Below are 61,178 nucleotides of genomic sequence, written 5' to 3' on the forward strand. Positions count from 1 at the left end.
CATATTTCTAGTTCAGCAGTTTCTGGGACGCAAAAAGGCAACTCTTAAAGAAATCCAGTCCTTGGTCGGAACGCTTAATTTTGCTTGTACTATTGTCACCCCGGGAAGAGCCTTTTTAAGGCGCCTATTTGATTTGACTTTGGGTCTAACTCAACCTCATCATCATCGCCATATCAATCACTGTACTAAATTAGACCTACTTGTTTGGCAAGATTTCCTGCTGCACTTCAATGGAAAAGCTTTCTTTATTATGAGTCAGTTTCCTGAAGACTTGGCACCCCAGCTGATAACAGATGCAGCTGTATCTATTGGTTTTGTTGCATTGTTTGGCTCACATTGGTTTTATGGAAGTTGGCCAAATAATTTTATACACGACATAACATTTTTGGAACTCTTTCCCATTGTACTGGCAATTGAGGTCTGGGGTGAGCACATGTCTAACCAGGCAATTTTGTTTCTGTCAGACAATGCTGCAGTGGTGCATATAATAAACAAGCAATCATGTAAAGATAAGGACATTATGAGGCTTGTTAGAAAAATTAATTTGTCTCCGTTGCAACATCAGGTTTAAGGCGAAACACATCCCGGGGAAAATATAATGAACTGGCAGATTCTCTTTCTCGACTTCAGATCAAGAAATTTCAACAGCTGGCACCATGGGCAGATCAGTGGCCAACCCCTATTCAAAAAGATGCATGGGAGATGTTCAGTGGTATATGACAGAATTACTGACATCAGCATTGGCCCCATCAATTTTAGTCAAGCAACTAGCATGGCCAATAGTTGTTTCCTTATATTCTGGCTGGGCTAGCATGGGCAGCCCTTATGTCATCCCTGAGTGTTAGGTATCTTCTCATTTTTGTATATAATTTATTTTTATTTTTTGGTGTGGGACTGACACAAGGTGTGTCTGGTGGCATAATTTGGCCCCACACTCAGTGACGTTAACTTTGTAATTTGTTCAACAAACTTGACTTGCTACTTTTAGTCAAGAGTTAGGGATTTTAGAAAAACTTTGTTTATTCAATTAACTTGATATGTTACATTGTATTCAAGATTTTTCAATAACTTTTTCCGCTTATTCAAGCATTTTGTTCACTTTACCCAAATGATTAGGGTTTTTGAATAAACCGGCCACAACTGGGGTATCCAAAGTGCGGTAACCCAGTTGTGGTCCTTTTTTCAGCCAAATACAGGTGTATTTCATTGTGTAAATGGGTTCCAGACACAAAATAATTTAAATTCCCGAAAACGGTGTTAATGTATTGTACAACATATATTTTATAGCTCCAATGTCAAATAAAATAAACACAGTGACGTTAGTGTGTGGTTTGTGTCATACCGGCCTGTAAATGAATGTGGAGGAACTGTTATCTGCTGGCGCTGCGACGACCGTGCCACTGTGCCACTAAATGTGCCACTTTATGGTGATTAAGGCGCTGCGTGACAACTGTGTTGCTACATAATATCTGTGGCACTGCATGGCGTTACGAAGATTGTGTTCATTGCATGATAACTGTGGCGCTGAGTGACGACTGCAGTGCCATGGTTTTGTCACAACTGGTCGATTTCATAAAACTTGCGTTGCGTGACGACTGTGAAGCTGCGTGGCGTTGTGTGGTTCTCATAGCGCTGTGTGACGACTGTGTCGCTACGTGACGACTGCATTGCCATGGTTATATGTTACAACTGTTGGATTTCATAAAACTTTCGCTGCGTGACGATTGTGAAGCTGCGTGGCGTTGTGTGGTTCTCATAGCGCTGTGTGACGACTCTGGCGTTAAATGCCGACTCTGGCGATGTGTAAGTATGTATGAACTGTTGCATTAAAATGAGGTACACACTTTTATGCGAATAACCAATATTTACAAGGGTAATCATTTTTGAAATGTAATTCAAATGTGTAATTGACTAAACGTCTTAATCTGTCATACAACGATTTGAATATGAGGTCATTCAACAACTTCCATAACTTTCATAAACATATATCAGGTTTCACTGGCAAACAAAAATATCGATTTGTGAATATTGATTATTCTGCGTCGAGCGAAGAAACAATATATTGCAGGCCGCTTTTCAAATAATGATTATTCATACAGACTCTTTTTAAAAGATAATTCTGAGACAAAGACATATCACCGAAAACCGTGTTTAGATGTGACACAGCATCAGAAACATTCACTCTGTAACTATGGCTCAATAAAAAGCGATTATTGATACAATGAGCGGTGACGCAAATTCGTACCCGTATTTCGGCGTTGCGAGGTCTATTCGTGGATTTTTTTTTTGTTAGCGGCAACGTTGATATGTATGTAAGTAAAATGTTCTCATTCTAATAAAGAATTGGGTTTACGAACGAGTAGATGGCAATCACTTATTTTGCGTTGTTTGCGTGCATTTCCAGGAATGACACACTACGTACGCTAAGTCGGATTCCGTCAAAAAATTTAGTACTTTGAATTATGGACTGACGTAATGTACCAGATAAGACAATATAAATACACTCCGCAACTCAACGTGTGAGTGTATTTTTCTGATAGTAACACGATAGTAACACGGTAAACAGGCGATGTTAAGTCCGATTCGAGACATAATTACACACTTAAGTGTAGGAAACATCAACTATTATAGCAATTGTTTTTAATTATACACAATTATTGTCATCATAATAACACAGAATGAAAAGAGCCCTTGTGCTTAATTATCGATTTGTTTAACTAATTGCGGAAGCTTACTTTAAAGAAAAAAAAGCTCCGATCACTACAATGCAGTGCGGTCGATAGTGGTCATTCAACATTAATCGATATGGTTTGTATTATTTTAACTTGGGACTCAGCAGTATGGGTACACTGGACATACCACATTTAAACATGACAATACAAGAGATAGAAACATCGCACATCTGGTAAAATCTCGTGAACTTCGATCTATTTGTGGGTGAATTTAATTTAAATGTATGATCGTCAGTGATCAGTGATCAATACATTCGCACGTCACTCGAACAGTACAGGTCTGTTCTACGCACCTTATAAAACCTCGGTGAAACCCCGAAGTTAAGTAATTTGTCCTTGCTGAGGTAGGTTGCACAACGTTTTTTCTCTCTCTATTCTAAACATTGTTCTTTTCTTTTGCCGAATCATCAGAATTTTTTCCTTTTAACTTTCCACCAGTATTTCTGCAATTATATTGCACAATAAGGTTTTTGCCATATCCATATTTGCCGGCTCATAGATGATGTATCAAACTTTTGGTTGGTGCTGGGATGTCAATGCATGATCACTAGGGTTTCTGTAATTATCTAGCCCAACAACGCGAACTAAACATACATTACTATCTCATTAGACATTAATGGTTTTATAACCTACTCATTTCATTGTTATCGGAGTGCCTACTTTAAAGTGTTATCACAATGATCGTGTTATAAACAGGAGTGTGTTTATCCGTTCAGTACAAACATGGTCGTTTGTCGGGGCCGCCTCCTCTGTACAGGTGCCAACACAACACAACACAACACACACGATGCGAATGTCAATTGGCCAACAACCCATATCTCAGTGCAATGCACCAACGTACACGGGAATATGCCACAACCTGATGCAGCTATGTCTGCGTGGTTGGAGCACTTAGATAATGTTAGTACCGCCAATCGTAAATAAAAAAACAGCGTACAATTTAATTCAATTTAACAACACATAATGTCAATATTATACTGCCTTCAATTCTTAAACAAACAGCAAAAATATCAACAAATATAACTGCTATTTCGCCCTCCATCAACACGAAATTGATATGTTTATTTGAATTTCGTATATTACAGACAATGAGTACGTCACTAGTGAACTTGGTATTCTGTTTGACTCTTGGTTTTATGCTATGCCAAATACAAGCCTTAACTGTAGAGGAAGACGACACAATCACCTTCAGCCAGCTCCACAGAATGTACGGTGCTAGGTAAGTTTAATAAAGAGAGAATATCTCGTTAATGATATCAAATTTATTAAACAAGCGGAGTAATTGTCACCAAATAATAAACTGTTTTGCTCTGTTTAACAAAAAAACACACACGCGGGAATGTAAGTGCGTATCCGAGAGTCTGCGGAGCGTGTATGGAATTGTTGCATTTGCACAAACTTACTGCCATTCACGAATAACGATTGCCGTTAGTTTACCCTCATGCGACAACAGAATGTTTATTTGTGAAGTCATGAATAAATTTACTATTCCGGCGATGCGTTAGTAACACAATTACTAATTCTGGATTTTACCCGATCAGTGACTTTATGCAATTGAACAATACACCACTGGATTGGCCAAGTGAAATAACTTTCGTGCGCCGCCGAGTTGATGTTGGGAGATTCAGAAACACATTTATTTCAGATACCGAGAGAAAGATTCGACATTTCCATCCATAAGGTTCAATTCCCTTTCCTGTAAATTAGATTACTAAAACTACTGTTAAAATAGTGTGGAAATATCCAGAATAAGCTCACTGATTTAGTACACACAAATGTGAGATATAAGATCGTACCAATATACGTAGTGCAGAGTACAATTTAAGGAGTGGAGATGACCATAAAGGCAATTTAAAAAAATAATATCAACGCTATAATAATTTAATAATATACATTTATTAAGTTTCCGAGTTGATGTTTGATATGTTTGAACTGCCTTTTTATATTTCTCTTCGGGGTCGGCTTTTACATTGTGTCGGGTATATGTCCTATATTTACAACGCGTTCCTATGGTTTTATTTCTCAAGCAAAATCAAGAGTAGACAGATAGATGTACGCTTGGATTTTATGTTTATTTTAGGACTCCTAGTGACTGGCGCGCTAAGTGGACAAGCGAAACAATTCACGCGTGCAAAGAAAATCTGTTACTTATCAAAGAGTACGCCTGTTTCGTGGACATACATAAATCAGCAGGCCGGAAAAGGACTGAGGATGGTAAGCATAACCTGGATTATTTAAAAATTCAAGAGCATAATAAATATGTTCAAATATTTATTTACAATTCAATGACATTGTAAGTACATATTTAAGTATAGTTTTTTTAGTTTCAGTATACTTAATATTAGATGTAGTGAAAAGAAAATTATTAAAACTCACAAACTCGTTGAATGATTTTTTGATATTCTATATCATTTCAGAATATTTGAGATAACTATATTAATTAGCGTAATTAAGATAACAATTTACATAATTAATTAAATGCCAGATAAACAATAAAAACTCTGGCGCTTACAACTGTGTTACTCTATATTTACTGTGGCGATTCGTAGTGCTGTAAAACGTCTATAATGATGTGAAATGACTGCAGTGCTCCATGACCACTGCGGCGATGTTCAACAACGTGGCACTGTACGAGGAATGTGACGATGCACGACGACTGTTAGGTTGCATAGTGATTGAGACGCTACACGATGACCATGGCGCTTACAAAATTATGGGACTATACGACTACTGTGGCGCTGCGTGACGACTGTGACGCTGCGTGACGACTGCGGCACTGCGTGGCGACTGTGGTGCTGTATGTATGACGGCCATGACGATTCAAGACTAATTTCTTGGGATTCCACCGCCATCTCTTGTCTTGTTCGTGAATTCCGTGCACGTTTACCCGAGTTTTCATTCCAAAGAATGACCAATCATTTGCAACTATATATACGCGAATATTAGCCAGGAATCCCTGATAAATTTCTATAATGTTCATCCGATCTGCAGATACTGCTATACGACAATTACGTTAGTACCCGATCATTGCCACCAATTCGTTTTCGTCAAGTCAAAAAGCGTTTACATAAAGTCTGGCAATATAAACACATGCAGGTTTGTGGGCACTTGGGAATGATTTTTTTTTTTTTGCTTTTTATTATCCAAAGAGTCTTGGCTATAGACTGTTAAAATTTTGTAGAATTGTGAATAGTCGAACATACTCAAAAAAACGATTTTAAAATATAGATAACAGGTGCAAACATTTATACTTTTCAACGCTTAGCAATAATTAGCAAGGCTGTACATAATTTATAAAAAAGAAACATGGTGAAAAAAAGAAATGGCGGGATCTCACATTATGCGCTATATTTAACTTCTAACAAAACTAAAATACATTTAAATTTTGAACTGTTACAGCTATTTTAAGGTAGAGATGCAGGTTCGTGGGCACTTGGGAGTGAAATTTTTTTTTTTTTGCTTTTTATTATCCAAAAAGTCTTGGCTATAGACTGTTGAAATTTTGTAGAATTGTGAATAGTGGAACATACTCAAAAAACGATTTAAAAATATAGATAACAGGTGCAAAATTATCTCTTTTGAATGCTTAGCAAGATGTAGCAAGGCTGTACATGTATAATAAAAAAGAAAACATGGTGAAGAAAAGAAATGACGGGATCTCCATATTATGCTCTGTATTTAACTTTTTACAAAACGATAATACATTTAAATTTGAAACTGTAACAGCCATTTTAATTATGAGCATTAGCAAACTTCTTACTGAGTGAATTGTTATGCAAATTAGCAATTATCTCAGCTTCTTTTTAGTGCACATCCCAGAACTTTGTTTTGAAATTTTCACAAATGATTGACAATGTGTTTATATTCAAAACGCCGTTGGGGCATTGTTTTTGATTGAACAGTGTTACAACAATCGTACAGACAACTAGCCTGGGTGTTAATTTATGCATAAACTTGAAGTAGTGAAATTTGGGCTGCTGTCCTGCAAAATTGACAACTGGTAGACATTTTTCAAGACGACACTTTCTTCATAGTAAACCGATGTACCCACAAACCAATTTTGACAGAAAACAGAAACATGGTTTAGGAGCTAATTTTTTTTAAATCACTTTTGACCCAAAAAGCACATTTTTGTGCATATTTCAAACTACAGTGTCCATAACAAAAAAATACTGACAAAATTTTAAAATTTACACAATAAGCTTTCCGAAAACATATAGTTTTGTGGACAAGGGAGGTCATCGTGGTTTCCTAATTAACTAATTAAAATACCTGTCAGGTAAACTGCATCTCTACCTTAATACAAAAAAAAAGAAAAGAGAAATGACATAAGTTTTAAGGCAAAAACAAAGTTTACCAATAATGAGCTGCGAATATGGCGATATGACTGCGATATGGCGAATGCGGTATCAATGTGTTTCTAACAACTTACAGCTGTTTCTCTCTCTCCCGCTCTTAACGATATTTCGGCGCTCATTTGAGTCTGAAGTATATTATAACGAATAAATGTCATTTTACAATGTACCACATTCCTGCTCATTGTTACGTGATTCGAAAATATAGACAAAAAAGAAAAAAAAAGATAATATTATTATTATTTATACTTCTCGTTGCAGCTTTCGTTGACTCATCACTGGCGCATGATTTTCTGAGAGGGCTTATGGAAAAACGAACCTTAAAACGATACAAAAGAGCATCTGCTACCAGCGAGTGTTGCGCCGGCGACAGTAGTTGTGTTTGGGAAGAATTGGCAGAGTACTGCACTCACCAACGGGAAGTCAGAGCGATGGACGAATAGAGCGTATTCGGGATTTTCCGACCTATTCCTGAGGAAGAGAGGCGTTTGTTGTGTACTTAGCGGGTTTTTTTAGTGCCAGACAACTAACGTCATCTAACTAGAAACAGTACTGCCTAAATGCTAGACTGGCAAAGTAGGGACTTCTTTTTTTTTTACAAACAAATATATCATTAATTGTCAGAAATCTCGACTGGACGCAGCTGCAGACGACTCCCTGCATTGGAGTGAAAACCGGAGCCGAATCACTCCGGTGATTATGCTAATTAAAGATGTTGATTAGCATTGACAACGAATCAGAGTGCAGCTGTATACGTCATATCTTATCTATGTTAATTATCGTGCCCTTTCACTTCTGAGATCCCGACGATTTTGAAAGAATACTTATATACATTGGACATTTAAATCGACTTGTTTTCAGTAAAAATGGATGAAAGTATCGCCGTTGCACTTAAAAAAATTAAAGTATCCATCTCTGCGATCGTATCGAATCAATCTTTAAAAGGTGACGTTTACTTTCACACACCCACTAATGATTAATCAATGACATTATGAATAATCAATAGCAGTCAAATGCCCGCAGATTTAGTGGTCAGGTTAGTTTACGCGATCACGCTAAAAGGAATAACAGAACAATTAATTATTTCTTGTTGTAAAACAAAAAAAGAAATCCCGACTTTGCCAGTGTGGATGTGTGAAACATTAAGAGTATCTCGGAAAGACAAACAAACAAACAAACGCCAACTCTACTCCCTTGAATTATAATGGTTGATCCCAAATCGCGAGGCAGTGCCTTATAAGAAATACATTATTTAGTTACTTAAACATCTATTTTCCTATAGAGTGCGAAGGTTTACTTTCTCGAGAATGATGTTTTTTTCCCTAATCCACCTATTTGCAATCATTCAATTTTGCTGGAGCTTCTTAACTTTCCACCATTTGTTCCTTCATTCTCCTCCCTAACTAAGTTTAACCGCGAAGCATCACGGTCAATTACGTCATATTAATGGGACACATAATCTTCCTCACTATGTCTTGAATTATAGGGAATCATACATCATCTCATATGCTTGATCGTTTACATGGTTTATTGATTGGCACACGTCCTAGATTATTTTCGCCCCGCTCAGCTATTATGAATTCGCAGCAGTGTACTGTTTGTGACGCACATTCGTGAAAACTGTTTTGTTTTATATTTTTATTTGTTCTTAGTCTGTAATCGATCAATTAATCAGTCGGCACGAGATGGTGCGACGACTGTGGGTTTTAAAAGAAATAGATAAGTCGCCCATTCTTCGACGGTTTAGCTGCTTCACAGGCCATATATTCATTACATTTATCGTTTAGTTCCATATTTCTATCTGGTTTTACGTTTCAGAACGAAATGTTGACGACTGTATTTGTTTTCTTATTAAGTCTATTAGTAAATGATTTTATTGTAATATGTCCGTGAAAAATGACGTCACAGTAAGCTTACAATTCTTGAAGGATTTGTTATTATAGACATGCTTGACATTCATGTGAGTTCACTTGTATTGCAATTGCTGGTATTGCGGCCAAGTCTGTGGATTTATTGAATCTGTTCCGTTTTCTATAAAGACGGTACAAATTGCCTGGGAACCGTACGCGGTGTGAGCAGCTATACATTACGTTTATTGGAAAGCAAACACATGCATTCTAAAAGTCAACAACACTTGTGCTTTATCGATCGATAAATCGATTGATTAATAAACATCATCCCATCAATTTATGATTTGGTACAGTGGGGTGAAAGGTGAACATGTGCGAGCTTAAAATGTCGACATGTTGGTTTAATACGACATGTGGCGTAACAATAATATGCATTGTATTGTCAGTACTTTGGAAATAAAAATAAATCGATATACAACTTTCCGATGTACAATTACCGTGACAACGGGAGTACGTGGGATTCTCACTAAATACTGCTAAATCTCAGGGAGCTTAGTTTGATTCATATATGTGTAATACTATCGATAACAGGACCAATTTGATAGACAAATTGGTAGTTGAATATATATATTTTGCTCATTTTGAATACTTGACAGTCACATTGTGTCAGAACTACGGCAAATATAATCAAAGGACACATATCATGTTTACTGATTGATTTAATGAATGTAAAACAATGGTCGCAAAGTTCTATTTTGAACACGATTTGCACATTACAACAGTAGAGATTCACATTTTCGTTGCAATAAGCATTGTACGATTTTGATCCTGTAGATATAAAAGTAAATGACAATGCAGTTGAACAAAATCAGCAAGAAATATTTCCCCAAAATAAATTGCAATACTTCAGACTGAATGAAAATTTACCATTCAGTCTGGCATCTGACATAGAGTACACATACTATTGTATAACACCCTCCACAGGAAAAAGAGAGTGTCGACATTCACTGCAGAGCTTCCATGATTACCAATTTGTCGTGGTAGCCTGTGACGTGATCAGTACAATTTGTACCGTCTTTCTACTTTGTGCGTGTGCTTGGCAATCTCACGTAACATTATGTCGTCACAATCAGTTTTAAATCTAATAATGTAATATTGATTACTCAATTGTACGTTGTTTGTTCTTTCCTCAACACACACTGAAAAACGCATGTACCATTTATTTATTTTTCTTATTATTGTAAAACTCATCAAATAAAAAAAATGTAATTCAAAGCTTGGTCTGGTGTTTTATTGCATGCTTATGTGAATTGAACAGAAGGCACGGCTTTCCAACACTACAATCTAAATAAATAACCTAAAGTCTACCAATTAGTATCTGTAATCTATTATGTAGGTCACAAGTAAGAACACGATACGAGGCTATAATTGCAGCTTGAAGGATTTGTAAATCGTTTTATTCAAAATGTGTGACACAAATGCAAAACACGGTGTGTTAAATGTGCAAATAAAAAAAATGTTTCTAAACAGACACATACTTTAAATCAACCAACTTCTCCAATGTTCTTAATAGACGAATATTACTACATCCATTTCTTGGGCCAGGTTCTTTAATTTGTTGACAGCTCATTGTCCCCATTGTGTTTACGCCCAGGGAAATTCTGTATCAGCCACCTTGTGTGACACATTTGCAACTCAATTTTTGAACGAATCCTTGTATCACGTGCCGCCTCGTTTCAATGAATGGCGAAGATCTAGTGTGTGGTTTTGTTGCATTATAACCATATGAGAAAATAATAGTGTTTCCGAGGGTTGACTGGTCATTAATTTCTTGATATGATTGAATGTCTTTAATTCCTATGTGGGTATTCTGTCGTGAAATCTGACAGTATCTGAGTCATAGAGAGTATGTGTATGTCATATTTCCAGTTTGTGTACACGACCGTTTTCAAATGGAACATTTGGAGAAGTCAAAACGTATGTTGGTAGGTCACGGGCTATCTACAGTGATTGCTAGTTTGTTGTAGATGTATTATCCAATGACTTTAATTTTTTTTTCATATTTCGTTCTTATCAGATTGAAGAAAAGAATATTAATAATCCATTATATTTGTCTCACATGAGTTAGAATAGTTCATATGCAGTGCACAGGCAAGCATTTGTCATGTTGATTCAGGATGTATTATACCATTTGAAGAAAAGATCATGCACAGTATTTCCACAACATGTGTATGAAATCTAATATTATAAATAAGAACGATTTCTTAATTTTGGAGTATGCTAGAAATTAAGCTGCCTGTTGATAACTGTTTTGATATAATGTACACTTTCGAATGCAGTATTTATTCGGCTGGCTTGGTCACTGTGTGGTAAGCATCGACACATATAATATTGAATTAAAATCTAAGTAACCCGATCAGTAGTGTGCGAGTTTGAAGTCGGTTCAACATCCCTTTTACTTCAATCAGCACTGTGAAAAAGACATGCCCACATACTACGGAAGTTTCCCAACGACTATTTGCGTTGAATCACAGACTTTGTCCCCAACAGTGCAAGTTACGATGTGTGCGTTCTAGCTAATGCTGGCGGCTACATACACAGGCGGAAGGTAATATTCTTTACTGAATCAGAGAAGCTGAACCACCCGCCAACCTCCGATATAACCTACACCAGATTGATAACAATTCCATAAATTTGATTATAATCAGTCGAAGCGATGTCCTTGACCAATCGTGATAGGATTATATAACAATGGGTATTAATGTGCGTACACATATTTTTCAGCTGGTGCGTCAGTATAATTCGTTCTGAAATGGCGGGATTCACTCTCACCAATTAACAATGCCAAAATACTTTATTGAAATTTGAAAACTCAATTATACTGCATTTGTTTTGAGTACATGTATTCGTGTCGATCACAGAAACAATGTTGGAGAACTGTTTACTGATGATGGAGTACATATAAAGAAGAGTGTTAACATTCTGCTTGTGGCAGCACTTTTAATAGATAAACTTGTAAACATCACCGATATTCAAACCAACCAAATTCAGTTACTAGTAAGTAGTTTTGTTATTTAGGAACCATTTCACACCAAATGGAAAATTTTAAATAAATCAGATAAACCTAGAAAATAAAGCTATAAAGGCATTATTTAGTATATGTCTCACTGTACTGAACCATAAAACGATCTCTACAAAACTACGCCTTACAATTTTTGATCTCTCCATTTTGGTTATATGGGCGAGAGATTTGAAATGAAAACAAATTTCAAATGAAAACAATTACTTAGAGCAAGCTTGCTTGTAACACCATTGATTGGTACAAGAGGGCCAAATTGGTAGGATTCCTATTAGGATTATAGCAACATTGATCACTGATTAAATATTAGCACAGATTGTCCGTGTTACCCGGAAATCATATTCTAAAATGTGCACTTAAAGAAACAGCGTCTTGAAAATCAAGCTAAAACATGTTAAACAAAAACATGTTAAAACAATTCTTTGATAAGCAGACTTACCTGAGGTAATGAAATTATATAGTGTGGAAAACGTCACTGAATTATTAAAATTATCAAATGCATATTTACAAACATGGAATCAGCAACTTAGTTATGTCCCACAAAACGGAAACTCGGGAACCAAGTTAAAAACATACAAATTATTCAAAATGAAGTATGAATTTAAAAGATATTTAACAGGAATTCAGGATTTCAATTTGAGAAGAATAATAACTAAATTTACATTTAGTGTCCATACTTTGGAAATAGAATTAGGCATGAGGAGATTCCCAAGAGTTGAGACAAACAAGGAATTGTGGGAAAAATGCAATACAGTTGCTGTAGAAGATGGAGAACATTTCATTCTTGACTGATGTTTCTCCACTCAATAAATAAATATTCCTTTAGAAGACAAAAAATTGTAATGCAGCTAACAGTAGATAAATATTCACCTGCGTATTAAATAGTAAGACTGCACTTGCAAAATGCTTAAAAAACACAATATATAAAACCAAAGTGTGAATCTATATTATATATATATCCCTTAGTTTGTTATGTTTGTAATTTTGAAACTTTTTGGCTGATCTGTATCCTTACCATACAACACCCACCGGTGGGGCAGTTGTGTAATGAAGTTATTATACAATGTTAGTATACAGTGCCCCAAAGCCAACACACGTGGATCCGATGCCGCTCGACCGGCGAGGGTGTCACTCTGACATAAACGTTGGGTATAGTAAATTTCTTCATGATATTGTGACATAAATTGTAAGTGAAAAGTACAGAGCCCTGGCTGTGTGAATGAAAAGCGCACATGTTTGGATACATTGCAACAACCCATTGCACATGTTTATTTTTAAGACATACAGTAACTGGATTGTGTTGTCAGCAGAATTTGAGATACATACATCCTGTCTCTCCCAGTGGCATAATGGTATGTATCAGACAGTAGCGTGGTGATTGTGAAAATACCTTGGAATGTGCTGAGCCCAGTGTTGTTGGCAATGAAAATAGATATTACATCATTGACCCGATTCTCCTACTTTAAATTGGAAGAGCTCGGATAAAAAGTGGCTTATTCCACTACCAAAATTGGCATTCTCTTTACGCTGATTTGTCTGCTATTTCGAGATAACCATTTATTTCGTTGGATACATTTTAGTATTTGCATGGCCATAAATTAGCTAGAGTATTTAAGTTGAGACATAAGGGAAAATCTTTAGTCAGGAAGGTGACCTGACTTGATCCTGTAACATCTTGTGATGCTGATTCCTGACTCCAGTGAGCTGTACCCTATACAGGGGTACATATGCAGACGTGCTGTGCAGTAATCCCTGCTGATCAACAGGAACCACTGAAGCTCACTGCCTGAACTACTCCCGTTGTACCAGTGCTACCAGTAGCAGCAGATAGCAGTGCAGTTGCCGATACTCCCTGGACACAGAGCACGAGTTTAAATTGTAGTGCAGCTGCTTCGACAGTGTACCAGATACGAGTGTTCCCTGCAGCATCGATCAAGTCTCTAATTTATTTTATTTTACAGTGTATCCCCCTCCTTGCCGGTTCCAGTGACCAGCATCCCTGTTATGTGTTTATTAAAGTACAGGAAACCGTATATATTGTGTCGTGCTGATTTGTTATAACCGTTACTGGTATATTTCTTTCTCTGCACAGTCTCAGTTGTGGTGATATACATTCACCAAAAGATCCCCACCCTGTGACGGCGGACGAGCTGAGAGGGAGGAGACTCATAAGATAAGAACGCTACCAAAGACAAAGACTATTAGACCCGGCATTAAAGACAAGCTCCCGCTCCTGAATACGGTGTAGTCCCACAAATGCCCCCGCATTTAACGTCACAATATGTTCGATATGGCTAGAATGATCTGTACAAAGTTTACTGTGACGTCACTAGTCGCAAATTAGCAATGCTGTATGCTGACTGCTCACAATTCTCGGCAACTTTCTTCCAGATTTCACCAAAGGTCATTACCAAGACATTCAATGCTGTTGCTCCAGTTCACCTGTCATGTCTGCATAATGTGCACAATGCATTTAACCATTTAGCAAGGTTACTATCAGATGTTTTTAATTTGCAATGGCCAAAAGGACCCACAATCCTTTGCGCCAACTGCATATAATATCTCTCGAATTAAAAAACGATATATCTCACTGTTCAAATAAAATTACGCCACCGAGTTCAAAACCAGCGATGCACGACAACTGAAAACAACTTAGGTATTCCACCCAACTGCGTAACAATGATATGAAAATCAATTCACTCGAATACAATTTAATATGTTTTCATTAACTCAATAAGTAATGGTCACAAAAAGTCGTAGTCTCATTAATGGTACATTGATTGAGTAATCAATGATAGATAAGCTAATGACGTCACCGTGATCCTATCTTGTTTAGCTATGGGACAGTTATTATTTAAATTATCAGTATTACTAAACTCCCACAGCTAGTATCTATGAGTGTTTTCTTTTATCAAGGCCTGCCTATATGTAGAGTTAATTGTCACTGACATTAATAGTTCTGTGCGAGTTGTCTGGTTTCTCAAACCTAGGTTTGTAGATGTACACGCTCGTAGTTTGCACGTGGCCGCCCCTTGCATGAACCTTACCTTATGTAAGTGCGTGTTGTACATTGTCGGATGCGTGAGTCTAAAAAAAGACATATTGCTTCGCAGTATAGTGGTTAACTATTTGTTTTCGGGATGGCAAACAGACGGGGTATGGTATGTGGGGTCACTTGACTAGGGGTATCTAAGTGGAGTGCAGAAGGTGGACTATCAGTCGAGGCCAGTCTCGCTACGGTGCAGTTTTCATTTGATTTTTTTTGGTAAGTTTATTAAGTTTTTTTGTGGAAATAAACTGGAAATGTACACACACCGAAAAAAACACGGATGCCATATCCTCTCATCATGAGAACTTTGAATACGAACATGCAGCAAATCAAAGTATGACTATTTTTTTCGGACGTGAGGGCGCACTTCACAGATCTTAGGCATTAATAAAGGAGCGTATTCATTACATAAAGTTACGGGGCTCAACATTATGTTGTTAAAACCTGTGTATCTGTTACCTTTCTTTTTATTACGGGACACACACGTCGGTAATATGTTAGTATTAACCTATTTACAGTGGTGACATATGTATCATTACGAGGCGACTTACAAGATAACACTTCAGACTAATCGAAGACCAGCTCGTTTGATGCCTCGCATACATGTTTATACTCAACGGTGATATCTGTGTGCATAGAATATAGAGTTAAGTGTGCCCTCGCCGACGGATATCGTTCAATTACGGTTATCATTCGTATACATTTTAAAAACACGTTTCTATCGCTGGTATCAAAATGATTTTACTGTGCTCTCGTCATCTGTTCTATTATTACACTGAGTCATGCCATCTGAATCGGTACTAACATATGACTAAAAGATAGGTGGTCTTAATATTACGCCATCGTTGTCGACATATGTTGTTTCTTTTGTTGTAGGTGGCGCTATACGGGCGAATTCCACCCAACTCTCACAGAAATATCAGTGACAATTAGCGCTACATATAGGCATGCTTTGAGAAGACACCGCCCAGCTGAAAGTTTAGCAATACTGATAATTTAAATAATAACTGTTCACAACTAAAACAGATGTACCATTAATGAGACTACGACTTTTTGTGACCAATACTTACCGAGTAAATAAAAAAATATTAAATTGTATTCGAGTGAATTGATTTTCATATCATTGTTATATAGTTGAGTAGACTATCTGAGCGTTTATGGTTGTCGATCGCGAGTTTCGAACTCAATGAGGTTATTTTATTTGAACATTGAGGGATATCGTTTTTTATTTCGAGCGATGTACAGCGGTGTGTGACGCGATAAACATCGCTTAAGAATATTTTTATTATTAATATTATTATTTGCAGTTGGCGCAAAGGATTATGGATCATTTCCCATTGCAAATTAAAGACATCTGATAGAAACTTTGCTAAATGGTTAAATGCATCGTGAACATTCACAGACATGAAATGTGAACTGGAGCAACAGCTCTGAATCATTGCTAATTTGCGACCTGTGACGTCACAGTAAACTTTGTACAGCGCAGACTAGCCATATCGAACATATCATGAAGAAATTTACTATGCATGTTGTTATTGTCAGTGTTTGTGGACATTCAGATACGTTTTATGTTGTCAATAGAACGACGGTCTGCTTTGACAAATGATACATACGAATTTGGGATTCTATGACATAATGTTTCATCACAGGGCGGCAGTCATTGTGCCGCGCTCCATTCGATATGGGACTCATAGCGATGTATACAACGCGTGTAAAACACATTGTTTATTTACATGAAATTTGAACACGCGCTGCGCAACGACCACCGCGCTTTAAATCGAATACCGAAAATTGTGATTGATCTCAATGTTAATATTACTGTTTGATATTGAATGTTGAGAACACATTGAATCATGATTTATGGTAACAAATAATGTTGGTATAGCAATACATTGTATAGTAAACTTCAGATGACAAATGAAAACAATATTACACATGCGCAGTGATTTCATTGTACTTACGAAGGTCATCACCATCTACACGTTACAGAGAAATGCTTTTTTTGATCATGATAAATCATAATCCAATTTATTCAAAAAAATGCAGTATAATTGAGTTTTCAGATTTCCAGAAAGTATTTTTGCATTGTTAATTTGTGAAAGTTAATCCCGCCATTAAAGAACAAATTATACTATTAGTTGAAATGAATTTGTACATGTATTAATACCCGCATTATTTTATCAAGGTTGGTCAAGGACATCGCTTCGACTGATTGTAATCTGATTTTCCGAATTGTTGTCACACGGGCGTAGATTTTAACAATGTTCGGGGGAGTCATTTCCATGCATTACCTCCCTCATGTGTATGCTGCCAACAAAGTTAGTTAAAACGAATACATAGTAACGTGCACGGTTGGAAAAAAAATCTGTGATTCCACGCAAATACTCGCTGGGACACTTCCGCAGTGTATGGGATTGTCTCTTGCACAATGCTGAAGTAAAAGGGATGTTGAGCCGACTTCAACTTGATTACAAACGCAGAAAATAGTTTCGTCATAGGAATCATCGCATCAATGGCGGAGTTCGAAGTCCCGGTAAGTAATGAATGTTTTTCTATCCAAATTCTGCTATCCAATTACGCAACTGTGTGTTTTTTAAGGAAAATACCTGTGCAGTAGATCATTTAGTAGAAAACAATTTGTTTTTATTAGCGTAGAGCAAAGTTGGTGAGCAATGTGGGAAATATAGGTGGGAAAAGAGGAAAACCAATCGTCATCGGTACTTGGGAATCGTGGCTAGGTCAGAGCCCAAGTATACAAACTTTTCCAGAACGCAGTATTTTTTTTAATTTTTTGTACTGATATGTGTATTGTATTGTTGGTTTTATACGAGAAGCGACGGCTTATTTGCTGCTCAGGAATTGAATTAAAAGTTCGGAAAAAATGCTATGTACGTGTGTTTCTTTAACTTGAGTAACACGTATAGCAACTGTCAATGTGAAGAATACACTTTATACCAACCCACACGTTTTCCTGATGTTTATTTCACATTTATGTTAATGACTTGCTTTTAAATGTCTATTTTCACAGAATTCATGGTTCAAGACCAATTTGCCACTGGCGACTGGCAGAGGATGCACAGCCATTAAAATAAATCCAACGAATTTTGATGTCATAGAGTGGTTTTGTAACTAAAGTAAAATATGTTACAACATGCATTTTGTGTACTTTTGTCATTAACCAGACAAATATTACACTAATGTCATCATCAAGTGATTGAAAATAGTGCACAGCTTGTACAATGACATATATGTGCAAAAGAATGTGGAAGAGGAAGAGTCAGTGGGTTGGTGAGTAAGTCACAATGAGGATAATTTAGAGGTAGAGGAAGACAGAGAATGACGGGAACATTCAGCTATCATGAGTAACCTGTCAACATTTAAGCTTATACGAGGTCAGCGAATGGAACTAATTGCGATATAAACGTCGCCAATCTGACTACTATTTCGGACAGTTCGGTATTTGCAGTTATTAATATAGCGGACGATTAATCAGTAGATATGACGTGTTCAGTACTTCGTGTGATTGGCTGTATGAGTGTATATAGTCTTTATTCCTCAGCTCCTGAGAGCCAGGTTATTTGTAGTTATATTGGCGATCGCCACTGTGTCTGCGGAAGTACTATGGGAGATTGCATGATGCGAGTGAAATGTCTTTTGATCAATAAAATAATTTAAAAAAAGTGAAAAGTAAAGTGGTTTTAAATATTAAATATCGTGAAATTTGGATGTAATAATGAAAATAAATTGAACTGGTACGAAAGGGTAGTAAATGTATGCAAGGTCAGAATCAGGGGTCAAAATACGTCACAATACATCCATCAAGGCGGTTGCAAAGTGTCAACCACTATATGGATGAGGTAAAAGACTTCGTTTGCAGTAATGGCGTTTTTAGAGAGGTGACTCGCTAGAAATATTCGCCGTGACTCCGGACTTTTCATTCGGGTTTATACAACACTTACTTGTTACTATCAAGACGGTTTAATGTCTTGTTTGTATTTGCACAATGAGAATGAGGGGTTTATTGTCAAAATATATACAGTTGCTTGTATGCCTATTGAAACTATACAAAATTCGACCAATGCATATCCGTTTCATGTGAGAACATTGCGATGTTCTCATAGAATTGTTAAATCTTGGTATCATTCCCAACTGTCTCAAACTGTACGTTTTGACGATTCGTATGCACTTCTGAGACTTGTAATAATTTTCTGGAAACTGTACAGCAAATTACATATTTTCTTATTAATTGTTCATAGTTTTTCTAAATTTCAGTTTTTATTGTTTATAATTATTTACAGTAATAACATATTTTTCCGACTGTGTGCATGACAGCTTTGCCCACACACAGGATGATATGTATGGATATGTGTGAGTATGTTTCACGGATAATTAGGACACTCCTTTGCTTCACTTTCAACTACATCTCTGGAAATATCACTTTCTGTTTATCATCCATATTTTGATATGCCCAGTTTATAATAAAAAGATGTATATAATGAAGCTGAAAAGATTATCCCCGATATTACAAATCTGACACCTGAAAATAAATTCATAAGAATAATATCAAATCATATTTTAATAATTCCTTTAGCACAATATCTGAAAAAACAGCCTAGTTATTAAACAGCAGCACCTACTTAATCACTGACTTTTTTATATATCTATTATTATGTGTTCATTGGGTTTTTGTTTTTATAATTCTGCTTATAGTATTTTGTGGGTATTTTATTTTATATTATTTTATTTTATTATATATGTATATATATACATATATATATATTTCCATTACTAATTTCAATTTATCCTGTCTTTGGTTGTGCTTTAAACTCTTAGCCATTGTAATATGATAATGTTTTTATATTTGCAATTTCCTTGTGTAACCTTTAACCTCCTTCAACCAGTAGGTTGTTATGAGTTAATAAATACATTAACAATTGACAATATAAAAAGAAAAAAATAACATTTTCATCTCAAACACTAAAATTAACACCGATACATGTTTTAATCTTCATAAGCATGTCAACGGTCGACTTGGGCAGTCGCTTATTAGACAAAAACTGTTTTGTCGGTGCCGCATATTTCGGTGACTGACAACTGGCTGACAACAATTGTCAACAGTAACGACAAATGTAAACAACGAATTATTAAAGTGAATTTGAAATATCAATGAGTGATGGTCTTCCACTATCGAGAGCCCTTGTCCTAGATGGAATACGACGTGATACAATTGAATTCATTTGCAAAAACAAAAACAAAAACAAATGTATTGTTGCGTATCAATTGAATTTATTCAAGAACGCTTAAAATAAAAATGGTTACATAACAAAGAAAAACATGCAATCACTAACAAAACGCACAATAAGTACAGAAAATAAAAACAATTATAAACTTACCGATCCATAAACAGATTCTTCCATCATGCCACATTGGTTTGCAAATTCACTTCTGACCTACTCGTGGTCCACCGGTCTATATCGTCAAAAATATTTATTTTCCTGTCCTATCTTCTTTTCACATCCTTTACTTTTTTGCAGCGCGGCCATGTTTGCTTTGAATGTGGTACTAACGCATGCGCACAATCAATCTATGTCGTTGCAAATTATGTGTTTACATTGTTTTTTCCTGTACGTACAATAACAAACCGTAGAAGCGTGTTTTGTTATTTCACTGAACGAATATTATTTAGCTCATGGTATACATATACATATAAATAAAAAAACAAATGTCAGTGAATACAGTATTTGTTTTTAAAGATCCTGCAAACTCCGTGTATCCCCAGATACCCAGGTATAAACTATAAGTCACGCTTATTGGGATTACTGCATGAATTTACACAGATAGAGGAAAATGCCATGGAAAAAGAATTATTTCTTTTGTCTAGGTTATATGATAAATATGTCATGCATGTTAAAATATGCAATCATAGTACACCTGTAAGGTAAACAAAATTATGTGAATTTGAATTTGTTAAAAATTAGTAAAAATACTCATACACTATCTAATTGGTGGTGGGAATTTCCTAGCCATAAAATTGTTAACAAATATTTTCGTAAATAACACTGAACGCGAAAACCTACAATCGCAATCCTATGCCTTGCATTTCTTATTTAGTGTGTATCATTTATGCATCTAATTATATATCTCTTTGTATCATGCATGTTAATTTATTAATCTTTAACTACAGCTCATTCAAGTAATAAACAATATTGTGCATGTTCACGTTACAATTAGTCAAATTTTAATCATATTATAGCAATTATATACTATCTTTATATATTTGTAATCCATTTCCTTTTAACTTTCAACCCACCTATTGAAATATGGATACAGTTTTCTCAGATTGGATTACACACTACTGTATATCTCATTGCTGCTAGTTTTGTACAGTTAACCATGCAATGTATGAGGTGGAAAATCATATCCATAATAGCATTAACATATACTTATAACTTATAGTATCTATCACATTTATCCACATGTCATTTATATTTTTACTCAGTTTTACATGTAATTACATTTTACCTAATTCATCAAGCAGGCTTAAAGAATTACACAAACACAATTACAGAACTAATTTCAAGCATTTCAAATTTCATTAGGCTGTGTGTCAGATCATTCATTCATCAGCAATAGAAAACAATTATCTTCATCACAAACTTGATATAAAACTAAATGTGTGTATATGTTGATACTTTCATAACTATCCAACATTTTTTATTACGATAACAGTTCTTTGCAATACCTTTATGTTGTATACAAACCATCATACAATTTGGCAATTACCTGGATTATTTAGCAAATGGCAAGGATTTCTACTCATTAATTGTCCCTAGGGGCATAGCTATCACAGTTGTGTACATTGCAAACTACTAACATGGATGCTTTGACATATATATTGACATTGTATATTGCGATTTCTTTTGTTTTTTAATTTGTTGTATTGCAATATACATATCTTTATTTCATAGCTGAGAATGAGTTATACATGTTTTTCAAACAATGATTTCTTATCTATTTTGAAAAATTGCCCCTTCTGCAACACCAAGTATGTATGTCACTAGCAGTATAACAAGAATATATGATGCAAAGTCCATTCTATAAATTATCAAAAGTTCTTTTTGTTGAATGTAAGAAACTAGAGACAATATCAGTGTATGTGTCTTATTTAGGAATCCCTACCAGAGGAACTGATCAAATCAAGCATAAATTATCAGCTCCTAAGTATGGTATTCCCAGATTAACACCAATTGTTCATGACACACAAAACATTAATTCTCAACTTCGACGAATGAACCAGTTACTGCAACGAAGCCATATTCTCAGCGGAAGATACTGACTACGAAAGCCATCCACCGTCGAAGCCGTCCATTACGTTACTACTAGTTTGAATTAAAATATTAATACATTTTAACTAAATTGTAAATTTATTCTTTTTGTGGCATTGATTAAATAGATTTGTTGGTGGATAATGTTATCATTTTAGACCATTCTGATTGTTCATGTGTTCAAGCCAGCTTCCCTGGAACTATATGTCCACGTGTTTTATTGTATTTACACAGTCGTTTTGGAATGATATAGTATATTTAACAATTTGAATTTGTGCAATGGCGAAAAAATGTTGATCTGTACTTCACATAACTAATTTTGTTCTTGTGAATAATGTTTTGTTTTCTTTTTTCAATCGCAGGGTTTTTTGGATTACTTGTTTTGAAACAGAACAAATAATAAATACATTAGAATGCATTACACTGGCCAACAACATACCATCATATCTAGTGCAAACATGTCTCTAAGAATATCATATCTGTTGCAAACTTGTGTTTAAGTATATCATACACCTATATTAATTAGACACTGTAGACCATATTGTAAAGCTTTGGGATAGATTTGAAGATATAATTATTGCAGAATATAGAATGTACATAATAAAGATGAATATATAGCTTATATGAGTAGACATAGTTAGATCCGGCAGCTTGTGAAGGCGACCTAGAATTAACATCGCCAGAAATGGATGGCAATATGGCCGACTTCCACCTGTGGCCAGTGCTCGACTGTCAAATATACATCACAGGATATGCCATAGAGAATGCATTGCATAAAAATATATTAAAACTAAATTTAATTTTAAGTTTATATTTTTCATGTTTTTTCACTTTTGTGTGCTTCATAACAGACAGGTGACGTTCCAAGCTTTTGATATGTTATAAATGTTCCTTTAAAACTCCACCATTAAATGCCCAAAGTGTTGTAAAACATGATTATAAATCATACACTGGCCCAGTGCATTACCAATCGACGATGTGTATTTGTGTGTCAGACACTATTTTTAAAAAACGTATGTGACCATCTACGTTTGTTGACTTTGTTCTGAATACCTATCGGTTCAATGAACACAGCGACGCAGTTAACGCAGTTGTAGACACAGTACTCGCAGTCCAAATTAGCGTTGAAATTCTTGCATTTTTTTGGACAGATGTACGATGCAGTTGTTAGCAAATATGACTGTTTTAATCCAATTAACAACAGGAAGTAACATGAACCAAGATTTATTTCAGATTATGTCCGTTATTCCATGTGAAACCAACCCACTTTTCGAACGCGAACCACTATCGCCATACTGCTTTTGGTGCTAAAGGTCAGACCACAAGATCAACATATTGTATGACAGTTTTTTTCTTTTCATAAAGAGAGGGTTTCATCACGACGTCTGTTCGTGAGTTATGTCTTGCAATGTGTCAGACAAACGTAATTTGTATATCAATCGCCATCGACAACAATGATACTCACAAAATTAGTCTGTCCACAGATTTTTGTAAAATGTATATAGCAGGTGGCTGTCTTTAATGCCATATAGTCACTGAAATGGGATAGACAGGAAATCCCTACTTAACCAGATTCTATTGTCCATTTCTGGTAATGATATTGCAGCCATGACATGTGACATATTCCAGTACATATTGATTGAAAGATGACTCTAATACCATTACTGGTCATTGAGCTTACATACCCATACTCTCTAATGACAATAGGTATGACTCAGATTCTGTAACTGTCAGATTTCACGACAGAATAACCACATAGATATTAAAGACACTCAATGATATCAAGAAATGAATTACTAGTCAAGATTCGGAAAAAAAAATATTTGCCTACATGGTTATTGTCACAGTGTAAAGTCTGTCAATTGATATTGAGAGGGCCACCCACGGAACTCACACCGGACAGGGGGTTCTTTCACTGCTAGAATGGGATAGAAAAGACAATAGTACTGGAAATGAAATTCACACACACCAAAATATTAGGTTAAAGCTCTTGGCTTTAATACTTCTCAAAATAATTACAAGAAACAAAACACATATTAATACAACGAATTAATTCACTGAAATAGGGGATTATCTAGAGAAGTGTGCGTTGGTGATAACTCTCAGTTCCAGGATGTAGACATTGATGACAGTCAATATTTCTTGCTGTGTAACAACGAAGTAATACAGGAGTCAAGAAAAATGATTTAGAATTTCACTATCTGTTGAACTGATCCAACAACATAGCATACAGAATTATCTATGTGTCGATAAGTGTGCGCAAAAGCCGTACACTGTTACGTCATAATTACGGCGAACTAATATATTACTGTCTAGTAACAAATATCGCTCTCTGATCAGCACTAGTTCAAGAGCATGCCTACACATTGCTTTCTAGTCATGTAGACATACATGTATATTTAATGACAACGACAGCGATCAACTTCCTATTTTACCTTTAGTTGTGAATAACTGGATCCTGTCAACCAATCACTGCACACGCATGGGAGTAAAACGTTAGCGGCATATATGATGTCTAAAATCCGCAGTTATTAAAAATAACTAATCTACATGTATTGTGCATGCATACGGTTTTTGTGTTTTGATAAAATTGATTCTTGTATGGTCACATATGGAGTAAAAGTTAATTCTACGAACAAAAATGGCATAATTTTGTACGTATTATAAATAAACTGTGTGTTTAAATAGCGCTTGCATTTGTATCAAGTTTGAGTAAACATAATTTGAGCACATTTGAGAAAATAACTTTTCTATTCGAATATATTTTCTAGCAACATTGAATTGTTTTGTCATAAACCGATACCATGTTTGTAATCTGCCAAGCACCAGTTATTGGTAGTCATAATTGTTGTACTGCATAAACATAGCACATAATATTTATTATTATTTGTATATGTTCTGACCTAAAAAAACAGCTTAAACATATCCCAAAATATTTTACCTGACGACTGGGAATTTGCTTATGCTGTATGTATACAAGTAACCTATGTGTATCCACTTTATTTGCAGTTAAGAATAAAAATGGTTTGTGCAAGTTTACTGATGTTTTAAATGTCAAAAGAAATTGAGTAATTTTTTTTTTTAATTTGTGAATTGTGAATTTGTGTCATACATTTTGAATAAAACGATTTATATAATGTTAGCTAAAAATATCATTCAATCTGCAGACATAGCCTCGCCATCATGTGCTTATGTGTGGCCTACATAATATATTACAAATACCAATTGGTAGTCTTTATTTTTAAACCTTGTTAATAACACATAAATTATTTATTTACAGTCAGTCTCCTTAGTATGTAATCTTGGGAAGTCGTGCCTTCTGTTCAATTAACACATACAACAATTAAAACACCAGACCAAGCTTTAAATTACATTTTTTTTATTTGATGTGTTTTCCAATAATAAGAATAAATAATGATAAATAACAGGTACATTCGTTTTGCAGTGTGTATTGAAATGGGAACAAACAAAGTACAATTGAGTAATTAATATTACATTATTGGATCTGAAAATGATCGTGACGTCACATTGTTATGTGAGACTGCCAAGCACATGCAAAAAGTAGAAAGACGTTACAAATTGTACTGATGACGTCATAGGCTACCACGGCAAATTGGTAATCATGGAAGCATAGTATGTGTTAAATGCCCGACTGATTGGTACATTTGCATTATGTTTAGTGTATTCATGAGTTGGCGGACTCTTTACAATGAAGTTTCGGAAACGAAATATCCCCCGGCTCTTTTCCTTGTTGACTTTGATCGACTGTCCGTACATTTACTTTCATATTTACAGACTCAAAACGATATAATGCTTATTGCAACGAACATGGGAATCGGGAACCTGTTGTACTGTGCGTCAGTGCAAAATATGTCCAAAATACTACATTGCGACCATTTTTATATGCACTACTGTAGCGACGAAAACCACTGTACTGCTTAGTAACATGAAGAAAAAAACACATAAAAGAGAACGAAACAACAATTATGAATAAATATATACAAATAATTAAATAAAATTGAAAAACAAATACTTAAATTAACCAATAAACATTAAATCTGTTCTTTGATTATGCTTGACGTGGTTCTGGTACAATGTGACACGAATCCAAAATGATCAAAATATATATATTATATAATCAACTTCCAACTTGTCTATAAAATGGTCTTATTACCGTTCAGTATTAGACAAATATTAACATTATTCGAACTAAGCCCCGCAATTTAGCAGTAAGTAGTGAGAATCACACGTACTCCCGTTTGCAACGCAATTGTAACAACGTGGAGTTGTATACGATTTATTTGCATATTTGCAAGGTACTGAGTATACAATGCATATTTTTTTTACGCAACATGTCGTATTAAACCATAGTGTTGATATTTTAAGTATGTACGTGTTGACCTCACTGTACCAAATCATAAATTGATGGGATGATCTTTAGTAATCAATCGATTTAATAAAACCAATAACCGCAATAACAGAAATTTTGCTTCAATTGCAATACAATTGAACTCACGTGAATGGCACGCATGTCAATAACACAAATCTTTCGAGCGCAAATCTGGTTCACGTTTTTTTTAAGAATTGTAAGCTTACTGTAACGACATTGTTCACGGACAGATTACAATAAAATTAATTACTAATAGACTTAATAAGAAAAAAATACTGTCGTCAATATTTTGTGCTGAAACGTAAAACCAGATAAAAATATAGAACTAAATAATAAATGTAATAAATATAAATATATGGCCTGTGAAGCAGCTAAACCGTCGAAGGATTTTTCTTCGACTGAATAATTGATCGATTCCAGATTATGAAAAGACCAGGTCGGGAAATCCCGAATACGCTGCTCTATTCGTCCATTGTTCTGACTTCTCGTTGGTGAGAGCAGTACTCTGCCAATTCTTCCCAGACACAACCTCCGCCGACGTCGCAACACTCGTTACTAGCATCTCTGTGTCGTCTTAAGCTTCGTTTTTCTAAAGGCCCTGTCAAAAAATCGTGCGTCTCTGCCGAGTCAACGAAAGCTGTAACGAAAAGTACAAATCAAATCATGATATTTTGTTTTTACATTTTCATTTCTCCTATTTTTACTCTATGTGTTACTACACTAGAATGTGTTATTAAGTAAGTAACCACACTGTATGACGTTTTTAATTCGTAATACTTCAGATGCAAATAACCGCAGATATCTCGTTACGAGCGAGAGAGTGAAGCGAGACTTGTTTTCTTCCTTCAAATGGTGCTCTATTTTCTTCCGCCATGGCGTTCACTGTTAAAAATTCCAATTGTACACAGACCAAAGGAACAGAGGGTGCGATAATGGCAGAAAACACATCAAAAATGTGATTAAAATGTTTCCTAGATCTCTCATTTTCAACGAGAGCTCGGTGGTCACTTTGCGTAAACATTTTCACTGTGCGCATGTACAATAAGATTATTTGTCTCCACTACACATAGTTATTTCTTCTGGATTTGAACGGGTGTAAGACAATGCCAAGTATGTTGGACTCGTATAATGTTCTTATTAATCAAATATTATACAATTTTCACGCTGTTGCATTACTCGGGGCGAGTTGAAAATGAATATTTTTTATTTCTTGAAGGATAATTTGCAAATACAAAACAAATTCCTGAAATTCTCCAAAAAACCTCACCACAAATCTGGTTATTGAAGACGAATTATAAATGAGAACATTTTCAAAATCATTTGTTATTTAGCACAAATTTGTATAAGCTACACAGATTGTACCATACATTAAAACATTCGTACAGAGAATCAATGAATCCATAAGGACGCATGTAAACTGGTTTTTATGAAAATTGCTACAACAACGCGCCACTGCACTAAAATATTTGTATTTTTTATCTAACGTTTACTGTGCTTCAAATGCAATATTTCAAAGGGCGGCGGTCGTCGCTCCACGCATGCGTGAGATATGGGTTCCATAAAAACAAAGATGGCGACTCTGACTGTTGTGCACACCAGCGAGTACAAATTGAGAGGTTACCAAGCTTTAATTAGGTACATTTTTCAGGTGATTGGAAGGTATCGAACGAGTCACTGGCGGTAATTAGTGCAAATGGCGCCCACGGCATTAATAAAAGTTGGTCAACATACAGTATCAAACAACAATATTGAGAGAAAAACAAATGTTAATATTACATCTTCAAAATGCCTATTACATAATGCGAATGTTAGATTGACTACACTAGTAGCATGCACCCACATAACGATTAATTGAAAGAAGTGTTATATTTGTCGATTTCGTCAGCAATGCTTCAGGCTCGTTCGAGGCTCGAACAGAACAAGCTCGTTCGAGGTTCATTTATAACGCACTCCATCCACGGCTTATTTTAACTTGTATTTGTACAAACCGGCTGCACATTGTCTTCAGATGATGGTACACTTTGTGATATGTTAAATGGATACTTGGATGTACAGTTATTCATAGTAAGATGTTCAATAACAACCAACTACGAGCAAAAGCGACAAAGTGTTTTTAGTGGACGTTTTCACGATTACATTGACGACAAACTATGAGCGGGTCTAACAAACGTGAATGACAGATTTTACAATGACGTCGTTCGACAAAAAACCACATTATATAGAAACCTACAATGACAACTACAATCTGGCACAGACGACAACAGAAATATAATTACTTCAGGCGCCGGAAAGTCCGGCAAGATAAACACAGGTAATGCGCGTGTGTAGAAATAACCTCGGGTGCATTATTAAAAATGCACCGTGAAAATGTCTCGAATTTCGGGTAATGACGTTTTTAATATTCCAGACAATGATACAACCAAACTCGTAGTTACCATGATGATGAATCAGCATCGAATTCGCCATTAAACAATTAAAAAAGCAACAATAACGAAAAACAAGCTGGTAGACTGGTTGGCGATCTGCTCCTCTCAAAACGTGAAGATAACGTCGATGTATAACTAAAACCGGTGTATACGAAGTTCACAAAAAGCATTCAGTTTTTGAAGTCTGTCGCATACGACTTATTTACTACTTCCGTTTCACTGAGAATGTTCTAAAACCGTACTGTGTCTGGGTGGAATATTCTAAATTTTTTTAGAGACTGGTTGAATAGGTAATAGAACACTGTAGGAGGCAATAGAAGGTAATGGAACATTCTAGAAATTTATAGTAAGTTCCAGACTCATTATGTATGCTGATGTAATGGTCTATTTATAGACAGTGTGGGTATATATAGGGAAGTTGTTAAGCACTGAGTTCAGATCGGAGATCTCATTGAATTGTATTGGAGTTTAAGTATCTAGTTATTGGAGTAGTGGAGTTTTACCGCGTTATTGTACTTGATGTTTGCAGAGTATAATAATACCAGTACCAGTTGAAACCTCATCTGTTGGCTTCGTGTTCGTATTGTATCATCGCCGCCAGGGAAGTCTTTTTGTTACTGTTGCCATTTTGGTATTTGAACCATCACACTTGTACTATACCAATTACGGTAATATTACGTTGCGTGTGACAAAGTCACTTCACTTTATTACTAGCACGTATTCTGCAGTTAGAATTATTATATTCTTTGATTGAGCCTAGCATTTACCTATAAATGGGTTTACAACCCTACTAGAGTCAGTGACGGTATGACCTTCCTGCCAAGTATGAACAAAATCGGCCCAGATGAAAAAAAGTACACAGTTAAAAAGCCGTTACTGCTGAAAAGTTAGCCAAACTTTGCGGTCAAATTTCACGGTAATGAAGAAGGATATCCAAAAAACAAAAGAAATAGTAAACTCGTGCCATTTCGTAGAATGAGCTATGTCCGAGGTTTGTAGTCCTGGAATTGTGACAGGAGATACAAAAATTTGCCATGGCAATAGTGGGCCAAGATTTGTTCAGAATATACCACCTAACTAAAGTTAAGGTGTCACCTGCCAAGGTTGAGCGACAAAAATCACAGTTAATACGAGAAGACACAACAAATCACACTAACACAGTCAGACACACGCAGACAAAAGCGACAGGCCTTACGTGCAACTATTTGACCCACGTTTTTGATCAATTCAATGGTTTAGAAATTTACGATTTTTAATATCAAAGTATATAATGTCTGGGAATCTATGTTATTTCGTTATCCACAAATGTACAATAAATAACATATATGCATATATTTATGAAAAGATTGTATGCTTTGAAGGGTGTGGACTCATCGGGCGCTGGTGGTTTCATTTTAAGTTTTGTCTATAGTCGAACTATTTGAATGTTCGCAGTATGTGCATGCCGATTGAGTTTGAACATTCGACACAGAATTCGAGAAAATACTGTGTGGGTTACTGATGAGAAATATAACATTCAGTAACAGTGTACTTGTGTAGAAAGCACGTAATTCTCTATGATATCAACTAGATATCAGCAGCATGGTCGTGTCTGATTCCTATATCACAACGACTACTATTATAGGTGGAGAATTGGGTGAATTCCCATACCATATAAAAATGTAGGGTTTCATTTTAAATAAGTGGGAAAAACCCCGTGTCTTACAATTTCATTGCGGTGAACTTTGTTTGTCATCAGCGGCGCTGATATTCATCTTGACTCAATTTCCACAATTACCATTCAAATTTATTCATTATTTAAGCAGATCGAAGATCGAAGAACCCAATTACAAATCTGGGATGAAGGTCGTTTTTCAGATATCCCGTGGCAATCCAATACTTGCTATGGCAATGGTAATGTGAGTTTTCACGTTTAGGAAAGAGCGGAACGGCATAACGGAACAACAGTTTTATGCACGATGCCATATTGATATGTCGTATGCCTGGTAAATGGGTTGTATGTCCTTGGAGAGTATTTGAAGGTTATTTTTTTTTCTGATTTATGTACTATTCAGACTATTGTAATCACCCTTTTTAACACTTTCATGGGTCATTTATTCTTTTTTGTCTGTCACTGTTTTGACAAAACAACCACAGACAAGTTACCATCATTCCGTTGTTGGACAAACATTGATACCTCATTCGCCCATATCAAAGTTTTCATATGATGTATACATCAGGTTTGGAATAGCTATAGCCGCCACTCTTGACGCAGCTCATTATTGGTAAACTTTATTATGTGTTCTTTGTTTGTTTTGTGTGTTTATACTCAGTGCCAGACTTGATAACAACGATTTTTGACTTGATGAAAACGAATGTTCGGGAATGATCGGGTACTAACGTAACTGTCGTCTCATATCATCACAGCCGCCGCACAGCACCACAATGTCGTGCAGCGCCACATTCATCAATAACACATCAAATTGCATGAAAAATAATATTAATTTGATTCTGGCAATTATGTATTTTTTTTACTAATTACGCTAATTAATGTAGTTGTCTCTCAAATATTCTATAATGATTTAGAATACCCCCCCCCCAAAAAAAATGTCATACCAAGAGTTTGTGTTATGTCAAAAAAGAATTAAGACTGTAACGTAGTGTGGTGTGAATCGGAGATTTTTTTCCGGATGGCGCCATCTGGATAACGAAGCATAGACTACAATATTTGTCCCTGAGCGTAGGCGAAACGGCCAGGACCAGAAAGCAAACAAGTTCCGGTGTCTATATCTGAATCTATGTCTGCCTGTCTGAATTTCTCTAAGACTATCTGTCTGAGTTTATCTAAGACTATCTGTCTGAGTCTATCTAAGTCTGTCTGTCTCACATGCCTTTTTAGTCCCCGTTCGGACGCAGTCCGAAAACGGGGACTTATGTTTTGACCTCTGTGCGTCCGTGCGTGCGTCTGTGCGTGCGTCCGGACCTGTATCTTGGAAATGCCTGGACCAATCACAATCAAACTTCACACATACATCATACATGATAGTATACATATGCACGTCAATTTGTTTCACGATCTGATTCAAGATGGCCGAATGGCGACCATTTGTGCACTAATAATCATCAAAAACAAGCATTTCACAGCTGTTAACAAATGGATTTTGTTCAAACTTGGTATATACATTAGACATTATAGGACCTTGATGCACATAATTTTGTTTTACGATCTAATTTAAGATGGCCGAATGGCGGCCATTTTTGTGCTAAAAAATCATGAACATCAAGCATTTCTCAGCTGTTTGCAGATGGATTTTGTTCAAACTTGGTATATACATTAGACATTATGGGACCTTGATGAAAATTATTTTGTTTTTCAGATAAGATTCAAAATGGTCAACTGGCGCCCATTTTGTTTTAATGAATGTGGTTCTCGTGCCATATCTCTGACTTGCTTTCACTGATTATGTTCAAATTTTAAATATTCATTATACATCATGTCATAGATAGACAGATATATTGGTTTGACGATCTTATTCAAAATGGCCAAATGGTGGCCATTTTTGTGCTAAAAAATCATCAAATATCAAGCATTTATGGATGGATTTCGTTTAAACTTAGTACATATGTTAGACATTACAGGTTCCTGATGCACATCATTTATTTTTCAGATCAGATTCAAAATGGCTGTCTAGCGGCCATTTTGTTTTAATGATTGGGCTTTTAGAGCCATATCTCTTATGCTTTGAGTGATTATATTCAAATTTTATATATTCGTTATACATCATGTTATATATAATAATGTTATATATAATGGCTGATTTTGAATGCTGTTTCAGTACTTTTTTGGCGATCAGATACAAATGTCAATCATTGTAATGTTAACAAATTATATTCCTGACATGGTTATATTCCAGCTATATTACTATAAACAAAACTATATATCTTAAATGTGATAACTAACGGGGACTGTGCCATGCATGGCTTGTTATAAGGTAAATCACGTGATCCAAACTGATGCATCACATGACTCAAAACACCTTTTATAATAGGACAGTGATTCAATACACCTGATAAGTTTCCCGAAAATACATTGAATAAAAATACAAAAGTGATTTTAGCACCTCCATATTGTGGGTATATGCTGATTTGTCGCAGGTGATAATGTTTTACGAATTATATTAATACACGTGATGCCATACACTGTCAACTGCCCATATACCACATACTTGCTAAAAGCGACACGGATATTGTTTTAGAAACCACGCTTGTTGATAGCATTGTGAAGATACGCTTGATATTGTTTCAATACAAGTGTCACCCGTGGTAATTCTGCCAACGCCCATGATGGGTGTTTGTACGAGCGATATGACAGTTATTTAACAATTTTCTAAACACTACATCTAATATTTAAGATACTTAAACTAAAAAAGTATACATGTACTTAAATATGTACTTACAATGTCATTGAACTGTAAAAATATTTTTGAAAAAAAATTATTATTAACTTAAATTGTTACATAATCCAAGTTATGCTTACCATCTTCAGTCCTTTTCCGATCTGCTGATTTATGTATGTCCACGTGACAGACGTATTCGTAGATAATAAACAGATTCGATCCGCACGCGTGAATTGTTTCGCTTGTCCACTTACCCTGCCAGTCACTAAGAGTCCTAAAAAACAAATAACAATCCAAACGTAAAATTGTCTACTCTTGATTTTGCTTGAGACATGAAGTCATCGTAACGCGTTTTAAATATATGACACATATCCGAAACAATTTACAATCCGATTTCAAAAGGAAATATTTGGGCGGACAGTTCAAACATATAATATCAGATGGAGATATGTTTATATATAACTAATATGTAATAAACAACACTAAGAGGAGTATCCGACATAAAACTCGATAAATATATATCAATGATGATATCTTTCTTTAAATTGTCTAAATGGTCATCTCCGCTTCTCAAATTGTATTCAACCCTACGTAAATTGGTATGGCAACTGTGGCGCTGGCAGTTGTGGCAATTCCGTGTAATAAATCAGTGAGATTATTCTTGATACTTCCATACTATTTTCTTAGTACTTTAATCTAATGTGCAGGAAAAGGAGATTGAATCTTATGGATGTAAATCGCGAATATTTCTCTCAGTTCCTGAAACTCCCAATCCGTGGCATTGCTCACGAATTGCATCAAGGTGACTGATCAGTTAAACTCCAGAATTAGTAATTATGTTACTAATGCATCGCTGAAATAGTAAGTTTACTCATCACTTCACAAATTAACATATTATGTTGTCGCATGATGGTAAACTAACGGCAATCGTTATTCGACGTGAACGGCGATAGGTTTATGCAAATTCAACAATTCTATACACGCTCCGCGGAGTCTCGAATACGCACTTACATTTCCGCGTGTGCTTTGTTGAAAATGCGAAACGGTAGTTTATTAATCTAGTTTTTAATGACAATTACTCCGCTTGTTTAATGAATCTGATATCATCCATGATATATTCTCTCTTTATTAAACTTACCTAGCACCGTACATTGTATCGAGCTCACTGAATGTGATTGTTTCTTCCTCCTCCACAGTTAAGGCTTGTATTTGGCATCGCATAAAACTAAGAGTCAAGCAGAATACCAAGTCCACTAGTGACGTACTCATTGTCTGTAATATACAAAATCCAGATAAACAAATAAATGTGTTGATAGTAGGACGATATAGCAGTAACGGTTTTTGATATTGTTCATGCTTGTTTAAAAATTGGAGGCAGCATAATATCAACAAACTAGGTAATCTGTGTTGTTAAATTAAATTGTCTGTGGAATCAATTCTGATGGTTAGAAATGAAGTCACTTTGTACGCTGCTTTTTATTTACGATTGGCGGTACTAACATTATCTAAGTGCCCCAACCACGCAGGCATAGCTGCGTCGGGCTGTGGCATATTCCCGTGTACGTTGGTGCATTGCACTGAGATATGGGTCGTTCGCCAATTGACACTCGCGTCGTGTTGTGTTGTATTGGCACCTGCACAAACGAGGCGGCCCCGACAAACGACCCTGTTTGTACTGAGCGGATAAACACACTCCTGTTTATAACACGATCATTGTAATAAAAGTTGATATGAGTAGGTTATAAAACCATTAATGTCTAATGAGATAGTAATGTATGTTTAGTTCGCGTTGTTGGGCTAGATAATTACAGACAACCTAGTGATCATGCATTGACATCCCAGCACCAACCAAAAGTTTGATTCATACGAGCCGGCAAATATGGATATGGCAAAAACATTAGTGTGCAGTTTGTAAGTTGAGAGAAAAAAAATCAGACAATTCCTCGACAGAAAAGTGAAAAAAAAAAACTTTTAGAAAAACAGAAAAAAAACCTTGTGCAACCAACCTCAGTGAATATAAAATACTCACATTCAAGGTTTTCACCGAGGTTTTATAGGAAGCGTTTAAGCGTAGAACAGATCGAATGTATTGATCACTGATCCCACAATCATACATTTAAATTCACCCACAAATAGATCGAAGGTTACGAGATTTTTAACAGATGTGCGATGTATCTTTCTCTTGTATTGTCATGTTTAAATGTGGTATGTCCAGTGTACCCATACTGCTGAGTCCCAAGTTAAAATAATACAAACCATATCGATTAATGTTGAATGGCCACTATCGACCGCACTGCATTGTGGTGATCAGAGCCTTTTGTTCCTTTGAGTAAGCTTTCGTAATGATTTAAACAAATCGATATTTAAACACAAGGGCTCTTTTCATTCTGTGTTATTATGATGACGATAATTGTGTATAATTGCGAACAAATGCTATAATAGTTGATGTTGCTGACACTTTAGTGTGCAATTATGCCTCGAATCGGACTTAACGTCATCTGTGTGATATGTTTAGTATCGTGTTGGTATCTGAGAAAAATACACTGACGTCTTATCTGGTACATTCAGTCAGTCCATAATTCAAATTACTAATTCGAATCAATCAACGGTTGTATTATTTTTTGACGAAATCCGACGTAGCGTTGGCACTCTCAATTAATTAATTAATTAATTAATATATACTGGTACTTATCAAATGTACAGTCGTTCAGCAAACATAAACTTTTACCCACAGTAAATAAATATTAGAAGGATAAACACTAATCAAATATTAAGTTGCGTCGTTCCACTTGTTTCAATGCGACATCTTTGAGCAACGCAATGACGAAAATAATAATTACACTTATATTTCAATAGTGTGTCATGCCAGCAAATGCACAAATGTGATTGGATGATAGGTATTTTTAATTTATGCATGTCGGTCTAAAATAACTGATGTGCCACGGTTCTCCGATTTTAGAAGTAGACCCCAAACGTGAATAACATAGAGCAAGGTTAAATCCTACTTTAAACTGAATTCGACAAAAATATTATTTTGTGCTCGGGAGTTTACGATTCAAAAAAGATGTATGAGAAAAAAAAATACAGAATTACTCGAACGGCGGCAAATAAATGATTGTCGTTTGCAGTAGCTCGTTCGTGAACCTGGAAGTTTTGTCGATCCTTAAAACACAATTGGGCTTACGGCGCATTCGTTGTCTGTAATTTTTTGAAATTATGTCGACTGAGACGATTTTACTTAAATACATATGCCGCTAACAAAACAAAATACACGAATAGACCTCGCAACGACGAAATACGGATGCGAATTTGCGTCATCGCTCAATGTATAATCGCTTTTCCAGGTACCATTGCATTTAATCACTAAATTCAGTAAACGGGTCTTTCTGAATAAGGTAGTAATCTGATGACGAAATCCGACATAGCGTTGGCACTCTAAATTAATTAATTATAAACTAGTACATGTCATTTAGCAAACATAAACTTTTACCCACAGTAAATAAATATTCCGAAAGTATAATTAAATTTATACAAGTATAGTAATATTTAAGTATATGATAAGTATAATTACATTTATATTTCACAAGTGTGTCACGCCTGCAAATGCGATTGTGATTACATGAGAGATAGTTTAAATTAATGCACGCCGGTGTAAAAAGACAGTCATCACACAATAGCACATTTAGTGGAATAGTGACACAGTCGCCATACAGTCTGTGATGCGTCGAAAGAGTGGCACCATTCATATGTATGAATCATTATGGGTTATTCATTTTTCTCGGGAAACGATGGTCGTTGATTTATAGGCTAACCCAATTCTGAATTTAATATTTTTGTGATGTCATAAACCTCTTGAGCTATAAACCATACATCCACTCGCATCAGGTAAACGTGTTAAATTTTTAGTACAATTTTATTTTCAAGTAAGAAAGTACCCTCAGCAATCCACGCTATCAAGAAGGCGCATATCTGTCTCGCACTGTATATTGTAGCGACTTTACTAACCGTTACAAAAGGATTTGCTCCTTCCTAAACCGTTTTTTGTAAAAGCGACAGCCTTGATCGACAGTCTGTTCATTTACATGCAGTCTTACCTGGCACCATACGCGCTCAGACTATAGACGGGTGGAGTAAAAAGCGCCCATGTTATGGCATGAGCCGTCTAATAGCGTCTCTGTATTTCAGGTGTTTGACAGGAAAGCTATAAAATATCTAAAATACAATTCCTGTATATAGTTTGAACATTCCGATTATTTAATCCGCCAAGCGATGCGTTCATTCAATTAGAAACAAGTCTCTCCTCCTTCCCTTACAGGACGTCATGACACAAATCACCCAATATCGTAACTGTATTTATTTTATTTGACATAGGAGCTTTAGAATATATATAGTTAATTTCAATTATTAATTCGCCACACGACCTTTTTGTTTCACAAGTGATTCTTCAACAACCTGCTTAGGATAGTGCTGATATGTTGCTAACTGAATGAATGATGTCTGAACATCGGTGTGATGGTATGACGTCATCATTGGTCGCCAAGATACCTTAACACGGTATATCTCCACCTCCACATATGTTACTATTGATATTGATTGTTACTATCACATACTATTGATTTCTCCGTTACAATTTTGTTTAGTTCAAAAGTTAGTATAGTATTTGTCAGATACTGGAAGAATCTGTATCATTGGTATGTTTATTTCCTGCATAATTTGCAGCATTTTAATGTCTATAATATAGCTATCTTGCGCATATATTAAAATTAGCCAAGGTATGTTCTGTGTAGATATCATGACTATTAGCATAAATATATAATAACCTGTCTGTCAAAATATAGTGGTTCTAATAAAAAAAGCAGAATAGATTGCACAGCTGAACATGTTGTAGCAGACTTCTGTGTGACATTTACATATAATACATGGTGGTTGTTTTACTTTATACAATCATGCATTTTTGGCACAGGACACTCTCACATGAATAGCAATTTGGATCAAATACTGCATTGGAACAAGTATCGCTTAAGTATTAGTAAGACTTGGTAATTTCATCACACAGTCAACAGTGAAGTATAAGATTTAGCGATGGTGTACCATGTTTAAATACATGTTTCTTCATAAGTTTACACGTTTTCTTTTCTAGTTGTGGTTGTAGTATTTAGGGTTCTGTATTGACATACTATGTTTGCGAACTTTAGCTTAGCCTAACGGAGCATATATGGGCAACAAGTTTTGAGATATAGAGGCCGGCAATTTATACATATTCTGCAGTTAATTCATCGAAAATAAGATCTTCATTCAAAGTTATACACCTAACTACGTAATTCTCCTTACTGAATGTAGGAATAGAAATGTATCAGTAAAAGGTAAATAGTAAATAGTAAATAAAACAGTAAATAGGTTTCGCCAATTTATTTGTATTACACGCATTCTAAAACAGGTATTGGATATCTGATAAAATGCTGACCATTAATATAATTTACGATAATAGTTACCACTGATGTCACACAGGCATTGTTTTTTTCCATACAGTACGCGTTCATTATAAAACAAATCTGGAAAGACGGGGAGATGTTTTTGTATAGAGAAAGATTGAAGTTGAATGCACCGTGTCCCCACCTGGGAATGGCCGTATGATGTGTCTCGTCCGTGACGTCTTGGATTAGCGGCGTTCATAAAATCTACGTAGGTTTGTGTGTACATTGAATGGTTCCAACGCCAACCTTGAACGAATTTCTTTTGCTGTAGCACCACAAAGAACCTAGGGACCAATACTCCCACCCCATACGCCTATTCTAGACGTACAGCTCATTATAGTTCCTGGGATCCTAGATATGCAATCTCGACATCAATCAATTCCTTAACAAAGTTTCTTACCTGTGTTCAGGGCTTTACTGAGCCACTTTCTAAGTACTGCCGCCAAATGTTACAAACCGATTTGCGGTTTGAAACGTTAGCTGACCGAGGCAAAGACTCCACGGTGAGTTTGGCCAGATATTTAATCATCCAAGCTTCCTTGATCCTTTTGGCAGCAAGGTTGTCACCTGACGGTTTACCATTTTTGTGTATAGATAGAGTGTTCATTTGTATGTAGCTGAGTTCGAAAATCAATACCTGATTGGCGCTGGTTGTGTCATGATTTATTTTTAAGTAGATGGGTCACTGGGTCAGAACTGAAATCATTGGCTGGAACCCATGTTTGGTATTTGCAGTTAATTAATATAATAGACGATTAATCAATAGATATGACGTATTAAGTACTTCGTGTGATAGGGTATGTGCAAGTTGAATGTGTGAAGGTTATAGTCGTTATACTCCCTTGTAATTGTCTAAGAGTTGAGAAGTTAATAAAGCTGGTTTTGAAACTGTCTTGGGGAGCTGACCAGGAGACACTCAGTCTTGCTGAAGTCTTGGCGGACTTACCGGCAAGACAAGCCAGCCTTGTCGGGCTCTCCACAGGGCGACTGAAGCCAGAAGTTGACGCGTATTTCTACTTGTGTGTGTTCCTTTGTTCAGTAAATAGGTGACGAACTCCCGGATCCTGGGTATCTGAGATGATTGGTTTAATAACATGATAATTAAGCTTTGAAAGTTGTATGATTTTTATAGAGAACATTGCTCAGCTGATTTATTGTATGCACTGGGACATAATATGGTTCGAAATATGCAATTATGGTTGCCATTTTAGATCGATATCAATCGATATGTATGTACGTGTATCCAGCGATGATCAGGTGATCACACGTCTACGCTGAATTGATCTCATTGCATTGTCACCTGATCGCTAAGAACGCTCTCTTAAATGGAACGAACGCACTTAGGTCTATTTGAATTTCATTGATTCTCAGTACAAATAATTGCCTTTTAGGGCTTTTGTTTTATATTTTGCAAATTATTTTTGAGAAATGGAAAATATACATTTTCAACTCCACCGGAGCTATGCGGTGGCATAACAATTGTATAATATTTGATTAATAAGAACATGTATATAGTCCCACACACTTGGCGTTGTTTCACACCCGTTCAAATCCAGAAGAAATAACCAATGCACTGACGTCACTAAGTTGTCTGTACAACTGTGTTTAGTAGAAAGAAATAATCTTAATGCACATGCGCACATTAAAAATGTTTACGCAAAGTGCCGACGAGCTATACTGAGAACGAGAGATCTAGGAAACATGTTTATCATCCTCAAATTGTTTTTCTTTTCTGCGATGATCGCATCCTCTCTTCCTTTGATCTACGTAACATTAGGATTTTCAACAGTGGACGTCATGGCGGAAGGAAATAGAGCTGCATTATTTGATGGAAGGAAACAAGTCTCGTTACGAGCGAGTCATTTGCGTCTGAAGTATATTATTACGAATAAAAACGTCATACAGAGTGTACTTACTCACTTAATATTACATATTCTTGTTTAGTATTAGACAAATATGAAAAATAAAAATGTGGCGCACGATTTGTTGACGACACAGAGATGTAGTTGCTAGCAGCGAGTATTTCTTTGACGACGGAGGTTGTGTCTGGGACGAATTGGCAGAGTTCTGCACTCACCAACGGGAAGTCAGAACGATGGACGAATAGAGCGTATTCGTGATTTCCAGACCTGGTCATGAAGGGGAAGAGATTTACTCGATATTTGAGTTCATAGTGGATCAACTATTATGACGGTTCGGTGTGTACTTTGTACACGGGTTTTCTAGTGCCTGGCCACTATTTGCAATAATTAACTAATGTCAACCGCAAAGCATCACGGTCATATTAATGGGACACATGATGTCTTCAATTATAGGAAATCATACATTATCACATATTTTCGATTGTTCACATGTTTCATTGATTGGTACACAACCTATGATTATTCTTGCTCCGCTCAGCTAATATGAATTTACACTATTTATACTGTTTGTGGCGCACATTGGTGAAGACTTGTAAACGATCAATCAATCAGTAGACACGACGTGCGGCTACGACTATGGTACTTTTGAAACAAATTCAATGATAAATCACCCATTATCAGTCGAAGATTACATATAGAAAAAAAATAGTATTAGTATTTATTACAGTTATCATTTAGTTCAAAATTGTTATCTGGAATTTATTAAATCTGTTTTGTTTTCTGTAAAGACGGTACATATTGTCTGGGAACCCGACGCGTGACAGCAGCTATACACGTTTAGTGGTAAGCAAACAAATGAATTCTAAAAATCAACAACACTTGTCCTTTATAGATCGATAAATCGATTGATTACTAATTATCATCTCATCTATATTTGATTTAGTACAACAAGATCAAAGGTCAACATCTATAAGCGTAAAATATCGACATTAATTCAATACGAAATATGGCGTAAATATAATATGCATTGTGTTGTCAGTACCTTGCAAATGTACAGATAAATCGACGCCTTAACTCTCCGGTTTTAGTGATTCTCACTAAATACTGCTTAATCCCGGGTATCTCAGTTTGAATTACGTTAATATATGCCTAATATTAAACGGTAATCTAATTTTAATTGATTTATTTTATTTGTATATATTAACATTCGTATCTGTTATTTTGTTTTCTTTCATAGTTTTTTTTTTCAAGTCACTGAACAATGCGGTGATGACCTTGTGCTTGCGGCGATGCATGCAAAATAATGATCGCAAAGTTATATTGTGCACACTAGTATTTTGGTCATATTTTGCACCGACGCACTATACAATATGTTCCCAATTCCCATGTCCGTTGCAATAAGCACTATACCGTTTTTAGTCTGTAGAAATGAAAGTAAATAACATCACAGTTGAATAAAACCAGGGAGGAAATGAGCCAGGGGAATATTCCCTTCCCGAAATTACATTGCAAATAGTCCGTCAGCTTCTGAATACGAACATTACCATTACGTAACACCCTCCCCAGGAAAAAAACAGAGTATCGACAATCTCAGGTTTTTGCAGTGTTTCCATGATTACCAATTTGTCGTGGTAGCCAGTGAAGTCATTATAAAAAATTGTATATTAATTACTCAATTGTACGTTGTTGGTTTTTCCTCAACACACTTCATAGCGTATGTATCATTTATTTATTTGTCTTATTATTGAAAAACCCATCAAAAAAAATAATGCTTGGTCTGGTGTTTTAATGCATATACGTGTGAATTGAACAGAAGGTTCTACTTCCTGTGACTACATACAAAGGAAAGTAAATATAAATAAATAATTTATGTGTTATTAACAAGGTTTAAAAATAAAGTCTACCATATGGTATCTGTAATATATTATGTAGGCCACACATAAGCACATAATAGCTAAGGCTATATCTGCAGATTTAACGATTTCTTTGCTAACATTATATAAATTGTTTTATTCATTATGTATGACACAAATGCAAAACACATTGTGTTACAAATGCATAATAAAAAAATGTTATTTTTGTACTTGTTCAAACATCAATAAATATGCACATACTATTTTCAATCCAAACTGCAAATAAAGTGGATTAACATGTGTTACTTGTGCACTCACAGTACGTGCAAAATAAACATTTTCTCTATATATATATAACCCCACAAGGGAAATTTTTATCAAAACACAAGAACAGTACGCATACATAACACATTAGTTATTTTTCTTAATTGGATTAATATTCATACGTAGGGCCTCCTTATATGCCATAACACTTTACGTTACGCGCATTTGTCGGCAAATAGTGCCAAATACCTCAATATGTATGTTGTGTTTTTAGATCAGTTCAGCGGGTAGTAAAAATCTAGATAATTTTTCATAGTTCAATTTCAGATCAGGAATATGCTCAACACTGTTGCATATAGTACGTTAAATAAATCAGCTTTTCTGATGTTTCACGACCGTTGTAACATGGAACATTTTGAGAAGTCAAAACGTATGTTGATATGTCACGAACTATCTATCAGTAATTGATAATTTGTTGTAGATGTGTTATCCAATGACCTTAAATCTTCTTTATATTTATTTCTCTTTGTCGCCATCGGTTTTCGCGTCAGAATTCAGACAAAAATATTAATAATCTATTATATTTGTACCCCGGAAGTTGGAATAGTTCATATGCAGTGCACAGGCAAGCATTTATCATATTGGTGCTAGATGTATTTTCTATTATTTAAGAATGAACCATGCACAGTATTTCCACAACATGTGTATGAAATCTAACATTATAAATGAGAACTATTTCTGAATTTTGAAGTATGCTAGAAATTTAGATGGCTGTGGATAACTGTTTGGATACAATGTAGACTTTTCGGCTGTATTCGGCTGTCTTGGTCACTGTGTGGTAAGCATCGACACATGATTGAAATCACCCAAAGGTAATCTCATTAACATATCATGTGTATAATTTGAGTAAGTCTAATGTTCTGATGGTAATTTATCATTTCTGTGAATCGCGCCCTCTGATGGGGAGGCGCCTTCGGTGACGTAAATGGGTGACACAAAAGCCGTTCAAATCATCGATATCGTTTAGTGTACCAGAATATGCCATACTGTACCAGAATGTACCAGAATGTACCAGAGTGTGCCAGAATGCACCTGAATGTGTGATCTCCAGGGGTCACAAAAGTAGCCTAATGGTGAATGTATGTTTAAGAATGAATAGCAATATCACTTTGAGTTTAATTTGACACTCAATTTACTACATTTGAAAACAACATAATTAGCATACATAATGGTGGGTGTACAGCTTCAGAAAGAGATCGAAATGATGGAGCATGGAAAGCAGCAGGCATGCCGACAAATTGGAGAGACAGTGCTGAAAATGTTGTAACAGATACAAATGTACCATTGTGTGGCGAATATTTAAATATTATTTAAATAATATTTGTTTTATTATGCGAATAAAGTAAAAACATACACAGGAAATTGACTGACAAAAAAATACAGAAACAAAAGATGATCTGGTGTACCATTACAGTATTTAATCACTCAATCAGTTTTTGCAGATCCAGCTTATATGTCTAATCACTTCAAACTGTTTATGCACCAATTTCCACAAACTTACAAACAAGTGATGTAATTTTGTTCATTAGGATGTAACTAATTTCTATTGATACAATTTACTGTTTGTAACAATGTAATTGTGAAGAATTTGGCACTGAAAGGCTCTCAGAGCACTTGATATAGTAATTATGAATGGTAATTTAAAGATAACGGGAATATGTTATGCTGTCATATCATAAGAGTTTCTAAATGTTTGCACTATCGAATGTGGCTTATTTATCTATTTACATAATTTGTTTGTCAATTATTGTAACTGTTCTTGAATATTAATGTACTCTTCTCCCCCAAAAATGGTATTGTGATCATGGTATTGTGAGTATGTGTTGAGTTAAAAATAATTCCAATCGTTAGGTATAGCTGCGATAAGACCTTTTATTTGAATAAATTCGATTTGTGTTATACCCTTCGTATTCAAGTACTGCCAATTATGAAAACTCCCATCCTGATTAATTAAGTCAATAATGCACCGATTTGTCGGAAATAAAAAAAAATGGTTTGTTTGCAATTTTAATAATAATAATAATAATTTTAATTCCATGCAAGAATTGGTGAAATAGTACATTAGATGTGACCATTCTCTCATTATTTCAACATAAAATTGTGGTAAATTGTCTACCAAACTTTCCACATCAAAATTACATGATAATACATGTCTGCCCCCTTTAGTACTTAGTAGTGGTTCGACAATGTTTCTCAAACCAGCTGGTCCTAATGAAAAGCAATCGTACAACTCATTTAAATTCTTGTGCTTTCAATCCGCTATATCCGTAATTAAGAAAGTTCTTTTAACCCGGTCACAACCTTTTCAGATTAAAAATTAAATGACATTTTTTAATTGCCTTTAGAATTGCCTTGGTGTTTGAAATCATTGTCAAAACACACACAAATTGTGGGATACCCAGTGCTTTTAAAATATTGTTTTCAATAACTGACATCCCCGTAGAGACAACAAGCCACATACCTGTTTTACTTTTGTTAATGTTGAATTGAAATTTTCAGAAATGAGTAGATTCTCATGATAAGTTACAAACATACCCAGAATCTATAGCCCTACAGACCTTTTAATATCATCTTTATCTTTTGGTTTGTGGCCATAACCCAAAAGTTGTATTTAACATTTAACCCCAGAGCATTTACCAAAATTATAAGAAGCATTAGAAAAGTACTCTGTATTGGGAATGGATGAACTAAGCATGATGGGTCGCTGCATACATTGCAAATTTGAATGTCTTCTTTAAAATAGATATGCCTTCTATAGTTGGATTTTCTCTAATGGCTAACAATTCAATAACAGTGACAAATAAATAATTAAGGGGATAAGGGGTCACTTTGGCAGACCCCTTTAACCATGGGGAAGTAGCCAGTTGACCTACAATGATTCAAAACACAAGATGTAATATTTTTTGTAAAATACAGATACCCAGTTAATGAAATCATTACAAAATTGAATGCTTTTAACATTGATATGATGAAACTGTGGTTAACAGAATAAATGACGTTTGAAAGTCTAGTGATAACAAGACTCCTGGTTTATTTTAGTATCTTGTTAATCACATTATGTCAAGTACTGTACGCACTGCATCTCCAATGTAACTACCCTTCACATATGCACACTGATCTGGATTCATTACCTTCGGCAAGACATTTGAAATTCGTTTTTTGCAATTGCCTTGGATGCGATTTTAGCATTTATGTATATCATTTATTTCATTATTTATTTCTTTGCCTTTTTTTAGCAATCAACATTATCACACCTTGTTTTCGTAAAGCAGATAACTGGCTTTTTTGAAATGAAGAATTAAAACTGTTTAATGTGTTTAGGTGTACCAATGCTATGTCAGAAGGTTTTGTTAAACTCGTCGTTACCTGGATTTTTATTAGCAGGGAGTGACTGTACCATGAGAGGGAAATTCGTCTGGTCTGGGTTTCTCCAACACGTGTCAGGGGGGAAATACACGTCTGTCTCTACCCAACTGTCAGAAATAGCGGTCCGGATGGCGATGGTTATATCGTAATTAGTTCCATATCACTGAGTCAAGTTTCGTCCAGAACCTCGAATGAGCCTAAAAGATGATAGATATAACACAGCCATTCACTAGTAATCAACTAAATAAGTCGGTCAACAGATACGCAAAAACTAAATCATGACAGTACATTAAAACATGCATTAATAAATTAATATCCACCCCCTGGAAAGTGAGATCTAAACAGATGAATCGGCCTATGGTGTCAGAGTATATATTATGGATATTATAATCAATAAAGTCACAAATAATAAGGGAAGAATCATTTTGCCTTTCCACTTTTTCGTCTACTGATCCTCAATTTCCTATAAACTAAATATTTCCCGTAACAAAATTATGTTATTATTATTTTGTTTTACCAAAGGAAATATGTTATTATTGCGGGCGCCCCTCGTACTTAATGAGACTAGGCTGAATGATAACTTATCCATTATCAACTGAAAATATTTCACACTCTCTTTAAAAAAAAAAAAGATGATTTGACTAGCCAAGAACATAATGCGGTAATTGGTCTGTAAAACATGCCTGAACACAATTAAAACAAAAATAAAAAATACGAAAAATAATTCTGCTGACAAAATAGTAATATATAGATGCAAATTAAATAGTTCCAGGTAGAACATACCACAAAGAGGAAACATCTCCGCGAATGAGAGCTGTGCAACACATACCAAATTCTTACTATGGCACTTCGAATTCCATAAAATAAACGTTTTAATTTTCTTCATAAAGTAACATGGTACATGCAGTGGTATAAACGCCTTCTTCTCTGAAAATGTTTGCTTGAAGTCCCTTTTCTTTGGCAAAAGTAATTCCTTTGGCGCTGAATGGAGAGAGTCACATCATCCGAAACAGCATTACCAATTGAACAAAGTAAAAGTATTTGATGATATAATTCAATTTATCGCCAGATGATACGTCTTATAACTTGAACCTCTTCACTATTTGCTATGGCCTGATTCGATGTCGACACATCTGCCTGGACAAACGATGTCTGGCCGCCATCTTCGACTCCGTCTTCTGTACTCACGGAGTTATTTTCTTCACATTGTGTAGCCGCTTTTCTACCAGTTTCACGCTTGCTTTTAATCGCAAGGGTCATCTATTTAGTTTTATAAACGACTGTGTCTAACTTCTAATACCCGAAAGTGTCGATTAATAAAATAGCTACCACACTTGCTCGAGCGACGTTAGTTAGCAGTGGGCGGTGGCATGTGATGTGACCAGATATGATATTCTTAGAGACAGGTTTGCACCAGAGGGATGGTATGTTGTTGGCCAGTGTAATGTATTCGTATTTATTTAGTACTCGTTCTGTTTCCTAACAAGGAATCCAAGAAACCCTGCGATTGAAAAAACAAAACAAACAAAACATTATTCACAAGAACAAATTAGTTATGTGAAGTACAGATCAACATTTTATGGCATTGCACAAATACAAATTGTTAAATACTATGTAGGTACAACGCTTGGAATTATAGTATAACTGCAAAACCATTCAAAGTACATGCATTACACAACTACTAAAAGACTGTGTGTAAATAAAATATAAAATGTGGACAAATGGTGGAGATAGATATCAGACAGAAACAGTCATTGCATTCCAAGGAAACTGGTATGGACACATGACCTTAAAATATCCACCAACAATCGATTTAATCAATGCCAAAAAATGTACAAAATCAATTTATTAATTTGGCTTTCAACGTTCCAGAATTGGGACAATTTTGTTGTACAAATGTATTAATTTTATAGTTCAAATAACTTGGACAATCATACTAACAATGCTCTAGCAGTGGCTTCGTCTTTCAGTGTACACGGTGGAAAGAGTTTCTTAAGGCCCCACACCCCCAAGATGTTGGATTCTAGATCATTAAAACTCGTGACAACAAACAGACACAACGTGCTGGCAGTATCGCATCGATTTAATACAATTATCACGAATTAGCTGAGGGAATATTCAATAGTTATGTCATGTCACTTCGGAGCAAGGAGCTCCATGTTTGGAGGTAAGCCACTTTTATTAGGCCAAACGAACATTTTATAGTAATTGTAACAAACTGAGGCGATATCATACGCGGAGGCTACGATCTCCGCTACTACACGATCTTGCTGTCGCAAGTAGTTATAAAAGTACACCATGACGAACGAAGCAAGCATTATAATTATTGCCAGTATTTTTTTCTGGGCCATATAAATATACACAGTGTCTAAAACTCTTACTGATAACTTTCTCTGGTGCATATCTAATCGCCAAAACAGTGATCCAAGTGTAGAAAAGTGTGCAATGTCTTGCTTGATAAACCCATAAACTGAACGGAGATTCAGACAAAATGGCGCTGTTCATGCATTTGCATTTGCAGACCTAGATGACAGACTAATACGGTTAATTTTATTATCGATTGTACATTTTATATAAAAATGTCTACTAATGCAAACGATGTTTACTTTTTATATAACTTTTTATTCTGAATTGAGTTTCTGAATGAGCAACAAACATAGGCCGTTTCATGGAATGAGTTAAACTATATACTTAACGATTTTCACAGATGGTGGGTGACCTGGTATTTGTATTTATTTTCGATAATAATATAATTACAACCAAACATTGATATTGATTTATTTTAAGTGGCCACGATTCTCCAGGGGGTAGTCTAAAATTTGGAAATAATTCAGCTTGAGTATTTGTGAAAAAAAAATAATGAACAGATATGCCGTAACAATAAAATCTGCACACACATATTGATAGAATTTTCTTTTAAAGTAGCAACAGGGGAAATTCCGTCGTTTAGTTAAAATGATCTGGGCAATTTAAATCCAAACATATTTATAACAAACTAAATATTTTATGAAAGCTGAAATATTCAGAGCTATTCATGTTTTGCGAAAATTGTTTACATAGGGGTCATGTGACCGGATATTAACTGGACCCTGTCAAAATAACAAATCAAGAAGTTCTGCCCTGGCGATTTAACCATTTAATTGGGGATTTTCAGAATAATTTCGTTGTGAAAAGTTCTTATAAAGTGACGTTTGCATGTGATTATTTATCTAATAATTATGATTAATACTTAATTTGTATTGTTTTTTATGAGGAATCTAAATTGCTCCATCGTACAAATAATATAAATATTATTAAATGTGTTATAGTAATTGCGTTCATTTTACTATCCTTTAAAAGAATGTACAATCAACCAATCCTTGCTAGCACATATTGTGCTGCTTCACTTAACATTTCTTCTTTAACTTTATTAATCAATCATTTCCTTAATGGACACCAGATTCAGATATCCGCTACGTTCACCCACAATGCATCATTTCTTCTTCTGTGGAGACAGTCAACAAAACCCACCCTTTCAAGCACTGATATAATTTATTTTTGGTGAAAAACATACTCAGCCCAAAAAAAGATTTTAAAAATAGTCCTGCATAAGAGTATTTTGTTTATCTCTAAACCAAATGTCGAATCTTTTAAACAAAATATCAACGCAGATACACACACAAATGACTAACTTCGCACATGGGTGTCAATACAAAGTATTGTTTATGACATGGGAATGACATATGTGCAATATGACAGATGAAAATGAAATATAGTTTGCATTGGGGTATAAATTTGTTTGCGAGTGTTTGTAAACTTGGTATTAAGTTTTGTATTTTGTATTTTTCGGAAGGAATAGCGGTCCGGGATACTGGTGACAATGCTGACATACTCTTTTCGTTATGACAGGACAGTTACACTGCACATATGTAAATATTAATAAATATGAAGAACATTACATATAATATTGAATTCAAATCTCTCGCACTGAATTATTTATTTTCAACAAGGCCTTGTGTTTTTTTGTGTGCAATAAAATATAGTGTTCAGTGAAATACTTGTACACAATTGCAGTTTGTTAGCACTACATATAATAAAACAATCATCAACAGTGTGATTTTTAAGCATCTATGGGAGGTGGAGAGTGCCAGCTGGGTATCTGACATGTTGCTGGAGGCGGGCAGTGCCAGCAACTTACTGTAAATGTCGGTGGCGGTTTTCGAGTGCCAACAAGGTGCCGTATAAGTAGCTGTAGGTGGCGAGTGCCAGCAAGGTACTGTAAATGTCAGATTCATCAAAATATTGGAGGCAGTTTAAATATGAATGAGATATTCTTTTCATCTGAAATATAATCATTTTTTGGGTTTTATTTGTTGCTAATGGCAACATAATTAAAAATATCCAACTACACTATCCCATGAATCTATGGAACGTGTCTATTATATGTTACCAGGTTGAATCACACTCTGTTTTGCTGAACAGAGTGTCAGTGTGAAAGTTGCAGATCCCCATAAGAAGTATTATATTTTCTTGGGTTTCTTTTTGGGTTGTTGGCAACCCGGCCAGATAAATATACAGATCAAGATCCAACAAGTTACTTGTTTGAATTATTAGTATTGCTATTTTTTCAGTTCTAGTATTTACGGGTAGTTTTTTCTCAGGGCATGCCTATATGTAGCACTAATTGTCACTGACATTCCTGCGCGAATTGCCTGGAATTCATCAGTATAGCGCCACCTACAACAAAAGGAACAACAAATGTCGACAACGGTGGCGTAATAATAAGACCACCTCTCTCTCTTTCGATCATACGTTTGTCCTACTTAGATGACATGTCCCAGTGGAATAATAGAACAGATGACGGTAGCACAGTTGTAGCGTCGTATTATGGACGCAGGCGTAAACTCATTTTGGTACTAACGATAGAAACGAGTTTTAAAAATGTATTAAAATACAGTGAAGTACAACTGACGCTGAGGGCAGCACCTGTATGCAAATGATAACCGTAAAACTTTACCCATAAAATTGAACGATATTCGTCGATGAGGGCACACTTACGTGTTATGCACACGAAGATATCACAGTTGAAAAAAAAAAAAACTTGCAGCAAACAAGCTGGTCTGAAGTGTTATCTTGTAAGTAGCTTCGTAATGACAAAAATGTCATCACTGTAAACAGATTATTAATAACATATTGTCAACCAATAAAACGATAACAGACATATCAGTTATAAACAACATAATGTTGAGACCCGTGGCTTTTGGAAATACACGCGCTCCTTTTACATGCCAAAAATCTGTGCAGTGCGCCCTCACGTCCGAGAAAATCAGTCACATTGTGATCTGCTGCATGTTCGTATTCACAAATTCTCGTGAGAAGATATGGCATCCGAAGTTTGTATTTCGCTATGTATACAGTTTTGAGTTTATTTCCAACATTGGTGAAAGTACATACCCATCGACAGACATATATGCTAGGAATTGCGCCCTCATTGGTGAGACTGTTACCCAAATACTAGTAGTCAATTTAAATATCAGAGCTAATCGGGTAAATTAATAGACCACTTATCCGGGAGTAGCGAGACTGGGGTCCAAAAATACTCCAGCTTTGTCATGGCTGAGAATTTAAACATGTCAGTTTGCTGATAGTCGATAGAAGGAGATTTTATTTTTGTGATGTCGATTGGTACACCCAGAAGCACAATATCACGCGTGCAAGTTTGCGTTACACCCCAAAACGGCATGCGCGCGCATGCAAAACGCCGTTTCCTCGACTTCCGGGAAAGTCGTCTATCAGCACCTCGAGTTACTCACCAAACACTAGGATAGCTCCGTCGATGTAATTTTACGATAGGATTATAGAACACCGTTAAATAGTTTCCGTTAGAACGTTATTAGCACAGCTAAACTAAGCAGAATTGACCCCCCCCGGGCCAATCTCCACACGCCTCGACGTTATGTTTTATTATACGTGATTTCCAGTACAGTGCGAGACAGATATGCACCTTCTTAGCTGCGATAGAGTGAATTGTTGAGTGTACTTACTTACTTGAAAGTAACATTGTACTTACAATTTAACACGTTTACCTGATGCAAGTGGATGTATGGCTCACAGCTCAAGAGGTTTATGACGTCACAAAAAGCTTAAATTCAGAATTGGGTTAGCCTATAAAACAACGACCAATTGTTTCCCGGAAAAAAAAAGTGATAACCGATAATGATACAAACACAGGCATGGTGTCACCTGTTCAACACAACAAAGAGATTTTATTTTATAAAACTATGTATATGATAATAAGATGAGAATGATTTCCGTGATGAGCTAAGAATAAAGTGGAGGAAATCAATTGACGTAAATACTATTTTTCGATACGAAAACGCAATTTTACTGTTCATGATAAGACCAGACTAGTATTAATTCAGCAGGCTTCTGACGTCATTGTTGCCATAGTTTTCGTCAAGTTTAAGGTGACAATAACTTTAGTGAGTATCATTGACTATAGACAAATGCTTTTGCGATGCGTTAGAAACACAATAAGATGAGGGGGCGATACTCAAATACAAATGTGAAGGGTTCAGGTCTTTGCCGTTGTTGCTACCAACAACCTTACACGATACATTTAGCCGACATTTTGGCTTGAATTTTCGGATAAATCGAACACGGTTTTCAGAAGTAAGGCCTGTCTCACTTTGTTAAAAAGTAAATAAATAAATAAATAAATAAATAAATAAATAAATAAATAAATAAATAAATAAATAAATAAATAAATAAATAAATAAATAAATAAATAAATAAATAAATAAATAAATAAATAAATAAATAAATAAATAAATAAATAAATAAATAAATAAATAAATAAATAAATAAATAACCGAGGTAAATGTGAATAAACCGTTCTATCGCACATCTGTTGTTCATCAAGACCTCGTACACAACAATGTTATTTGGGGGAGTGCGTAAGACCTCTACTGATACGTGTAACGCAACAACGTCATATGTAGTGTAATGAATATATTTATAACTACACGTAACACATGCAATATCTCGTAATTGTTTCACGTGTTACGTTGTTGGGGATGCTGCATTTTAAGTCTGCTACGCGTGATTAATAATTCTATATTACATGTAATGAATACATGAGAAATCACATGCCACGGATGCGTAATTGGTAACCCATTCCATTCTTGTATTACGTGTAACTAGTGAATAACGGCCACGTGTTACGCGGGATTTGAGTGAGTAAATATCGCAGCACTATTCATGGGTATTTATTTTCCTTGCCAAATCGTCTGTTTTAATATATCTAGTAGATTACTTTTTACGCGTGGTTTTCAAATTGTGTTACGTTCAATAAGCAGATGCAACGTCACTTGTGTACTAGCAACATAATGAACCATACGATGTAACGCGTGATTAACAATTACATGTTACGTGTAATGTGTAGTAGAATCCACAGCACTCGACAAACCATTTAGTACCAAGCTCATTCGTTGTTACATGTAGCTAGCGAATCACACGACGTATTCGTAATTGATAATAATTACCTGTTGCGTATAATGAGTAGATTATTGAGTACGTATTAAGTATATAGTAGTCTAAAATATTCTTTTGTTGTGCGTATCTCATGAATCACGATACAATCGTCACACGTGATTACTGACTCTGTATTACGTGCAATGAGCAGATTTCTCAAAGCACAATACGTATTTGTAACGTAATCATCTCTGTGATACGTATACTGAGTAGTCACAGTGTTTGCCCCCCCCTCCCGATTGGCAACACCCGTATCATTGTTTTCAATAATTCTCACTGTGTAACTTACATGTTATTAATAAACACTGTTTTATTGTCACGCGTTACATAGTGCGTGGAAACCAACACTTTCTTTATTACGCGTAACACGTAAAAGCGTATGAATTATTCTGTAACTTTCAACGTGTTATATATATTGACCGATTGATTGACCAATTAGGTGCATGTAGCAAAACAGCTGACCAAGCTTGACTTAATACATAACAAATTTAATGGTCATTTTTAATTGGCTCGAGGTTTAGTTCGCTCCGTGTAAAAACGTCACACTGATGGTGGTGCGTTATCTAAGAAAAGGCGGTGATTGTTGTAGCGTGTATTACGTTATATACACTCTCTATACAACTTTTAAAATCATTCAAAACATTCGAACAAAAAAAAAAAACTGTTTGAGAATTTGAGCATTGCTAGTATGTTTCACTTGACCGAGCCTTGAAGAATACCAGTGTATCTTACCAAACTAGTCCAACCCAATATTATTTAAATATAAGATAACCTTCATTTCTAATCTTCAATCATTATTTTCTCAGGAAACAATTTTCCTTCACATTATAAATATAAACGATTCAGGGCGCACGTAAGCTTATGCGGGAATTCATAATTCAAAACTTTTTATCTGAAAATACATTTTTAGCCTGGAAACTAAACATTTTCAGCCTATTAGGGTGCTGTTGGTGGTGAATTGAATTATAAACATCTTGGGACAGAGAGGGTCACGTGTTAGATGAACTTGGATGACGGAACCGATTAGGGTTACCGTGTGTATTTTTAAATCCTAAAATAACCCACCAATCACATGAATAATGTTAATGATCGCGTCGATTACGGTCACCTGTGAATTTCAAACATGGCATTTGCACGTGGCATTCAAAAGCTCTTAAGGTTTTAACCCCTCTACTCAAATAACAAATGGGCTTTTACGAAGGATATCTACATCTCGATCATGCACATTTGAACTTGAGAACTTATCGACGCACTCAGGCAGGGTAGCTAAATCGTACAATGACAATGAAACAAGATACAAGTTTCCGCAGCGGTTATTTTTGAATTCGAAATACTAAACATGCACCAAAGAAGAAACTGCCACATTATACCGAACACTGTTAACTCGTTCCCTCGTTCCTGTTGACATAGAGCGTGATGGAATTGACAGTGACAACGGTGGGCTGCCATTGCTCGTGTTTTACCTCCACCTTAAATAGATAAGCCTTTATTATTCGCAACATAATTTCCATAATGTAAACCCGATTTGTCTATGTGCTGATGGTATCGCGGGAAAAAAACGACACTTACCGATGAAAACTCATAAAACCTACGTTTATCTCAGTTCTCTCATAATTCATATAAACACACGGTAAGATGTATACATCTGTGGTGATAACATCAGAGTGCTATAAGCGATCTGTTTCACGTTGACGCGACACTGATTTCATAGATACCCCGCGGCAAGCCATACTTGCCCTGACTGCCATAGTTACGGCATACAACTACGTCACCATGCGAGTGAAAGGAACATGCATTTTACAGTCGTCGCGTATTTACATTACCCTGGCCAATCTGTAAAGTAGCCCGACCAGAGGAATTAATTAAATCCATCGTGTGGCGTAGTTTTGTAAATATCGGTAATATTTTGGAAGGTCCCGATTATGTCTTATTTATTATGTCGAAAAGTGGATAAGTAACAGTTCTTGCAACGTCCCCACTATTACGCTACATTAATTGTACTACAGCATCAACAGTCCATGAATTTAGCATATGTCGCATGTACACATACCTCGGTGACTGCCCTTTCAGTTTCACTCACCTTTTCGCTTCTGGATAGCTGAATTATTGGACCCTTAATCTTTCGACATATAACAGTTTGAGCGATAAAGTAAACATTTTTCACCACACAGAAGATACACCTGCATATTTTTTTTCTTTAACTTTTGCTCAAGACATATACCCAATGTGTTATTTGATCAAACATTAACAAAGTTTATTACAGAAAAATTCATAAAAAAAATACAAAAAGTAAATCATACGGGCAACCGAGCTAGGCTGACGATTTTGTTCATATTGATGAAATTTACAAAGAAAACATAATACAAAATACGCAGAACTGTACAAAATCGTAACACAGACTGGAACCCTACATCGTACCACCGTTTTCAAATGAGGCAAATCATCCTTTGCTGTCAGATAATTATCGGTACCTATAAATACAAATAAATATGATATTGGAAAAGTTTGCATGCAAAATACATTCACTTAATCAATACACAAATGTGAGTGTATTGCATTTTTCTCCCGGAGGGAAAACAAACAAACAAAAGATTAGCTGGAGACCATTAAAGATTACGTCATGGACATATTGTTCCTTAACACCAGGAAACCGATAGTAACTGGTGTAAAGCCTTGGATCGATTAAAGGTATGTTATCGAGTGACTAAGACACGAGCCAAAGGCATAATGGTCCAAAGCTTGTTTTCAATAATAAGCAATTTTAATATATTACTGTGGACTGTGCATTGATTTCAATAGTTATCACCGTTAATGGTATCTCAGATCAATTTTTCCCATATTTAGGAATGTAATTTAGGGAAACGTCAGACTGTCATGATTCATTGACAAATATGAAATGTATCGACAAAAATTGAAAAATAAATCATATTTCAGTATCAAACGAAGCTCATGTTTTCAATTGATCCACCCATTTAATCTTTAAGATGTTAAACAAATCTTGTTGTTTTTTTTTCGTCGCTAAACCGTGACTATATCACGCTTCTGGGTACTATAACCAATGTCGTATAAGTGTCCAGCAACACAGAGATGAAACTAGAGTAACAATTTGACACGTGACAAGTTAATGAGAAGGGGTTGTCGTGTTGTCATGTGCGTTACCTCATCCACCCGCTTGCGTGGGAGTCCAGCGAACGATCAGTTCGATTGACGCATGCGTAAAGATTTGCTCCTTCCAAAAATTGAAGCACATTTTACGACGACAAGGCCATCTGTTAATGATTTAAATTACTTGTTTGCGTAACAACACGCTATAAAACCTGATCGTCAAATTTTCATTCAGCATTGTCCCATTAATTGTATGAATCTGTATTTTCCATTTTTCGCACAATTGACAGGCATTTCTCGTGGCAAAGAGTTGACGCGACGATCAATACTGCTCGTAGACAGTGTCGTCTACTGCGTGGCCGGCTGACGTCATAATTACGAAAGTTTGAATCACGGGGACAGGTGAACTAATTCCAGCTTTGAATGCGAGTGGAAGGGGGTATACAAGTCCGTTATCAGAAGACCATTTGCGCGTCTTACTGTCTTGTATATTGTTTTAATCTCTGACATTATCGATACGTGTAGTTATTTCGGCGCCAATGTGGTACTGTAACATTTGCATACACATTTTGTTTTTACAATGACAAAACGCATTTTCGGGATTTTCTATCTTCAACAGGATGGTACACGTTTTTAATGGTTTTCAGTTGGTTCCAAAGAAACGCAAGATGACAGTCGTCACGCAGCGCCAAAGACGCTACGCAGCGCCACAGTCGTCACCAGTGTCAAGTAGCGCCATAGTCGCAGACCACACAGTTCATACGTATCGCCGAAGTCGTCAAGCGCAACCAAAGTGATCATGCAGCACCACAGTCATCGCAGCTCCACGGTCGCCACGCAGTGCCACAGTCATCACAAAGCGCCGTAATCGTCATTCACAGAGCAACACAGTCATTACACACAAAAACATCATCGTTCAGCGCACGTTCGATTGACGATTTTTAAGAAAACTGATATTGATTTTCACGCGATGTATGTCACATTGGGCGATTGTGGCGTCTTTAATTCCGGAAGATATCGAGTCGATGGATGGGTCGTGATACACTCCTAAAACATCAATGTTCATTACTCGCATTCCCAAAGTATTTTTTTCCTCCGTTTTCACCATTATTTCAGCGACCAAGTTAGCCAGTCAATTCCAGTCCTCGGCAACAGCTGATTGTTGCTACAATGTTTAGTCGAAACAATCAACGCAAACTGAGTACATTTTGAAGTGGCTTCAAACCACGATGAAAGGTCGCCACACATTTCATGAAGACACCAAGTACTGTTACGTTAAACAGAATAACCCTGTCCCCTTAATAAAAACACGATAACGTATGCTTTAAGCGTCAAGTGATTTCTACTGGAGAAATCCGTTAAATATAATGCAACTTCCTTTATTTTACCATATTAGAAATTTCAAGCTACAGACAGGGTAAAAACAAAATAAAAATGTCTGTTTTGGAGCATTTAACACTCAGTCTGTTACATATGATACGAATATATCGCAAAGTTTTGGCGGGCTTTTAATAACGGCTTACTATTTGACCGCTTTTCCAAAACGAGCCAGGTTGGCAGTAAATTATAAAGGTCCAGATTTGTTCACTGCTATATGCGCTTAAATATACGCACATGTCAAACGCACGAGAGCATTCTGCCATCATTTCTGTACGTGCTCTGTCAGGCCAGGAACGTAACAGAGAAACGTTACAATAGATTTACGTATTCTCCGACCGGACGCCATTCAGCCAATGATACCGCGAAAATGTTCTGTTTTCTCGCTGCCGGACAATCATCCCCCTGTCAGACAGACATATTCGAACCCGTGTTTTCCCGCCGTGGCTGGGCGGTCACACTCATCCTTACGCTATAATGTGCAATGTTGTTCCCTAAGTTTGCTGTTATTATTTTCCTCGTGCCTAAATAAATCACTCTTATGCAAAATGCGTACAACTCTCAAAATCACAATTTGCTCACAGTAAGGCATGCATGCGTACAAGGTTAATATTTCTCGAATCAATCCACGATCGCCAGCGCCCCAAGTTTACATTATTATGAAAAGAAAAATTACATCTGCACAAATCTGTGTCTAGGGAAACCACAAATTACATAATGCACTGAGAGGAATTGGGAAAACGCTCAAACAACCGCCCATCGTACACGTTTAGTCTGTTGATACAAAATTCCCCGCTCAGATCCCGCACACGGGGGAACTATTCCAGTTACCGATCATACCCCCTCAGGCTGCGGGCGTGATTACAGACAGCGGAATAGCTCTACCGGGAAAACGATCATTGATTTTTTCACAGGAGAACCACTTAGCGCGAAGACGGATGACGACCATTGAGGTTTCACCCAATCCGTGTTTCTATTGTATAATACGAAATCTCGTAATATTTCAAAGTTTGTTGTATGACGCCATGCTCCTTGTAAGTTTCTGTCTGCAAACAACGTTTTTACGAGAGCGAAGCCACAATGATTGTTTTCCGCGTCGGACGGCGATTGTGCAAGTGCGTTTATGAATATCAATGCCGGTCGGACAGCAATCTGGAAAGTTATTGTATCGATTTCATATTTGGCCTTGAAAGGGAAGTTTTATTATTCAAGAGAACGTAGTCTGATTTCTAACCGTCCTTGGGTAATTGACCATCACCTGCCAGCGCCAACAGCGCATGCGTCTGTCAACCAAGTGTTCACAGTACTAATAGAAACATATTCTCACTCTCCCCCGACGTCAATCACATCACGAATTGTTTTTTTCTCGCTAAAAGCCGATAAAACATGCACATCGCGTTTTCAATATAGTCTAGTCAAAATCGATTTGATGTGGGTACTATTTGCTTTTTGTTACCCGAATGAAACTATTTCTCATCGACGATACTGAGAAAGAGCAGAACGTAAGCCACAACATGGCGTAGCAATATCTCTCCCCCGTCTGTTTATCTAATCAACGGGCGCAACCAGTCGTAGCTGGGATACGAACGCCCGCGCCAATTTGCCTTCACAAACGCGAATAATACAAGAGGTTATATCAAGATCCAATCACACTAGAAGCATCGTTGATAAACAACACCACGTCAAATTCATTGATCAGAGCAATTTCCTATCCTTGTCGATAACATGACGGGAGTTTTGTCTAGTCAAAGTGTCAACATCATTATGTAACGCAAGATCTGACAGAATCTGACAACTAAATAAAATGGGAAAAGTGTGAACATCACGCATGTCCGAACATCGCGCGAGATATCGTCTGAATGTTTTTTTAATCTGCCGATGTTATCAGTGTTGGCGTACGAAACGAGCGACTAATGAATGTAACAGCCAGGCCAGTCTAAGTAGATTCCATTCTCCCGGGGAAAAGGTGTTCTACGTCAATTGGCGCTTAATACGTCAAATTTTAGCAAATCGTTGAAACAGAGTGATATAATTTATCAATCAAATATTGCGTAATGGCTAGCTATTAGATATTTCCAATATGTATACAAAAATATATGGAATGTCTTTATTGTTAGGGCGCTACATGAAAAGTACATTAAAGATCAATCTTACCCCAAAACTCTATAAATGAAAGCAGCAAATCGAAGAACATTAACTATCCACATAAAAACCACAACAGAGTGAGCTTCTTAATCTTAACCATCTTAAAATATGGATCAATTTTACGGCGGAACAATACCGCACGATAAAATCAAATTTCGCTTGAAGCATATCATCAATCAGACATATTTCAGTAACAAGTTTTTCAAATTGTTACGTAAGTATTTGGGCTACGACTTACCTACCTTATGTAGCCGTAGTGGTCTAATTTTTGTATTTGCTTTGATGTCTACATAATAGTTAGAAAATTGTTAAAACTAAAACCAAACAAAAACAAATCGTTCAATTTCACATTTTTTTTTTCATTTTCATCAATAATCCAAAATTTAATGATAACAGTTCAATGATACCTCGCACTCCTTACTAAGATCGTTATTTCGAATTGGACTTGAATGCATTCTACAAGACTGTTTGACTGCTTAACCGTCAATTTGTCATTTATCCCATGTCCACAAGATTCTCAGCCACTGGGTATATATATATATATACTTAGTAATGCTGGTACACGTAGATCATTAAAA

The 61,178-nt window shown here is 35.8% G+C and overlaps 1 protein-coding gene and 1 long non-coding RNA gene across 2 annotated transcripts; one reads left to right on the plus strand and one right to left on the minus strand.

The window, feature by feature from the left end:
• The first annotated feature begins 3,581 nt into the window (after positions 1–3,581).
• LOC100375961 (insulin-like peptide 7) lies at positions 3,582–7,908 on the plus strand. Its single transcript, XM_085505928.1, has 4 exons — positions 3,582–3,632; positions 3,818–3,951; positions 4,813–4,946; positions 7,349–7,908. The coding sequence occupies exons 1-4, from the start codon at positions 3,582–3,584 to the stop codon at positions 7,528–7,530; spliced, it is 501 nt and encodes a 166-aa protein (XP_085362054.1). The 3' UTR covers positions 7,531–7,908.
• A 25,836-nt stretch (positions 7,909–33,744) lies between these two features.
• Positions 33,745–34,803, minus strand: LOC144349951 (uncharacterized). The gene is made up of 2 exons (XR_013420102.1): positions 34,721–34,803; positions 33,745–33,856 (listed from the first exon to the last, which is right to left on the minus strand). It is a non-coding gene; the product is annotated as an uncharacterized LOC144349951 (long non-coding RNA).
• Between the last annotated feature and the right edge of the window lie 26,375 nt (positions 34,804–61,178).

The sequence above is a fragment of the Saccoglossus kowalevskii genome, chromosome 12 (assembly GCF_978046115.1).
Source record: "Saccoglossus kowalevskii chromosome 12, keSacKowa6.1, whole genome shotgun sequence".
In the NCBI taxonomy this organism is placed as follows: Eukaryota; Metazoa; Hemichordata; class Enteropneusta; family Harrimaniidae; genus Saccoglossus; species Saccoglossus kowalevskii.

Bases quoted from the DNA above. Each gene is read 5' to 3' on its own strand.
- LOC100375961 (XM_085505928.1), top strand. From the start codon at position 3,582: ATGCCACAACCTGATGCAGCTATGTCTGCGTGGTTGGAGCACTTAGAT. The intron at 3,952-4,812 runs GTAAGTTTAATA...TGTTTATTTTAG, and splicing joins CACAGAATGTACGGTGCTAG to GACTCCTAGTGACTGGCGCG. The intron at 4,947-7,348 runs GTAAGCATAACC...TTCTCGTTGCAG, and splicing joins CCGGAAAAGGACTGAGGATG to CTTTCGTTGACTCATCACTG.